The sequence below is a fragment of the Rhagoletis pomonella genome, unplaced genomic scaffold, assembly GCF_013731165.1.
Source record: "Rhagoletis pomonella isolate Grant_MI unplaced genomic scaffold, Rhpom_1.0 Rhpom_scaffold_01137, whole genome shotgun sequence".
NCBI classification, from domain to species: Eukaryota; Metazoa; Arthropoda; class Insecta; order Diptera; family Tephritidae; genus Rhagoletis; species Rhagoletis pomonella.
The window spans coordinates 1-51,095 of NW_023459691.1; the positions used below are offsets into that span (position 1 = coordinate 1).

Below are 51,095 nucleotides of genomic sequence, written 5' to 3' on the forward strand. Positions count from 1 at the left end.
CGCAGTGGTGCCAATAACTTGCAACAGATAAGTGGGCCAGCGGCCCATTCGCCGGCGACGCTTTACAATTCGCCACAGCACAGCGCTCAACACACATCCCTAGCGACGGCAACAGCTCACGGACATCATCCCCTTTCGCACAATCATCACAATCAGCAACATAGCCCAGCGGTACAGTCCGATGCTTTTAGTGTAGGCGTTGGTGGTCTTGGCGTTCTTGGCCCTAAAGGACCTTCTGCTACGTCTGGAAATACAACTGCCTCCTTGCGACAACACATGTACATGACAGCAGCCGCTGCGGCTGCTGCCGACCAGAGCATTAGCAGTTTTAGTTCAAATCCTTCAACCCCGGTAAACTCCCCACCGCCACTGACACAAAGTGGTTTATCGCAATCCCTAATTGATAAATCAGTTGTTGGTAGTTCTGGAGGTGGAACTCCATGGGGAGCCGTTTTAAATGGTGGTGGTGGTGGTGGTGTGAATTCAGTTAGTGGCGGAGGCATGGGAGTTGGTGTAGGCGGCAGCTACGCCAGTGACGTTGGTCCATCCGGTTTGCACACAATGGCCGCTGTCTTCCAAGGTGCGCGCATGGAAGAACGTCTTGATGACGCGCTTAACGTGTTACGTAATCACTGCGAGCCTGAGCTGCTGGGCGGCGTAGGCGCTGCACTTTCGGCAATGGACCACATGGATGGGCTGTCTAGTTTTGTGCCAACATCTCCGCCATCGCACATGGTCGGCGGTGTGGGCAGCACAAGTGGTGTATCAGCTCTACATTCACCACATGACGTTCTGTCAGGCGCCGGTCCGTCGGTGGATACAGTAGGCGCAGCTAGCGGTAGTGGAATGAATGCCACGCCATCAGCGGTCACACAAATAAAGATGGAACGAACATCTACGGCCACATCCAGCGGCTCTGGAACCACGACGAAGTCATCAAAGAAACGAAAAGAAGCAGCAGCCGCCGCTGCTGCCACAACCGCAATGTCTGCCGCATCGGCTAACTCTGGCGCAGGAGCTTCAACGTCGTCAATGAGTGGTGCTATGGGAGGCGTAGTTGACGGACCTGATACGAAACCAACCAGCTCAATGGAGGCTACTCAACACAACCATCCTGGGGCGTCAGGCAAAGGCTCAAAACGACCGCGTCGATATTGCTCGTCAGCAGACGACGATGACGATGTAGAGCCAGCCGTTAAGGCGATGCGAGAAAAAGAACGACGTCAAGCGAATAATGCGCGGGAACGTATACGCATACGTGACATTAACGAAGCGTTAAAAGAGCTTGGACGGATGTGTATGACACACCTGAAGTCGGATAAACCGCAAACAAAGCTGGGCATCTTAAATATGGCCGTGGAGGTGATAATGACACTGGAACAGCAGGTACGTGAGCGTAATCTAAATCCGAAAGCGGCTTGTCTGAAACGTCGTGAAGAAGAAAAAGCAGAAGATGGGCCAAAACTTGCGGCGCAGCATCATATGTTGCCACAGCCACCAGGCGGTGGTGTTTACGGCCAACCGCCATTGCCACAGGTGTCAATACCACCTGGCGCCGGTCTGCCAGTACCACCGCCACAAGGAAGTGGAGTGCAATTGCCACCACATCTACAACAGCACAATCAGCCGCAACATCCACAACAATAGCAGGCGGCAGCAGCATTAGCAGCGGCTACAGCACTCATGACTGATCCTCCCACTTCCCAACTACCACCCTTCACCACCCAGCAGCAGCAACAGCACCACCAGCAGCAACAGGAGGCCATCAATAACAGCAACACCAATACAACAAACGCCCTCGAATTGGAGCAACAATTATTGAATAACCTTTTCAGGCGAAGACATCCACCGCCACCACACCTACAACACAGCGGAAGCAACACGCATGCGCAATTGCAAATTCAGCATGCACAGCACCAGCTGTAGGTAGACAGGCAGGCGCAACACCGGCAGGCAGCAGGCAGGCAGTCGCCTTTTTGCAATTTTCCCGGTGAAGAACAATAGCGAGGGCTGGCTGGCTGTCTTTTGTTGGTAGTTGCTCGCATGAGCGGGCGCACACAAGCGCACATCCCTTACACGCGCACACGCAAACACATAGGTACGCACATGGAAGCGTCACAATTGTATATAATTGATAAATGAGTAAGAAAACTAAGTACATACATACATACATATTATGTACATATACATATGTTTGTCGTACCTTTAATTTTCACTGCGATTATTTGCGTGGCATGCACGGCAATCGCATTTTTTACCGTCTTATACATACTTATTTGTTTTTTATATTAGTGCTCATTTCGTTTATTGCTTTATGATTTATTTAACACACATACATACATATGTACAATGCTATACTGTGTTGAATTGTGTAGGTTTTATCAACAAGCTATTTTTTAACAGTTTTTATTTCATTCTCTACTTGTCGTACAACAACAAATCATGTATATACGACAGCCATATTTTTCTATACCTTTATAAATTAAGTAGCGTAAATGATAAGTAGATTTTGTATCGCTTCGTTTGTCGTTTGTTGACCGTATTTGTGCATATATTTTATCGTAAATCCCATCATTGTCATAATTTCCTTTTTTTTTTTTAATATACTTTTAGAATGTTTGTTTTAGATAATAGAAACCAATATTAGATGAGCAAAAAATTATGATGAGACAAAGTTCAATTCCCACAATCCACATCTGCCATTTTATTTTAAAAGCAGTAAAGTTATCAAGAAAACAACAAAAAAATGTTGAAAATCTAATCGCTTGGTGCATATGGTTAACGGGAGGCAATTTTTTATTTTAAAAGAAAACGTTAGTATCAGAAAAATATTTAGATTATGTCACCACCGGCAGGCAAATGCTTACAAAAATGCATTGCATTAATCTCCATTAGGATTTTATGTGAGCTAAGCATTTATATCTGGTAAGCCACTCCAGCAACATTAGCATTTGTTAGTCACCAGAACTCAAGAAGCAGCCAATGATCCAGAGTGAACTCTGCAATGTCGGTATGGTTGGCAACAGCTAACGGATATACGTTTTAAAAATTAGCAAACATGAGTCAAGTTATTAATTGTTGTTTTTGCGCTAATCATAAATAACTAACGGTTGCTCCGGCAACGTAATCTCGAACATCATTAGATCCACTGGCATTACATTTTTTTGTCGAAGTTTTTCAAAGCCTCTTGATGACGGGAGCCTATGAATTGGCAGTACTACTGCTGCATTCGGTCGACATACCGCACCCTACGATTATCTGCCGATAGAGCTGCCAGTACTGCTGATAACGAAATGACAGAAGTACCATTTTAAAGCTCAGGACACAATCACAAAAGACGCCGATCTTTCTCTAGTTTTTCGTATGTGTTATTATATACATATATATATATACGCATATTCGTTCGGCTTTTGTGAACATTAAAGACTTCTATATGAGTAGCGGAAATACGGCATAAGCAAACCCAAAGCAATGAAAAATCTGTAAGGATTCGACGAAAAAAGTGGCACCTAGCCGTAAATCTTAAACCTCAAGTGGAGTTTGTCTGTTTGTTGATGAAACCATTTGTGAAACAAATTTCTTATGAAAAGTTGGAATGTTTTAAAATTGAAGAGTTAAAAAATTTAAATTTTTTGGAACTTCTTCTTTGGTGCCAGTCGTTTCTCTTCTGTGCCAACTGACGGCAATTGGAAATGCCAAGTGAAGCCAAGTCCTTCTCCCCTTTCCCTTTCCATCGCAATAGCGGCCTCCCTCTTCCTCTGCTGCCACCAGCGGGTTCCGAGTTAAATACTTTCAGAGTTGCAGCGTCGGTGTTCATTCGAACGACAGGACCAAGCCAGCGGAGCCGCTGTATTTTAACTCGCTGCACTATGTCCATATCATTGTAAAGCCTCATACAGCTCATCGTTCTATTGTCTTTTCGGAACGAAACAAATTTAGTTATCTATATAGACATTGTGTTCATCCTTACATGCAGACGAGTGCTCAGTCTTTCATACTATAGAAATGTGACCTGCCTGTCTGCCGAGCGATAAGTTGCGTTAAAAAAAAAAAAACAATGTACTAGAACTGTTTTGTAATATAAAAAAAAAAAACGATAATAAAAAATGGCGCGAATGAAGCGAATAAGGCATGGATATGGGCTTAAATAAAAATAAAAACAAATTAAAAAACACACACACAAAATGAAGTAATACATATTTACATAGATTAATAAAACTTAATTATTAGCTGCATATACATATACATACATAGGTACATAAATGCATACATATGTTATAATTACGATAAATAAATATATATAAAATAATACATATATATAAAATGGTTTAAATTTAATGATATAGCCTATAAGCCCGCAAAACAAATGATAACAAAAAAAAAGTTGAATGTTTAACGAAAAGCGATATAAGAACTGCAAGTGTAACTAAGTATTGTATCGAAAAGAAATTGTTGAAAGTATCAAGTGCAGGATAGTAAGACTATGAAGGATTAAAAGCAAACAAAAAAAAAACTAAGAATATTTTAGCAAGCAAGGGGAGTAAAATTTGAAATGCCAAAACGTTAAGTGCTCGTCGCGGTGAAGTGTATGTAGCTACTTTGTTCATGTAACGTTGCAGTAGATCGTCACACCAGCGTTGAAAATCTGAAATACTTGCTGTGGCGTTTTTTGCGTTTGCCGATACTCGTAAAACATACTAAAAGGGTAAGGGCTCAATCAATTACATTGCATAAATATGCTTACACGATTGTGTATTTATATGTATGCAATGTTGACAGATTGTTTTTTCGAAAAACTGCAAATTTCCAAAAAACTGCAAAATTTCCAAAAAACTACCTTTTTTCAACTAAAAACTAGCTACAAAAAAGGGATTTTCGGAAAATTACAGTTTTTAACTGTGTTCTTTTTTTTTTTAAATAGAAAACGCTGCCCCTCCATCGTGCTTTTTATATTAAAAATTTACTTTCGAGAAAGAGATATTTTAATTTATTCGTTGAAGTCGGAAATTTTGAAAAAAATGTAATTTGTACTAGACGGAAATTTAAAAAAACTGTAGCCTTGTCTAAAAACCAGTATCTACAGTAAATACTGTCAATGTTGCAACACTGTATGTATGTAACACCTTCTGTTTAAATTTAAACTCACAGGACTGTTGCATACAACTATAACTTCACCGCAATGATACACTTACGCATTCCACTGAATGGCGTTTGAAAATTGTTTAATTGTATTTTTTTTAAGGCGCTTAGTGTTTGCTCAAATAAAACAAGATTTTTAACAAAAAAATGTTTTATAATGGCAAATAAAGCTAATTAAATGTGATGGTTCAAAAATTTCTCTATTGCATACCACCTTAGACACACACATGTAAGCCACAAGAAAATGCTGTAAAAAATAATTTTCGAACCTCATTCAACTGCAAAATACCTACATAAAAAAATGAAAGTTAAGATTGCAGCTCCAGTAACAAGTTGGCCAAATTTAAAAGTAAAAAAAAAACAAACAGAATTTTAAATCACAAGCAATTGTTAGCGTTCAAACTACTGGCCCTTTATGCTCATTGCCTCTCTTAATTCCGCATAAACCGCAAAAAAATAAGCTGCGCGCAACTGCAAAGCATGCAAAACGCTAGTTTATAGTTTTCTGGTAAATACAAATTATTTTTTTGTTAAATTATTATTTTTAATTCCTTTGTTAAAATTTTTAGTACGCTAATTTTATTGCCAAAATCATTATCCGTTTCTTTGTAAGCGTTTGCCCTCCTGCCTTTATGCGCCAACAGGTGCTATGCCTAGCAAGTGGTGTAGAAAACGAAACACTTATGCCAGTACATCATTCAGTTACAAAAACAAAAATAGTTAAACTCAAAATACATAAGTTTCATTAGTACTAGTTACAATCAATCGCCTTTAAGTTAATATTCTATATAAAACATAGTTAATTTTTGTTATACGTATGTATTTTGATTATGCTTTTTTATATGTATTTTTTTTTTGTATGGTACTTTCTTGTTTAAATAATGGCAAACAAATGTCATGCAAAAGTATTTACTTAATCGATTAAAATAATCTAAGTTTTATAATAAATTTAATTAGTTTCGAAACAGTTTAAAGTGTTAGTGTAGCTACATACATACATAAAAATGTAGTATTTTAAACGAGAAGTGCATCCAGCTGTTTACCTACATAATACGCATAAAGTTTGTATTTAGTATATATACATATGTAAGTATGTATGCATCTATTATAAATTTTATTTTTTATATACTACATACATTGGTGGTCACGTATAACACCGCAATTTTTTTTTTTTGATGAAGCAGGATTTTGTACATTAATATATATTTTTTTTTTAAATATAATTCACACTGGAATAAAAACTCCAAAAATGAAATTTTCAAACTATGTACAACATTTTGAAAAAATAATCAAAATGTATAATTTTTTAATAATTTTTTTTTTTTTAAAGTTGTATGTCGTATAATAATTTACAAGTTTTAAGTAGCCGTGAATTCCCGTTGATTTAAAAAATTGCGCAGTTTTTTTCCATGCTTTTTATATGAGGGAAAATGCGCAACATCGTACGAGAAAAACATTTCAAAAAACGACCATATTTTTGAGCTACTTTGAGCTGCACTCTATGATACTAAAATTAATTATGTAAAAAGTTTGAAATTTTTATGTATTTTTTTTTTTAAATTTTGGACAAAGTTTGAAACTTTGATTTACATAGGTTTTGTTATATATAGTATCAACTATATTTATAAAAAAAAAGTATTTTATATTAGTTTACAAAATTTTACCACATTAAAAAAAAAAGATAGTTATGGTAAGTTATGCGTTACCGCCAACGTACATACATACATACATACGTACGCGTTTACATGTTCATTTATATTTTCGTGGATGTGTTTTTTATTTAAGGGCCACGCGTTAATGCGATATAATAACGCAAGTGAGAGAAATTGTGAAAAAAATATGTTTATGTATAGCAAACGAAATTGGATGATGATCTAAGGAAATTCTATGTATTAATACTATTAAAATGGTAAAATATATCACATGTGTATATTATATGTACTTAATTTTTCAATGTTGTTGTTGGTTTTATTCTTTCTTCTGCTCAAGCAGTTGGTTTTCAACTGCCGAATCTTACGTATTATGCTCTTCCAATCAGCTATTCATTTAATACGCGCTTAACTCTTCACATCTTAGTGCAAGGAAACGCATTTTTTAGTGTTGTAGTAGCAGCAGTCATACTAGGCTCTCAAATCACTCGCCGGCAGCAAAGACAAAGGTACGTTGTTGGCAACATACGAGGCTATTGAACGTCCCCAGCAAGCAGTTCCAGACTGCTATCGTAGTGAGCATCCGAACAGACATTTGCTTGAGGCAGAGCCCGTCCCAGATACGCCAGAAGACGTATCGAATCCACGGCTACAATTTAGATATAACCATTGAACTCGATGATACGACAAGCCCAACAGCAGTCGACCAGCTTCAGTTGCCTCGAAAGGCCAGAGTAAATCTGGCTCAATTGAGGCTTGAACACTGCAGTCGACTGAGCTTGTATGTATCCAGACTAAACCCTGACATACCCTACAAACTTGCGGTTTGTGAAGGCTGTCCCACGACACCAACCATCTCTTCAGTTGCCGACTCAAATCCACTCAAGCTAACACCGCCCTCCGTTTGGTCCGTCACAACCGTTTTATATGTGTCACTGTTCACTCTGACCATCGCGCAGATGTGGAATCGTTACACTTCTTAAGCCAGAAAAATAGGTAAACAAAAGATAATCCTACATGCCCATATCCGTGTTATACCCAATATACCCCAACATCTTACAATAGTAGGAATAGCAGCATGGAAAGCAACACCACAGAAGTCAACTCCATCATTACACATAACTGAGGGTCTGGATCATATTCCACCTTGCGATAGGACGGTTATCGTTGCGCTTGATCTCGAAGGTACTAGATACCGTTAACCATACGACCCCTTGCCAAACCATTCTGTATTCTTCACTTTCATCCCGTACGAAACGGTAGATAACCAGATATCTGTGTGGAGGTAAATCGTTATTTGAATTCAGAAAAGACGAGACTGCTACGTTGAATTAGGGGTGCGCACTAAACCCGACGCTGTGGAAAATACGTAGAATCCATTACCCTTTAAGCCACAGATGGCGAACGCAGGAGAACCGTACAGACAAATTTGCCTTATCTCCCTCTATCTTCTCCCCAGACTGACTTAGCATCCTAAAATAGTCTGAATAGCAGCATGGATAGCAGTGCATGCCATCACTATTCAGATAAGTGAGGGTTTGGACCAACGTTGACCTTATAATAGGACGGATCAAGTAGCGGTTAACCTGTCTAGTCTCTTCAATGTCACATTTTTCACCATATGCACCAAGGAGATTAGGCTAGAACTCGACGTGTAAGTTGAGGCCCAAAAATATCTACTGCGTACCACCTCCCAAGAGCTTGAGAGCACGTTCGATAGCGGTTTGTCCTTCGCTATGGGTTACAAAAATTATCCCATTCGATACTTTTTTTTCCTTCTCAGTTGCAGTCCGCCCCTCAACACGGGAAATGACAGCTGTATGACTGGAGAGCGCACGTAGACTACACGTATGATGATGCACGATACAAAGCGGCGTTCGACAACTTAACTTAGACTCAGCTAACGCCATTTTTACATTCGACTCGATCAAAGCAGCCTAGGAATAAACGCCATTAACGCTCGAATAAAAGACGCTCTCAATCAGAAGCCCATGTGCACGTAAAATCTTCGTAGCACTCGATCTGTCGATGGCCCTCGACACCGATTTCCACGCTACACTGTACACTGATTCACCACTATATATCAAGCGCTTGATGTCAACAGGTAAATTAAGGTTACCTCCAACCCTGTTTAGCATGTACCTCTGCAATCTTCCGCTCCATCATGGCAACTGGCAAGATATCGAAGATTTGTGCAACGGTCTTTTAGTACGCGAAGTCTTCGCGGAGTCCACGGCCACCTTATTCATAACCTTGGTGAAAGACGTCAGGCTGGAGTTGGACCTAGAGACAGATGGCACAAAAATTCTGACCGTAAATCACCCACGAATACGGGTTGTAACGTTTAATAGCCTGCTCTCTTTCTAGGTTCACCCCACGACAATCAGCAGCAAACTCCGAAGCAGCAATTAGGTCCTGCTTGCCACCTACTAGATTATCGGATGATATGTAAACAACGACGACCTGTCGGTGGGCACCAGCAATACACAGTGGACCAGGCTCCAAACCGGGTAGAATACTGCCACTCGCTCCGCTACAGGTTCTCTTTTCGTTTCGGCGGAGCAACATCTACAAGATAAGACCAGAACTAACCGAAACACCTTATAAACAGCACCTAAGTAAACTGGGACACCTAGATTAGCACGCGAGAAACCCTTTGGGCAGAGGAGTCTACATGGAAGAATAGCTTACACCATAAAGCAGTCGCGTTCGCAACTAGGCTGCCCCCATTCACCTACATGTATCCCCTAAGAGAATTTGACGTCCCCGATATACCAGAGTTACACTGAGCCAACTCCGATCCAGTTGGTGTAGCAGACTCAATTCATACAGAGCAAGACTAAATGTGCACATCGAAAGCATCGGTTCGCATTCGGAAACGGATTAAACGGTATAAGTCACCTCTTTGGCACCGTAAATATTTCACACATCTCTTATCATATACTCAACCAATGAAAACTGCGCGCCGCGGAGATGACTAAACCGCTATTTAGGGTTTAGACTAGCCGAATTGGACAGGCCTTGGTAGTGCCCCCACAGCCATCAAAATCACATATCTTCCAAGAAGTTAAGACTAGGGACCGAGAACGCGCTCCGGTTTATGTTTTAGTTCTGCACGAGAACTGTAACGTAAAGAGCGTTCCCGCAAAAGAGAACAATGGGAACAAAAGCGTTCAGAGCAATATGAACGGGAACTAGAACAAAGTGTTCGGGAATGTTTCCAAAAAGGTCAAAATGCGAACAAAACTCTCGGGAACTTTCTCAAAATAGAGAAAAAACTTCTAAAAACGAAAAGAACAGACTGAGAACGAAACTTTCGGGAACGTTTCCAAAGAGAACGGAAGTATCGAAAAATTTTTCAAGGAGGATCAAATAAGAACAAAATTCTTGGGAAACGTTCTGCTAGAGAATACAAGTTTTGAGATCATAACGTTAAGAATCAGAGGGGCGGCTGCGTGTTGCGATGAAAAATCGTTTCAGTGATTTATCAGTAGGGTGACTGTCAGATAGTTCCTGAGAAATTGCTCCTTTTAAACTATTGTTCCAGTTTTTTTTCTTTGTAAGAAAGTTCCGGACATTTTTGTTGTTTTTTTGGTTCTTTTAGAAATGTTCCCGAAAATATTGTTCGCAATTTGTTCTCTTTGGGAAGGGTCCACAGAGTTTTTTCTTGTATAATTCCCGTTGAGAACTTTCTCGACAGCCTACTCACTTTCGTTTTTGTGAAAACATTCCCGAAGATTTTTTCTCATTTTGGCTTGGATTTTTAAGCGTTCTTGGGAACAAAACAACGAGAACGACCTTTGGTTTCGATCATATCTCTTGCACTCGGTACCTGGTTTAGTCTGTGTATGTGTAGGAAACAGAAGCCACTCTCAGCATGTCTTTGTAAAGTACAGATCAATTAAGCGGGAAAAAAGTTTAAAATCTCAAGCTCTCGCCTGTTAGGATTTTCTTAAATGGAAAAATAGGAATACCCGTATTTTTTGTTAAAAGGAAGAAGATATTTAGAACTGCCTCAAAGCCCATAAAGATTTCCTTGTATTTTATATGGAGAAAAATAATTCTTTTTGTTGAAATTCTTGAAATCAGTATTTTTCGATCGGAAAATTCTGTTTCTCTTTATGGATGCCCCATAACACCCAATTGTTTATTTAATCATTTTTAATATTAACTATTTTTTATAGGCCTTCTACAATTCTTAAAAAAACGCAATGAGGGGGACCAATAAAAAGTCGCTAGTATTAAAATATGGTAAAAGTTTTCTGAAGAGAAACAAGGTTTTTCGATCGAAAAGTATTAATTTTCAATTAACTCTATACCCTGTCTACGAAAAAGTGTTTCCCAATATAAAATACATCAGGGGCGGGACCAGGAATTTATTTAGGGGTTTATACTTCAGAAAATTCGCTTCAGATAATATGCTCTTTAGATACATTTATGCAAGTTTTATGTAAATAAATAAACTTTAAAGTTTCATAAATTGCACTCTATTTACATAAAATTAACAAAGACCTCAAACATTTTTAGCCGACTTCAAAAAAGGGAAAGGGTTATCAATTCGACGGAATATTTTTTTCTTTTTTATGTATGCTGCCGCATAACTGTGGACCACGTGAACCGATTTCCATAGTTCTTTTTTTATCGGAAATGTGGTACCTCTCAAGGGTCGTCCCGTAATTTGGTTTAGATCCGATCATTGGATCATGAAAAAATTAACGGTATTCCTAAATTTGTATACGAGAATTGAAGTCGGTTATGTTTTTTTGCTAAAAAATGACTTGTTTAATAAGAAGTTCTATATACACAAGATGCGCTCAATTTCAAAAGTAATAAAATTGTTAAAAAAGAGTTTTGTTCATTTCCTCGCTTCGGGTTTTTATATTGGAATTCTGACAATCGCTACGCAAAATTTTCGTCGCCAAAATTCTCTAAATGAAAAGCAATGGGCCTAAAAGTATACTGCATGGAAAATTAATAACCAGGGCCCGGATTTCTATGCATTTAAATTTTTTTTGGTAAGTCATAGGAACTTAAAGATTAGCAAATGTTGCGAATCAAGAGTTTTGTGTTAAGATGACATCGATTTGTTAGTGCATATTCTTACATATTTTGCCATAAATGCACATTTTTATAAAAACCAAAAAAAAAAATACTTTAGGTGAAATTTTTTTTATAACATTTCAAACTTTTTAATTTTTTTTTCGTTTTGGGATAACCCTACAATTATTTTTACTTAGTTTTTATTATGAAACTTTTATTAGCTGGAACAGGATAACCGATCTTCTTCAATATTGGCACCTTTTCTGCACTTTGCACTAAAAAATTTAATATAAACAAATAAAAATTCAAATTCGGGATCAACTAGCCTCTTGAAAATTTAATTAGCTTTGATTTAAAATACAAAAAAAAATATCAAATTGGTTGAGAAATGGAGGCTCCAGTGAATTATGAACATTAAATTCCATTTATTGACCACTGTGCGCTGATGGCTGGGCCTTGCAAAGGACGGATCAATGCTTCGAGAAGCAAGCAATTTTACTAAGAAAAAAAGTGGCAACAATTTTATTTTTTTTCCAATTTCAATTTTTTATTCTTTATTTTTTTTTTTGTATTTCACATGGCATGCTTTGATTTAGAAGAAAAAAATCAACAGTTTTTGACACTTTCGATATCAGAAGCAACAAAAAAATACACGCAAATGTTGTTTTTGCTCTAATGCTACTACCTGTTTGATATGCCTTGGTCACAACTAATTTTTAAGCAAAAAACAAAACCGACTTCAATTCAAAATCGGTTAACGTGGTCCGAAGTTATGCGGTAACATACATAAAATTTGTGAAGTCGGTTAAAAATTAAACTAATAGAGCACGAATTTCGATGTGAAGCAATACTCTCTGGGAAGACAATATGTACTTGCAATAATTGCACCATGGGCGGGAAGTAAATAGTAAAAATATTTTTAAGAAATTCGATGTCCGAAATATATTTATTTACCAAAAAAATCGTTAATTAAAGGCAAATATTCTGAAAAAGGATATAGATATATATGTATATACCTCTTAGTCTCTTAGAACTTGGATAATTTTTGCAAAGAATTTTTTCTTTTCTGCAAAGTCATTGGTCAAAATCTGCACTACGTCCAATAGATTATCATTGATTTCCATTTGCTTTTGTACCAGTTGTCCTATCGTTGAATCGGAACGCATTTTCGGTGTTACAGTTCCCACACCCAAACGCCTATAGGACTTTGCCCGATTTTGTTTGCGTACAATGCGCTCTAAATTGTAATGTTTCAACAACATGCACTCATCAATCTTCTGGCGATACTCTTCGTCGTTTGCCTTTTCACCTTCAATATTGTTGTATAAACGATTTAGATCGGCGCGTATGCGTTCGTTTTCGCGAGTAACCTTTACAAGTTGCTGATCGTTAATGATGCTTATCTCATTTTGTATCTTCTTCAAACGATTACGCAAATCGATGACTTTCTGCTCGGATGAAATACCAGTTTTCATGCGTTGTGCTTTCACCTCGGCCAACTTCTTTGCCGAGGCGGCAACATAGATGTGCTCACGATGTGCCACACCATGTTGCAAATCTTGTGCAAGCTTCTCTTGAGCGCGCATCAGCTGTTGAAAACGTATACGCATGCGATGTATCTCCGATTTCATATTACCGATTTCGCTGGTGAGATTCGTTTCATCCTTGCGCCAACGCAGCGTCTCCTCTATGAGCTTATATTTGGTCTCCCACGAGAGTGATTCGCGATGTTTATCCAATACCAAGTCTTTATAATGCTCGATCTCATCCTGCAGCTCATCAATTTCGGCTTCCATATTCAAAACATTCATTTCGTGGTCCTATGTAAATTAAATAGAAATTCGTTTTGTTAGAGGCTGAGAGCATTAAGAAACCTCGTTAATGGCTTACCTTTAATTTGAGTACTAGCTCCGTGTGCTCCAATTGGCATTCATTTTCCTCGGTATCATGCTGCTGGCGCGCCTTACTTATTTTTTTATTCAATATCTCCAATTTCGTTAAGAATATTTCTATGTCACGCTCCAGTTCTTTTGTAGCTTCCTCTTGCTTTTCTAGATCTACATCGATCTTCAGCGACTTTTGCTTTACAATACCGAGCTCTGCAAAGTGCCGGATATTTTCAAAATAAGTAAAAAATAGTAAGAAGCAGATAAAGGGTTGGAAGTATGTCCGCCCCTCATACAATTAAGTCCCCTAAAGCGTGAGAGTTATTACTGGTTTCGATATTCTAAAGTCAGTTCTTTGCTTAGTCAAGTTCTTTGTATACACCTTTAGGCATTTGGATAACGGAGGAGCTGTGTTTTGTGTCACTATTCGCATTAATGCCGAAAGGAATAATTTAAATACATACCTTCAGATTACTTTGAAAACTTGGCATACCACAGCAGACCTATTGGGCTTTAAAGTTAAAAATAAAATGTCCATAAAATAACAGTCCATGCTGGTAAGACCGCGTAACCAAAAGGGGAGGAGGGTTTCATGCCAATGATCTTTACTTGGAAGCAGTTATAACAAATTTTACTGTAACCGTTCAGCGAACGTTCTTATTGCTAAGGACCAACATCAAAGGGTAGGCTACGTTAGCCTACTCTGATACAGAATTGTCCATTGTGAGTGTCCTCTTCAAGCGAGTGTCAGGCGGAGACACGTACCCAAAACCGAGAGAGTAGCTAAGTACTTTCAAATCATTCTACTGAACCAATTACTATCCCTAATGAAGCCGGGGAGATCCAACAGTTCCAACTTCGCTATCTCGCTCAGACTGTTGAAGAAGTGTGAACCCAAGTGATTCAGGCGCTTCGACTTTAGACCCGGACGTCGACACAGAAGGTGGTCAATTTGACTCATCCTCATATCAGCAGCTTTTTCGGAGATTACTTGTTGGTATTCGACACTATTTAAGCATTGGTGCTATAGCATAGTGTCCTGTGATGACAAGGATAAGGACTCTTACTGCAGACCTATTGAGCTTCAGTGGGTCCCTCGCCTTTTTCCTATTAAGCCGCGGCTATAATAATCTTGTGGTCTCGCAACGTTCCTGCTTATAAAACAATATATTAGTCATACATTTTCCGTATCTGGCCATCTCAGTAGCCGACTCATTCTCTTCAATATTGCTATGTCCGGGGACCTAGCATAGAGTGACGTTGATATGGCTCAGTTACGTTAGCTTTGTGCGACCGACGATGGAATACCAGATATCACTATTTTAGATCCTACTGTATTCAGTGCTGCTTGACTATCGACAAAGATAGTGGCTCAATCTTCTGGAACCATACTACTACGTAAAAGACTAGCCGCCACTTCTATAGCGTAGATCTTTGTTTGAAAGACGCTGCTGTCACTCAGAAGATGTCAGGATCGGTTGATCTGCAGTCCTTCCTCTGGTACTGTTATTCCTGCATCCAATTCTTCTTTGGCCGGGAACCTCATAGGAACTCTAGTATTGAATTCCCAAGCAGGCGTAATGTAATCAGTGCTAGCTTCTATGTCAGCTTTAATTGCATTGAGCCGGCCCCCTTTTATTTCATTCAGTATTTCTGCATACTCGAAATTGGTTGTCTTCCATGTATTGGCCCTCACTGAGCCTGAGGGCGCATTTTGTAATGAGCGGCAAAGCGGCTCAAAATTAAAACATATGAAATACTGTTGAAGTGGCCATTCACTGAGCTGTGTTTTTGTATGGCGCCGCTCACCGCTTTGCCGCTCACCGCTTTGCCGCTCACCGCTTTGCCGCTCATTGCGTGGCCTCGACCATAGGCATGCGAGTCTTTGCAATTTTCCTATTATTTTCCTGTTATTCCCTTTTTCTAGAGCCTTCCACCATACTAAGGACCAGTGGGTTGGAAATTGGTCTGATGACTGCGGTATACATCCCATAGGCGCCGCAACAATTCCCATTGCTTTCCAAATGTCCTTTTGAACTTGTACTATGCTGCTAGGGATTTCTTAGCCCTTTCCACTAAATTTCTTTTCCTATTCAATTTGGAGTGCAGAAGTGTAGAAAATCTTATTAAACATTCAAAAACTAAATTGAGAATTTTTATTAAAGCACTTTTAGGTCGCTGTAGACTACGAAAGGTCTACTTGACTTATCGACTGTGGCATCAGAAAACGTGTTGGAGTTTCCGAAACAATCCAATCTTAAACGGACGGGACAAGCTTAGCGCCTGCAAATGGGTTAAAACTTAGTTGAGGCCTAGACAAACGTAGTTGGTGGGACGATATATTTAAGGTCACTTAGTAAGAATGAAGGAATTCCTTCATATACCACATATAAATAATATTCTGCGCGGATAATAGGAATATACATTTTCTTCTTTTGGAAGTTGCTAGGAACGTTAAAAGTCAACAGGTTTTATGCAGAGATGCTCAACAAACTATATGAATCGATTTCGTTTTGTTGATGCGCAAAAATAGCTTGTCAAAATAATTTCGTTTCGTTGCAGAGCTGAATTAACGAAACAAAACTCAATCGCTAACATCGAAACGAAATAAATCTTCAATCGTTAACAGCGAAACAAAATAAATCAACGAAAAGTTGTTGTTGTATGCCATTGCCAACTCACTATAAACACCTAGCACCATGATCTTATATGTAATACTTCCCCTATAAACATTTTGGCGAACGTTCGAAAATTACCTTCGATATCCAATATAAATATCGAACTGAGAACGAACTCATAACCAACCTTAGTTTTCCAACGTTCATAATGTATTGGAACTACATTCGAGATGTGTTCGAAAAAAATTAAAATCATAGTAACAAGAGAGGAAGTGAAATCCAGCTCATTTTTGAGTGGAAATATAATACTCTCTCTCATTAAATTTCAATTCGATAATGGGCTGGATTTCGAATTCAGAACGAAGGAAAAATTCATTGGATAACGAAGGCTCCGTTTTGCTGGAGAATGGCCTAGTTCTCGAATCGAATACTAACATATTCCACATTCATTATCGAAGGTGAGACTTGAAAAAAATGTTAGTTTTCCAATCATTTTAGAATTGTTAACCAAGACAAATGTTTATTGGGTCTATATTGGCAGTAAGCTAACTTCTCAATGTGTAAGCATTCCGAAATCAAAGCGAGACAGTCTAGTACTGTTTTTGTCAATGTATTGTGTACTTGAGTGCCGTTTTTGTATATGTGTTGTGTACATGTTTACATATTTATAAACGTATGTGTTTCTATTCTTTCGTACGTGTTTATTGATATATCTGTACTGTAGTGTTTTCGGACCGTACTAGCTCTTACTGCCAATATAGGAGTATTATATATATGACCATGATACAAAAAAGAAGGTATTTAGTTTCAATAAACAACTTTTGATGGATAATAAAATTTTTTTAAGTTTATAAGTTGTATAAGTTGTGAGTATTATCAACGGCCTTGCCACTTTGATGATATTAAAACAATAAATCGGAGTATTTTCTTTCCCATATTTATACCAATGTAATGACATTTGAAATTAAAAACCATTAATGGTAATTATCAGTGTTTGGTACTTTTTTTACTTACGTGGTTCGCTCCTTTTTTTTATTAAAAATATTTAAAATGAAAACTGTTAAAGGAGACTTCATCGTAATTGTTCTTTTCATTTTGTAATAAAAACCACGCGCGCATTATTCTGTTATTTTTTTGTTTTCTTATTTTGAAAGCAATCTTGCGATTCGAATCTAAAGGATGTTCTTCCCAAATAAATCCTTTTTATATTTCGGTTCAAATTTACTTTTAAATTTCTCATAAGATTTTGCAAAAAATTAGGCTTTGTGATTAGCGCATCATCATTAAATTTCACAAATTCTTAATTTATGCAAAATACCTGAAGTCGGCTTGAAGAGATCGCCCTCCGATAAACAACTAACAGATCCTCGTTTAAAGTACATAAACGTCTATCAACAAAATGCACAACTGCGTATGTGAGGTTACATAAATTGTTTTGTAGAGAAACACTCATATTTCAAAATGGTTCTCTTTTTTTACAAAGAAATCACATTTCAGGACGAATGGATAAGGCTTGAGCCAAAAGCTTGTGTGAGCAAATCCCATTTTTGGCAAAAAATGTCAGTCACGCGGTTTTGCAGAACGACGATACGCGGTTTGGTACTTTAAGCGACGATATGTAAGCATACACTTTCTTCATGCTTTCTGAAACCTAGTCGTCAACCCCATTTTCGAAATCATGTAGCAGGCATAATTTTCTAGTTCATCATATTCCACATCGTTGAATGTACTGATAAAATCTTCTGGTTAAAAGAAAAAAAAAATATTTCTTCTAGTGATCAGGCAGCATAAATTTGATGAAATGTCATAATTTTATTAAAAGTCAAATGGTTAACAAAAACAAGGAATGCCATTAAATGAAACTACCTTCTTTTTTGTATCATGCCTAGCACCTAAATGCATGCTACAGCTTCAGCATTAACGTTAATAAGCAAAATAGAATTATTTTGATAAATTACCTAAACGATAAAAAAGTGAATCGTTTCAACAGAAACGATTGAATTTTTTTTTTTTGGTAAACGCTGAAATTAACGTTATAATGCATCCTTGGTTTCATGTACTTTCTCAATCAACACTTCCTTACCTCTCCTCAATTATCCCCCTTATTCTAGAACCCGAATTTTCGTAATTCGTAGTTCGTAGCTCAGCTACGAAAAACGAAAAATCCACATGCTGCAACCCTTGCGGAAACATGTGCAGCATTGCCAGCTATCAGTTGTTTTTCGAAGATAGCTGAATGAAGGAAAACAAAGTGGAAAGGAATTAAAAAAACATTCATGAAGTGCTTATTTATAGTAAAATGTTTTGATTTTACATATTTCGAAGGAAACGGTGGATTCTATTGCATTTGCAATTATAGCAGCGGAGCAAGAGCGCGCTATGGGAATGATTTGACAAAGATATGCGGAGCTGTCGGGCATAGTAACCATGGACGCGTCTATGTCAGCTTCCGGTTGAATTGCTGAACCACAAGCCAGAACTACTCCTATGCCTGAAGAACTGGTTCTCAATCCAGTTAATGCAACAACAGCTTCTTCCAAGTCATTGAAAACATGCACTTTATTAGGTCCACCCCCTGTTGCAATTGCTTCTGCCTTAGGGATTATAACCTTTACTAAGTAGAATTCTCCTTTCTGTGTTGCCGGAGAAGAGGGGCTTCCGCATGTCAAAGGTATACAACACTTCTTGTGCACATCACTCTGGCTACGCCATCCACAGTATTTTTGCGCAGAACCCACGTCGAAATTTGCAAAAAAATGCATAGTGCAATCCGAATTTATTAATAAGATAGTGCTTGGAAATTTGAAACATTTGTTTTGAATAAAATTTTAATCCTTCGATTACACGTGATGTTAAAGTTTTTGGATTCGGATTATGCGTTTGGACACAACTACCGGAAAGCATTGTAAAAATAACTAAACTGGGCCCAAGTTTCTCGATAAGGGGCAACAAAGATTATTTTTCGCTCGTTTATATAAAGCAGTGGATAAAAATATACGTGTATGCGAAGGACAATTTTATCTGTTTAAATGAACACCACTAATATTTCCTGCAAACACACATTTGATTTACATCTTTTATCTCGCCTCCGACACAGAATTGTTTTCGTACAAAATTACGCAAAAAGGCTTACTCGTTCGTTTTTAGCCATGCCATTGTTACGAATTTCGAAAGTTCGAAAATACGATTCGGATTGCAGCATACTATTTCTACGATTCGTAGCAAAATCCGAATACGAAAGAGTTGCAGAATAGGGGTGTATGTTTTTGCCGTTGCAATGCGTTGACTGACTAACAGCCCTATTCGCGTGTTGTCACAGCCGTCAATTGTCACAGTTCAATTGTCATTATCGTGTCATCAACTGTAGTCACAGGTATGCACATTCAATAATGACAACCGAAAAGCTCGTTTTATTTGCCAATTGTGGCGAAAGTTTCTCTGTAGTGAAACAGCTGTTCTTTACATTTTAATTGTTCTTTTTGACCGCCACTGCAACAGACTGGATTTCTTTTAATTAAAATATACCGCAATGGATTACGAAACGCCCGAAAAGTGAGCAATTTTATAATAGGAAAATTTATTTCATTTTATTAGGAATTCGTGTATTAACAGGCGTGAAAAATATAAACGCACCACACAAGAGCAGATGCAGTTTTGTAACGACCACCCCGAACTGCAAATGGGTAAAAACTGTTGTCCCGGGGTCCCCTCAGAAGTCTTCTTCTCTGAATAATTCCTTCTTACTCCATATCAATAGACGCGCGCATAATAATTATTTCCTTCATTATTAATATTCTGCATTATTATGATAAGCAAACGCAAATGGTATCTTTTTGACACACATAACGGGTGATTTTTTTGAGGTTAGGATTTTCATGCATTAGTATTTGACAGATCACGTGGGATTTCAGACATGGTGTCAAAGAGAAAGATGCTCAGTATGCTTTGACATTTCATCATGAATAGACTTACTAACGAGCAACGCTTGCAACTCATTGAATTTTATTACCAAAATCAGTGTTCGGTTCGAAATGTGTTTCGCGCTTTAAATTTTGTTCAGCGATGAGGCTCATTTCTGGTTGAATGGCTTCGTAAATAAGCAAAATTGCCGCATTTGGAGTGAAGAGCAACCAGAAGCCGTTCAAGAACTGCCCATGCATCCCGAAAAATGCACTGTTTGGTGTGGTTTGTACGCTGGTGGAATCATTGGACCGTATTTTTTTCAAAGATGCTGTTGGACGCAACGTTACGGTGAATGGCGATCGCTATCGTTCGATGCTAACAAACTTTTTGTTGCCAAAAAATGGAAGAACTGAACTTGGTTGACATGTGGTTTCAACAAGATGGCGCTACATGCCACACAGCTCGCGATTCTATGGCCATTTTGAGGGAAAACTTCGGAGAACAATTCATCTCAAGAAATGGACCGGTAAGTTGGCCACCAAGATCATGCGATTTGACGCCTTTAGACTATTTTTTGTGGGGCTACGTCAAGTCTAAAGTCTACAGAAATAAGCCAGCAACTATTCCAGCTTTGGAAGACAACATTTCCGAAGAAATTCGGGCTATTCCGGCCGAAATGCTCGAAAAAGTTGCCCAAAATTGGACTTTCCGAATGGACCACCTAAGACGCAGCCGCGGTCAACATTTAAATGAAATTATCTTCAAAAAGTAAATGTCATGGACCAATCTAACGTTTCAAATAAAGAACCGATGAGATTTTGCAAATTTTATGCGTTTTTTTTAAAAAAAAAAGGTATCAAGCTCTTAAAAAATCACCCATTATTTAAGCAAATAAAATGGTTGCACAGTTTTTATTTAATACAACTTTGTAACTTTTTTCTGCAAAATTCGTAAAATTTAAAATAATTATTAACATATGTTTTAGCGTTGTCACGTACTCAATAGGTCATCACAAAAATAATAGCAATTGTCACCGTTAGAGCTTTCAAATTGCTCTCTGCATAACTAAACGTGACAATTGATTATAAGCATGACAATAGTTATAGCGGCAAGTTTTGTTATTGCACGCGAATAGGGCTGTAAGGGTAAAAACATAGTGGAGTGGCGAGCAAAGCGAAGAGCTAGCATCGAGCAAAGCTCCAATTACAAACGTGTATGTACGCTTTGCTCTGCACTATGCATTCTCCCATTGAAACATAAGCGTTTGAAATCGACGCTTTGTTCGATGCTCTTTGCTCGCCGCTCCACTATATTTTGACCCCCTAAACAACATTTGTGTGCGGTTTCCAGGCGAGATGGATTGCGATGGAATTGTGATTATCTGTACAATCCAAGGTTAAGAATGACTTTACCTCAGGATACTTAGAGTGAAAACTTCCATTTTTTTTTGGGGATAGCCCCGTTAAAATTTTTACTCTTCATAGAATACGCATGCTTTCGCCCCTACCTGATGTAATTGGTGCAAGCTCAAGAATTAGATATGTCGAAATCTTAAACGAAGAGCCTTGCGATTGCTTACTATAGGTTATGCAATCAGTGCATACATTTATCTGATTATCCATCGCCTATAGTCACCATGTTTTCTCTCGAGAAATTGTGCATTGTGCTAGCTCGCCAACTTCAATTGGTTGGTTCAAGTTGGCGTGAAGGCGATTATGACTCTCACTGCACAAAGCCGTTTTGTCGCCGCGAATAAAGGTCTAGACATGTGTCTCGTTTTATAGAGAATGTGCTCATATAGGAACATCATATAGCAAGGATTCGTCCACTACCCTAGATAAAGTCGCTTGCTGATTCTAGGACCGCTAAAGTTGGGGAGCATTCTAGAGCTGATTAATTTGGACGGCTTCTCTATCGCTTCGCAAGCACTTCTAATTATTTTCTGCGCAAAAGCTTTTTATTTAGGTTGAGTACGGGATATTTTAGTTTATTTATCTCTAACCGTTTTGGAGGAGTTAAAATATATTAAATTACACTAGACTTTGGTCACTGTCGCAAAGTGTGTTTTCAGATTTACCGCTCAGTCCGTGTGTTCTTGACTGTGATACCCTTTTTTAGCTAGCGATTCTATAGAAGATCGTCAACCACTAAGCTCCATAAGAAGGGTGTACACTTTGGTGGTCCCTTACGGCATACATACATATATATATTAGTACTACATGGGGTATCCTCAGCCAACCCAAATAAGCCTATAATTATAATCGGTATCCTCAGTGAGTCGCATATTACTATGAGGGCAAGCTAAGTTCCATTACTTTGTCAGGAAACCAGTTCGTGCTCATAGGCCCCTTTGGCTTGCCTGACCATTCGCTATTGGGCGTCAAATTAATAGATCTAAAATTTTTTTGTAAACTCTACTGTGTATCCCGTGGTGGCCCGAGAGAGGCTGAGGAACATATAGGTTCCGTTAGTGCTTAAATTTCCCTAGTGCTACTGTGCGCTTATAAAAATTATCAAACCTTTTTTTTTAATGTTCGGTCTAGCCTCTTCTGCGATGGCATAAACCCAGTCGAGGCCTGGTCTTTGCCTGCAGAGCAAGAACCGCTATTGGCGGGCGTCAAATTTAGTCCCTACTTATTAAACTAACGATTCGACTACGGTGCGTTTGACCTTGTCCCATCGCCTTCCGACTATCTTTCGCAGTGCTGAAAGTTCAGGTGATTACAAAGAGGTATTGGCTAACTGAGACGAGGAGATGGGGGAAATCCATTTACAAATAATAACTCTAAATGAGATGTTTACTTATAAACTGTTGGTACAGTCACACATCTTAGAGATAGATTTAAATAGATGCTCTCTTAATAGTAATAATCAGGGCTGCAACCCGGTTTTAAACCGAACCGTTTCTTGAACCTAACTGTCCCTGTTAACGGGCTTCGAACCGAACCGTTTTTATTTTGAAATGCCAAAACCGAACCGAAAATCACTCCAAAAAATGATTCGATTCGGTTTAAAATGAAAGTCCAGTAAAGCATTTTTCAAGTTTTGTGATACGCAACTTGGTCTAAAAACCCGTATAGTAAAACTGCAAACATTTTTTTTGTTTGATGGCAACTCCGTGAGTTGTAATTTCGTCCTGTAAAGAATGCTTGATACTTTTTTATATAGAAGAAAATGCTTAACGATGCCAGTTAAATATAAAATTTCTAATGGCGATTTCGTTTATACAAAAAATGTTGCCTTCTCATCGCCCCCTTCTTAGTGTTTATGCGTAGAGGACAAAGAAAAGGTTGCATTTTTCGGTACAAACGAAATGGGCATAACTCTCGGATTTTTTTAGTTTGGATTAAAAAGTTTGAATTTTTGATGCAATTTTCTGGAAATTTGTAGACTTTTTCTAATTTTCGTACAAAGTTTGAAATTTGGATTTATATGCTTGTTATTATATAACGAGCTATACTTTTATAAAAAATTAATGAACATTAAACCGAAAAAAGAAAAATAGTAAAATGCAGCACTGATATTATTTTGACCATAGGTATACATCTACATATGAAGTTAAGGCCAGTGTCAGCTCCAGTCTACCGAAAATGAGGTTTTTAACATTAAGCTAAGATTTTGAGGGTCAATTCGAAATTTTGAGTATGCTGTTTTAATATACATACTCGACTAAAGTTTAAAGTTTAAAAAGTTTATTAAAAATCTTCTAATTTCATTTTGATCGCGTTGATTTTAAATAATTTTTTTTGTTTTCTTCCATTGAAAAAAATTGTCCAACATACAGCCAGTCAATAAAGTTTAGGTACGGCGAATTTTTTACAATACGGGCAACTATGTTTTTAAATATTTAATTTTTTGCTAACTTTTTATAAAAATGTGGTTGATTGTACAACAAAAACCCAAAAAATTAGAGTTCCAAACCATATACAAAAGTAAAGAGAATTCTGCAAATTTTCATTAAAATGAATTTGGCCCTTAGATAAAAAAAAATCCTAGGAATTCTTATTAAAAAGTTTGCAATTTAGTTGAAACTATGGAAAATATTCATAATTTTTGCAGAAAGTTTGAAAATTGGTTTTATATAGTTAAAAAAAAGTAAGCAATAAATAAGGAAAAGAAAAATAGCCAATACTTGATAAAATGCCGCGTCCCTATTTTTTTCCACCACTATACATGTGGATATTTAAATTTGATTTCAATAACAAAGCCTTTAATTTTTATATTATGGATTTGTCATATTTTCGTAAAATATATAACCTTATTCATAAAAAATAAAGTAGCTTTAAAAGCTTTATAAATTGAAAAATTTTTGAAAACTTCCAATTTATAAAACTCTCTAAACCTACTTTATTTTTTTGAATAAGGCCAATATACTTTAGCATAAACAAATTGAACAACTTGAATCGAACCGAACCGCGGTTCAAGGATACTCGAGAACTAGTTCTTGTATCGGTACAAGCTTTTTCTAAGTGGTTCGAACCACTGAACCGAACCGCGCCCTGATAATAATAGATGGCGCTTACACATATGTTAGTGTTTGGCCGAGCTTCTTCTCCGATTTGTGGCGTGCGCCTTGATGTTGTCACACAAAGAAGACGGGCCCAACAGTTTTACGCCGACTCCGAACGGCGATTGTATTTTTATGAGAAGCTGTTTTTCATGGCAGAAAGAGGTTTGCCATTGCCTGCCGAGGGGCGACCGCTGTTAAGAAATTTTTTTTTTGCGATGATGCTTTGACCGGGGCTTGAACCCAGGTCCTGCGGAATAGAAGCGGGCACTGCTTACCACTACATGTTCTCTTAATAAACAAAAAAAAAACCGAATGAAATCTCTCGACACGACCGTATTTTTTATGGAAAAGAAACTTGAACGAAGACGTGGTAAGTTAAGAATGCCTTGGGGACTTTCGAGAGAACTATTTTACGTAATATCTAAGAGCCTATTTGCGTGCGCGACGGTTACCGTGTAAGATAGTATGACGCACTGTAGGTACGGACTTTATAATGACCCAGGCATAGTCAAACTCGCAAAAAATTCATCGATTGTGCTGGATTGGGCATGTGGTTGGATGTTGATGCTGTGGTGCAAGGATTATACCACTCGGCACTTTCAGTGGTCAACGAAAGCAAAGTCAATCATGGAGACAAAGGGAGGAACAAGTGCACAAAGACCTGTCTACACATGAATTGAGTAGCTGGCGCAACTTTGCAGAGGACAGATAATTGGTGAAGTTTGTTTGGTCTCGATTAAAACCAAAAAACGATTGTAGAGTTAGGTTAGAAAGAGAATATGCGTTTGTTGCGGTGACGGCGGTCACCTTTCCCCGGGAAAGGCTCTTTAAGCTTTCTATACATTTTGTATAGACGCTTGCAGAGTAAAATAATTGTGCCTATCGCTGGTTTATTGACATCATTTAGAAACAGTGCAAAATATTACAGCGTTAGGCTTATGTCGGAATCGTTTATTCTTAATTTTTTGTTTAACAGTACACATACTTACGTTTTTGGGTAACCTGCATTTCATTTAGCTGATTATTTCGCTTCTCGGACAAATTAACATAGTGATTCTGCATCATCAGCCAAAATTGTTGTAAATCACGTATTTGCTGTTCCATGGATGATATGGCTTTCTCTAGCAATTTAATCTGTAGGCAACAAATCAGTGGTCTTAAGAATATCTCTTTTTTATATGAGCTATCACAGAAATACGAATTGATTGTTCCGCATTTTTCCAACTAGCTTCTCTACATTTACCTTCTTTCGCGTTGCATTTAATCCCTCGTCTTCGCCAATACCAGACAGATAGGCAACACGACTCGACAAACGATCGACCTTCTTTAGTTTCAAATCGATTTGTGTTTCCATGTTACGCGTCTCGGCCGAAATTAGTTCCGCGTTGTGTTCAGCTATATCCAAACGCTTTTGCAGTTCTTCTTGCTCCTGATTCAAACGAATCAATATACCCCGGTAACGTTCTATATCCAGCAGTATTTCCGACAGTTGGCTTTGCACTATAGCCAAGTTTAATTCGGTGGCTCTGCGTGTTTCCTGTGCTTCGCGAAACAATTTCAAGCGATATTGACTGGCTTTATCCGTAATCAAACCTTCTTGCGCCAGCTTCAGCATATTCTCCTCCAGCTGATACTTTCTGGCATTCATTTTATCACATATCAATTGTAATCTGCGTAATTCAGTTTCTAAATTAGTGCCTTCGCGATTAGCTTCGGTTAAATCTTTCTCATTTTGCTCCAACCAAAGCGGAAGTTCTTCGAGTTTCGTTTGTAGAGCAAGAAGCGTGTCGGATTGCTTTTGACCTGCAAGTGGTAAGCAATAAAAGATTAGAGATATCTACTACGGAAGTAATAAAATAGCTCCTACTTACATTCGCGCTTAATATTACCACAATCGGCTAGAAGACGTGATTTAAAAACCTCTAATTTTTCATTTAGTTTTGTTTCCTTTGCTATTTGCTTTTTGATGGCCTCAATGCTTCTGGTGTTAAGTTTCATGGACTCTTGTTCTTTGCTGAAAGTTCAAAAACACATTTTTTGGAACACCAATGCACTCAGAGCTAAGCTTAACAGTACATCACCGCTTCGACGATTTCGTACTCACCCCATTGCTTGTTGCGCTTGATAGAGTATTTTATCGCGATGTTGTATGGCCACAATCACCTCGCTCCACGCCAGAGTCAAGCGTTTGTGCTCGGTTTGTAGCACCTCCAAGTCGGTGTTTGCATCATTAATGCTCATCTTCAGCGCATCGGTTATTTCACGCATATCTTGCACCTCACTGCGCATTATCTCGATCTGATGTTCCTTCTTCTTCACTTCCATATCCAGGTGGTAGAATAGCATGTCAGATTTTTTCTTATCCTCGCTTAGTTGCTTTTGCAGCTGGGTATCACGATCAACGATACGCTTGGCATTCTTCACTTCGTCCTCCACCTCATCGGCCCAATTGCGTATGTGTCCCTCTAAAGTGTTTAAGTTCTCCAATTCGACCATACGTTTATTATACTTCTGCTTTTGATTCTTATTCACTTGAAAACGTTCCTCGAACTCCTCTTTGAGTTTGGCAACGACACCCTCCATTTCAACACGCTTCTCCATATTTGTTTGTATCTCTTGTCCATATTCATCGAGCTGTTCGTTTTGTCGCTTAATGCCTTGCTGCAAGTCGTATAGCTTCGCTCCCTGCTCTTCGCGTGTCGCTTCTTTTAACTTGAGTTGATATTTGATTTCGGCAATCTCACTCTTCAACTGCTCCTTCGTGCGCAAAAGATACTCCTTCAAGTTTGCCTGGAACTTTGCCAAGAGCGGATGGTCCGGTGGCAAAAGCGCCAAGCGTATAGGTTTCGGCTCAGGTGGAGCTGGCGCCTCTGTCATAGCTGCAAATTCGCATTCGGAAAGCCCATCATGGCCGTGTTCTTTTACAGATTCCGACTTGGGTTCGGGAACGAAATCGTCGCCAAATGTCGGTTGCGTTTCCGGTGCGGTCTCATCGGAGGTTTGTTCGTTATTCATAGTGGCGTTGATTCAAAAAACCTCTTCAAAATAAAAATGTGAAATATACCGCTAGCTAAAACCGGTTCAGTTGGAAAGTAAAAATTGAATAATACTTTTTGGTTTTTTGATTTTCGGGGTCGACTGAAATTGAAACGTGTTGCTTTGGATATTTTGAGCTAAGTGTTATTCCCTTGTAAACATTACAGAGTGTGAAATTCTCGTTGCTATGTCAGCTATTGGATTTTTTTCTCAAACAAATTTTGAATGAGTATTATTTGTTGACATGTACATACATACAAACCATGATAAAAACATACAGATGTATGTACGCACATTAGACCGGTTCGGTTTCCATACGAAAAGTTTTTAATGGAAGCTGAAACAAATTTTTACAAGGAGCTGTGATGGTGGTGGTGTAGTTAGACGAAGGAATCATAAAAAAATGCAACATCCAACGCACTCGTTTGCAAAACGGCACAATGTAGAAATTACATGGGCGTTAGACGAAATTTTTAGAACTTGATTGAAGATGTAATAGGACTCATGCATAAAAAGTGAGTTCAAGCTCATACTAAATTTTTTTGCACTGATGGAGTGAGGTCAAGCTCATTTGTACTGAAATTCGAGTCCGAGCTTACACTCAGATGAGTGCTGGAACAATTAGTCCGGCGGCTTCATTCCAGCCGGTTTAAACGTAATCGAGACGACCTACTAATCATAATCGACGTAAAGCAAGACGAAGACAACCGATAGAGTAATAAATTTGAAATCAGAGCCGCCTATCATTCGATATATATAATAAGGCTGTTAAGCTCATTATTTTATGTATGAGGCCCAATGAAGCTTGAAAGTTTACTCTTAGAATAACAGTCCAGTATAATTAGTTAATAATTAGAAGTAGTAGTTAGTAGAAGTATGTAGTAGTTGTGTCAGCGGAAGAGGTGGTTGGCTCCTTCTCCTACTTTCCACGTAGGAACAACTGGTATGACGAAGACACCAGCAGTCGTATTATTAAATTGGCTCTCATTGACAAATATGTACATGAACGATTCCCCTATCAACAACTACACCGTATGGCAATCAACGACTTTTTTCATTTTTTAGCTCTTATGAAGTGTAGGAGTGGTTTTATTCCTCCCATAAGAGAGTTACCCAGAAAGCTCTCTGCGACAGCTACAGAAGAAGTGCTCAAATATTTCTTCTTCTTCCTTACCTGTGCAACTTCTGAAATATTCATGGGAGAATGCTCCTAGTCTCGAAGCGTGGCTACCAAATAGTTAATAATCGATTACATAAGCCATAACCATCAAAATATCCTCTCTTGAATGGCTGAGCAGTTCCTCCGTTTTTTCTTATCAATTTGTTATCAATGTTACCAATCTTACTCCTGTTTTCATGCAGTAGAAGAGGTTAGCTCATCGGCTTGGAAATTTTCATCAATATTTCTATGTCCTGCTGTCCACGTGAAGTTGACCTTGAAGACCGTGCTAATATCATTGATTTGATGGCTGTCCGAGAAGATATTAATCGTAGTCTTCGTTACGGCATGTGTATTAAGGTACACAGCCACCTGTTCTTTTGCTAGATCTGCCTGATAAACGCTGCAGCGCCCCGGGATTCGGTTGAATATTTCCAGTCCTAATTCTACAGAAAAAACTCCGTAGCCAACCCTGTTCTTTAGCTTGGATTCATCCGTGTAAAAACGTGAAACGTGTTGCTTTGGATATTTTGAGCAGAGTGTTTGTAAACATTACAGAGTGTGAAAGTTTCGTTTCCATGCCGGCTGTTGATGCACATTAGATCGGCTCGGTTTCCATACGTAAACAGTTTTTAATGGAAATTTTTGTAAAGGGCCTAAGGCTGGTATTGTCTTTTACGAAGTGAACGGTATGGCGACATTTGAGTATACTTAGGCAGTATAATGGTCTCGCGGGCGATAGATGCATTTGATAAGGAACACTTTTTTCTGGAGTTTTAACACTTAATTAATGGAAAATTCAATGCGTGTACAGAGTGCTTTAGTGAGACTTCAGATAGTCAACAAAAAGTTCTTGATTCGCAAGTTCATCTTGTGATTGGGTCTTGAGTTTGAGTCTGGGATCGATGCCGGATGAAGGAAGCATGTTGACGATAGTTTTTCTCGCGATGAAATTTATTCAATAATACAAAAAATACATATATATAAAATTACTCTGCAAAATGTGTTTGATTTTCGATGTACACAGAAACCGAAACGTGTTACTTTAGAAATACCATGTAGTGTTTTTGTATATGATATAGAGAACAAAGGTGGCATCCGCTCTCAGTGAATGTGACAGAATCGCTGTTTGTATGACGTCATACTTGTGCCACTTGTTTACGTTTTTCTTGCAAAATTTCTTCTTCTGCACCAATGCGACGTCTCAAAAATTCTCTCTGATGGGCGCAATCTTGTATTCTATCATTTTTGTTTTTTATTGTAAAAACAATACACAGTGTGCTTTTCTGGTAGATACGAGAGCTCCGCTAATAAGAACGCATCGGAATTATATAACATTCCAAACCTTGATTTGCCCTAGGGTTGCCAGGTTTTGAAACGGAGAAAGGAGTACATTTATATTTTCGATAGAAAAAAAAGCAGCACAGGACCTAAAAAAGGAGTACAATTTTTTTTTTTACTTTTTATGCAATTTATTGTTACAAATTACCATTAATTAGGTACAAATAAACAAAGATTTTTTAGAAATCTTTTTCAAAGCAACAATAAATGTTAAAAATAAATAACTAAATGAGCTGGCTTTCCAATAAGGGCGGTCGTTAAAGAGATCAAAGGGGGAGTGGGCGTGGCACACAATTGTGATATTTGGCGATTTTTCTAAGGCATCCCTAGGGACCCATAGGGGGCCTATGTGGTCGGGGGTGCCACGCCTACTCCCCCTTCGCTCACCGCCTCTTCCATGACCGCCCTTATAGGAAATTTTCCCCAACTAAATTCTACAAAAGAATTCCAAACTCTTTCTTTCTAACTTTGCTTACTAAGTAGTGTTTGCCACAATATGAATGGCAAAGTACAGGGCGTAAGATAATAACTGTCGCACAGATTTTTTGAAAAATAAAAGGGTCCTTTATAGATGTTGCGAAAAAGAGTATTTTTTTGTTAACTTTGTAAATACTTTACATTAATTTTATTAATTAGTTTTAAAATTTTAATCCTTATTTGCATTTGCCAGCTTTGGGAGATAAGTTCATGCGGCACTCACGTTTTTTATAGGTGTACTTTTTCTTAGACTTTGTATAAAAGAAAAGAGAAAAAAAGGGTTGATCGTATGAATGCCCTCCTAGTCACCGGTTCGGAGTCTTTTCGTTTGCTGAGTATGAGGCCTTATGTTGGACAAAAGACGGAGTATAAAGGACCCAAATGGGGGAAATCAGCCTATATTTACAGAAGATATGTAAAAAAGTATTTGACGAACCAATCCAAAAGTGCAAAAACGGTTCGAACCGCTGAACCGAACCGACCAAATTTTTCATCCGGTTCACGTCCCTGGCATAAACTTCAAACTGTAATTTCCTATGTACTTTGTATGTATTCCATTAGCCAGAAATTAGCAGAACTTTTAAAAACTTAGCGATCTTGTGAGTTTACATTTCGCTTCACATTTTCTTAAGTTACATTTTTATTGCACTGATACAATTAGCTGTGCGAAGCTATGCGAAATATGCATAATTAGACCTTTACTTTTCCAACGTATATTGGAAATACATCCGAGATGGCTTGGAAAAAAAGAGAGAACGTGAAATCCAGTTCATCCTCAAAGAGCATTATATGACCATCTCTCTCATTAAAATTTTAATTCGATAATGGGCTGGATTTCGAATTCACAACGAAGGGAAAATGCATTGGATACCGAAGGTTCAGTTTTGCTGGAGAATGGCCTAGCCCAGTTCTCGAATCGAATACTATCCATTTTCCCATTCGTTATCGAGGAAGACTCGAAAAAAAAAATTTGTTTTACAATTATTTTCGAAATGAAAGTTTAAGTTATTAAGGTATTGATTTGGAGTTTAAAATAATTTATTTTATTTTATTTATTTCCCCTTTTTTTCACTAAAATCTTCCAAAGTATATACATAAATGCCTTCTTTTATAAAAAACTTAAAATATTATTTTAAAACAAATTTATTAATTTACATAGTTCCTACCTACAGACGACGATTTTATGCTTTAGCACTAAGTATTTGTATATGCACAGTTATGTATGTCCAAGTGTGTTCTTTAAACATACATCCATACATATCACTCGTACATACATACATTTAGTCAGCTAAGTATTACGAACCATATAACATTAATCCTTATCATCAAAATGTTCTTTCACTGTCAAACGTTCATCCTCGAACACATAATATTTAAAATCATTATCATTTTCGGGATAGAATTCGGATGCCAGCTCTTCAATATCAGATTGACAAACAGCTTCATTGAATGCACCCAATGTCTGCAATATTCTCACCATAGTCGAACGTTTCTCGCGTACTTCCTGCCGCTCTCTTTCGTACTTATGCAGATAGGAGAGTGGCATATCCACTGCTATATGCACACTTGCGATGGCCAATGGATCTGCTGTTTGTAATTCCACATTCAAGCTGGTATGCTTTGCCAAACCCAAAATCCACGCAACCACATAGAAGCAGGCTGCGTTCGCTGGGAATGCTCTTATTATGGTCGATGTGAATCCGCGGAAAAAGAAGCGTAAACCATCCTTTTGATAATTCTTTACCGCGCAGTTCCAGGCCCCCTTATACACTGGCGCTGAATGCATTCCGTCTGCCTGCAATAAAGTTTTGATCACATCTATGGGGTAGCACACGAGCCAGGAGGCAATTCCGGCCAAGCCGCCGGCAATAAGAGCATGCGCCACGTTTGGCTTTTCTCTCAACGACATTAACCACTCATAGCTGACGAAGTATGCGGAGAAACCTGTGAAGAAATTGTGGTGAAAATGTATTTTTTTATATTTGTGAATAGAAAATTTATGTACATACCTGGTACATCCCTCAGCGCTGTCATACCCAATCCACGAAATGCTCCCTTAAACCCGTCTGTAGCTATTATATGCCTTATACATTTGAATGGACTTTGAAATTGAGGTGCTTTCGGATTCAGATGTTGAAGTTGCATACGCGTCTTAGCTAATTCCATTGGCGAACAGGCGATACTTTGTGCAAAGCCAGAGACCGCACCGGCTAGTAAATGTGAATGTAATGTATTATGCTCCGGCATTTGACGTTGTACATTGCCATAAACACCGAAGACAATGGCATTTACAACACTAATGCCCATCAGTGGGCTGGACATGCCTCGATATAAACTGCCCACACCATCGGTTCGAATTAAAGTTGATATGCAGTGGAATGTACCCCGGTATACCGGATTTTTAACATCTTGCATTTGTAAGTGAACCTTAACTGTGTCGAATGGATGACCGACTAAAACGCCTGCACATCCTAAAAAAGTTGAAAGAAGAATATTATTTATTAGAGCTTTATTGAAGATAAATAATCCGTTAATTATTAAGATACTGTCAGCTTCCCTAATAAATACGAAGAAGACCTGTGTAGATGATTGCCTAAACTTAAGAAATCAACCGTAGATGAAATGAAAGTTAAGTCATTAAGAATCGTCTAGTCCCTAGTGGAGTCCATAGCTCCAAAGTCTTTGGTTGGTCATGCCCAGGACCCAGTTATTGCTGAGAGCATCGTTTCCTTACTTTCCTCTAGCTTGCCGCTACGGCACCGGGGGTTGTACGGCCGCATGTTCGGCAATGGCCAATGCCCGTTATCAGTGTTGCCAGGTCTTCAGCATGAGAAAACGTCCCTCTTGGTCTAAAAAATCGTAATTTCCTACCCAAAAACGTCTTTTTCAAATGAATGTACAAAAAAGTGTTCTTATTTAAACTTTTATTGTGTTAATTCCTAGAGCATCTAGATACATTTCTGCATCAAAAAGAAAATTTTGAAAAAAAAAATGTCGCTTACGTTATTTTGGCGGTTAGGGCTCGATATGTACGTAAGGCATATTAAAATATCATTTCGACAGAGCACATTTAAAACTCATTGTAAACTGGTTTGAGATCGTTAATATAAAAATCATTTTATACATACACTTGTGATCAGCTGATTAAGTCATCAACATTTTGATCGATTTTGGCTGTTTCTCTTTCGTTTATTTAATGTTTATTATTTTTCCATAAAAGCCAAGGTAATTAACAAACAAAATATAAATCCGCAAAAATTGTGCAAAAATTATAAACAATCTGCAAATTTTCAGCTAGATTTTTAACTTTCTATTCGGGTTTTTTAGCCCATTAAATTTCAGGGCAACAATGTGTAAGTTTAAAGGGGCTAAATAATCGCGTTGTTTTTTACTAATTTTTTTTTCTTGTAGAAATTTGGGTAGGGGATCGGTTGTCGAAAATGCTAAATTACATTATGCTAAGAAGGAGCATAGCAATAGGTCCATTCAATATCAAAAAATTCTTACGAATTGTTACTAGTACTTGCAAGTTTTTACTGAAAATGCATTCAATTACCCAAACTATTTGCAAGAGGGAGCGAATTCGAGAGCGTAACAACCCGAGAGAGCTGCAAATTCTTGCAAGTAAAAATTTTACTAGCAGGAATTTGCAGAAGTCCAAAAGTAAGGTTACGTTTCAAACTCAAATGTAAACAAACTGTTTAAGAGGATGATTTGATGAAACATAATTAGTGAAATGAAAATATGGATAAAAAATTTAAAACTATTGTATATATTTTTACTTTTATGACTTATGAACTATTCCCAATTAAAAAGAAAATTGCGCGCCAAAACTTAACCGTCAGAAAGTGTCAAAATGGCTTAAGTTGCAAGTTTTTACTAGTTTTGCGTTCAATAACTTTTTCTGAAAATTTTCTCTTGCTCTTAATTTTACTCTCTATTTTTCTTTTACGTTCTCGCTGCAAGTACTTACTGGAAAAGTTATTGAATGGACCTAATATTTCAGTCTTTTTTGCGTTCAGTACATTTTCAATAAAGTCTTAAAGAAGTCGCCTACTTTTTTCTGACGTTTTATGCTGCACAGCTTTTTGATGCTTTTGCGAGCGTGCCTGCTGCAATAGATCGGCTCTACCTGATTTGGTTTTTATGGTGCAATTCCATCATTACAGCAAGCCTCGTAACCTCAAGTGTTTACACAACCAGCCTTTAAACAAAGGATCCTTAGTCCTCGGATCCAAAAAAAAAAACCTTTGGAGGAAGCAGCTGCAGCAAAACACAAAGATTGTAAAGATTTATTAAGAAAATAATTCAAAATCAGTTCTACTTAAAAGATTTAGTAACAAAGAAAAATTACTGAGAGGTTAAAAAACGTAATTTTTTACACAAAAAACATCCAAACGTCAACAGGGTACAAAAAACGTCCAAATGACGTTAAAAACGTCAACCTGGCAACGCTGCCCGTTATCGTGGCTGTTAACCTAACAATATCTTTCCTCGTTATTATTTTTTGTCATAATGCGGCCAAATATATTCTCCTCGATTATCCTGCCTTTAATCCAATCACGTCTAGAAATAAACTTTAGCAGAAAGTTTTTCCTGAAATCCATCTAGGTAGTATAGACATAGTCTGATTGACATTGTATTGTTTTTCTAGTGCTGGTCAACTTCCTAACGCTCCGAACAGTGGGGCAAAAAAGATTGCTGTAGACAAATGAATTTTGAGAGCACAAATATGAACCAATTTCATGTAACTTTTTTTTTTTTAAATAAGCGAAAATTAAATTTGTCGTCGATTTATCCGTGGCGATTTTTTTTAAAGCTCTATTTTTTTATTTATTTATGTTGAAAAATGAAAGAAACAAAATTTTTACGTTTGAATGCTTCCACTTTTTTGGAAAATATTTGAAATTACTTTAAAAAAAATATTCATAAATATTTTCCTATAGGATACATTTAATTACAAAACGTATTTCTTTTCAAAGCCGTTTCTTTGGTTTTTTTTTCTGTTCGTAAATCTCGAGATCAGCTCTACCGATATCTTTGAAATTTTGGACATCGACTCCGGACTGTCCAAGGATGATAATAGATGAAAAGCAATTTCGATATATCAAGGGGGCGTGGCACCTCCCATACAAACTGAAGTTGTCACACAACATATCTCTTGAAGTATTCATCGTAGAGTGCTGCAACTTAGTACAGAGATATATAATATCAACGCCAAACTCATGGGAAAAAATTGGAGTTATTGAAAAAGGGGACGTGGCTCCTCCCGTACAAACTGAATTTCTCGCATGACATACACATTCCAATGTGAGAATTTTTTTTAAATAATTGCAGGCATTTGAAATTAATTTCAAGTATTTTCCAAAAAAGTGGAAGCATTCAAACGTAAAAATTTTGTTTCTTTCATTTTTCAACATAAATAAATAAAAAATTAGACCTTTTCTAAAAAAAGCGGCACGGATAGATTGACGCGAAATTTAATTATATCTTATTAAAAAAAAAAGAAATTTGAAGTCGGTTCATATTTAAGCTCTCGAAATCCATTTGTTCACAGCAACCTTTTTTGCCCCACTGTGCACCGTAGGAATATCTTTTTGCATGTGTAAAAAGCTGTGTAGTCTATCTCGACGCTTGCCTTCCAGCTCAGTTTGGTATATAAAACGACATCTAAGTATTTCTACTCGGAGGACAATGTTAAAGTCGTTCAAGGAAGAGAAGGAAGCTTGCCGCTACATATGAGTACGCGGGCAAATAATACCGATTAGATAACCATTGAGTAACCTAACGAATAAATAATAAAAGAGCCCTGGTAATTTAAGGTCCCCAATCAACCAGTTCGGAGTTTTCGACATCTTTTTCTAATCATAAAAGCTGAAATAGCGGCAAGCCCCACTGAAAGAAATTATGTATACTCCGCTCGCTTGGTTTCTTCTCGTTCACGGGCTCTGCTGTTGGAACGTTCTAAATACTTCTCTAGCTACAACTCAGGGGTCAATCAGAGCGTAGTGAGCCTTGCATTATGGGTCTATCGTAGTCTCGTTGTGAAGTCTATCTTTTTATTTGCTTTTTCAACTCACCACCAAGACAACCCGCAACAAAATCAAAAGCCATTCTCGCTATCTGTGTTCGGTTTACAGGAACTATATGTTGTACACCCTCGGAACGAGCCTGAAAAGAAGTAAATGTTGTATAAAGGATATTTTTTTAATACTATCGGAACAAATATGTATGAATATTATGGATGAACATCAGGGCGGGTCACTTCTACCAGAAACCATTTTAAATCTTGCGGCCTCTGGTGGAAGTTTTAAGAAAAATATAAGTGCAGAAATGGACTCCCCATACTACAAAATCGAAAAAGTCACCCAAACAAACTGACTGTGTATAATACTTTACTTTTAAAATCTGCACTAGACAAACAAAGTTTTCATTGCTTTAAGCAAGTCTCATTAGAAGAGAGGATAATACCAGTATATGAACAAATACAGGTGAAGGAAGTCTATTAAGAAAACGTGATCAGTATTAACTTCCCTCACGGCGATCAGAGGACAACGATATGAACCAAAATGGGCACTCATAGGAGTTGCTGGACTCCATGGTAGATAAAAAAATAAAATTATAAATAATAAATAAATAATTTTTCACCCTATAAATCACTTGGCCCTATAATAAATGTAAAAGGATATTCAGTAGAAATTCGAGACTTAAGTCAAAAGTGGGCATTTGAATTTATACAGCCATTATGAGACCAGCGCTGGACAAGAAATACTACACCAAAAAACTAAACAGCGTTCAGCGAGCAGCTTATACAGGTGCTAAAGGAGCAATTAAGTCACGTCCTACCGATGCGCTTAATGTGAATCTGCATCAACTGCCCTTAGAATTCTGTTGGAGGTCGAGGCAGTATAGGCATAATTATATTCTTGACAATGTCTCTAAATCTTATTGAAATGCTTCATTATTAACATAAGTAGATTGGTCAACAAGTCCAAGTGAATTTAAGAGACCGACGAACCTTGACAGCAGTTAATACATATCTGAAGTAGTAGACATATCGTATCAAGATGGCATAAATTGGCTTCGGGATCATTGCCAAGTATGAGTGAGTTCTTGTACACTAATAGAGAATCGTTGGAAATTGAGGAATTAGACAATCAACAAGCCAGTAGATATGTCTTCGTATTATATTATTGCATTGACCCCTCGGAAACAAAAGTTCAACTGAAACGGATGCAGTATAAGAAGACATTTGGCCAACTTGTTACGTATTTAAAACATACGTACATACATATCGCCGTTTAAAGTACAAAACCGCGTATAAACAAAATGCAAAACCGCGTATCTGAAGTTGCATAGGGGGTTTCTTTTTTATAAAGCAATCGCATTTCTGGCTAGTATACTTCAAGACGATTGGATAAGGGTTGAGCCAGGAGCTTGTGTGAGTTTTGTACTTTAAACGACGATATACATACATATATCTACGTCGCACTATGGGACTACAGCGGCCAAAAGTAGTTAAAACGGATTAGCGAATTCTGAATAAGTAATTACGCAGATGCATAGCAAAATATCCAGCTAACTCAAACCAAAAATAATTTTTGATAAAAATTTGCAATCATGACACGAGCTTAAAGTAGTAGCAATGCGAAAAAATAAATTTGTAAGAAACAATTTTGATTTTGTCGCAAGTAATTTGAATTACTTTTTTCTACTTGTACAGATATATAAAAAAAAACCAATCTGATTAATGAGCAGTTTTTGAATATATCTGGGGTCAAACATTGCTTAACATTTTTATAAATCTTTTGAAATGTATAAAACAGTTTACCTTGAAATTCTACATAATTTTGTGAGTGTAAAATTTTTTGAGTGCTTACTTTAAAAAGGGATATTTAAAAAGGACCTAGGAAGCGAGGTAAATTATGCTTTGGATAAGTAAACATTAAATATGCGTGTCATATCTCAAATAGTTCCTTTTATAGACCCACCTCCTGTAAAATTTATTGAATTTGTATTGTAGAGCTGAAAGGAAAGACTCTGATATGTACATAAAATGAATAATATGCGATATAAAGTGGAAATGAAAGAATGACTCGCCAATCTATTAATCACAAACAACATTCAGCCCCTCTGGACGAGATCCGTTTTCGATGGCAAGAGTCCTGCTTGCCTCAGCTCAGCTTTTTTTGTATAAAATGTAGTTAAAATTGAAAGTTTCAGTGTAAATACATATCGTGCACATAATTTAGTATGCAGGTATTGTAAATGTTTTCGTTTTGTCATTTTTAAAATGAAGAAATAGGAACTCCTTTAGAAATAAAATAAATGTGCCTGTTCATTTTCTCCAAAATTCATAAAATTTAATAATTGGAGGCAAAAAGGTTGTGTAGGAGGTGGGCACCGTAATAAAAAATTCTTTATTATCTGCCAAGTTGGAAAATTTTGGCTTAGACGACCAGGGCAAACCGCATTTCATCAGAAAGATTTTTTTTTTTAATTTGCGCCTGTTTTTCTAGAATTACTGGACGATAATGTAAACCGATTTTGACGATCTTTGAGATTCAAGCTTTTCTCGTTAAAACCAGCATATGCCCTGAATTTTATCAAAATCGGATAACATTTACTATTTCCGCCCACAAGAGCTGTGGGCGTGGTAGTGCGTTGAATTTTATTATTTTCCACATTTCTTCATTCCTAAGTGCCGAACAACGCATATACGAAATTTCAGCGAATTTCTAGTACGGTTTCTACTTTCGGCGGCAGCTTATATGGGGACGTCCCACTGTGCGTCGCGGCGTACAACGGAACATGAGCGAAAAAAATTATATTTGTGATGGTTTTACAAGATTTGCAAAACATTCGTATCATTTGATGCGAATGCGAATGTGTAAAATGATGCTAATCATTCCCATAACGAATGCGAAGGTAAATATTCGCAACATCCCTGGTATGTACATATATACGTATATATAAAAAAATTAAAACAAATATGTCTGTATGCATATGTCTGTTTTTTTTTTAATATATACGGGCTATGTAAGTAGACAAATTTTTGCGTAAAATGGTCTTGCTAGGTGGCGCCAAGGTCGAGATATTTTGAAAACCCGTATTTATGGTCCGATTTTTTTCGAATTTGGCGTATGCAGTTGAAACATAATAAATCGTAAATTTCCTAAAAATTTACTCTGAATTGGCGCTGAAGTTATTCGCCCTAAAATGCATGTTTTATTTGCGTTAAAAATTCATTTAAAAGAAATATTAACAAAAATATAACGATGGAAATTTATGTCATGTGACGCCACGTCACGTAACGTTTCACACTTGGGGTTGTAAAAGCAACATGTAAACCAGTTGCATTAATTCAAAAAAAACTCTAAAAAAAACTAGAATTACTCCAAACCAGAGATAGGCACGGGCCGAATCAATATTTTACATCAAATTTTATTATTATTATTATATTTTTATAATATATTTTCTGGGAAGTAGAAAAAGTGGAAGGTATTTTATGTACAGATATGTATGTAAACAAAACTACTAAGTATCATATATTTTCTATCGGTTTCCAAATATTTCTTTTTTTGCTTTTCTCTTATCAAAAGATTTTTAAATATGTACTATTATGTTTTGTATAAAAACAAAAGCTCATCTAAATTTTTAGTATTAGCAACGGGCCTTTTCGTGCCTTTTCGTGCTTTTATGAAATTTTACTGAACGCCCAGGACCGCACGAGTTCGTGCTGACAGCAAATATTCCGGCCCGTGCCCATCTCTACTCCAAACCATATTAAAACAAGTTTTATGGAAAGCCCACAATTCACAGAGTTTTGCGATTTTGTAAGAAAAGCAAAAATCAGCTTTTTTGTCTTGTAACGACACTCTCTTTAATTGTTTATATTTAAGGACCATGCGGTTCGATTGTTTACGTTTTTCAGCTAAATATAGAGCTAATTATGCGCTATAAAAGGGTACGTAAAACGTAAAAGAAAACAAATGTGTTTCATTGTTTGTATCTCATTGAAGCGTACGACTGGCAAGTATGTGACGTATGGAAATACCCATATGTCATGTTATTTAATATGCCACTATATTAAACTCAAAAAAAGGTGTCCTCAGGGCGGGCTCCGTGAATTATGGCCGCGGGTATTAAGACCACGATCCAAAAATGAAATTAGGCCGAACGGGCATAATTCATTTTGATTAGGGAAATTACGCCGCGATGAAAAAATGAAACTAGGCCACGGGGGCATAAGCAAAAAAACCCAAAAAAAAATTTTATAAATAAACTTTTCCAAAAGAAATGCACAATTAATGCTAATGAAATTTATATTATTTAGAAAGTACAAGTTATTACCTTTAATTTGATATACATATAGAGAACACCTTTCTGCGTAGGCGGCCATCGGCCGCGCTCAGTGATTATAACCCTCACTAAGTAGAATTCTCCTTTCTGTGTTGCCGAAGAAGAACACCTTTCTTTATTTTGTGGTTTGATTTGTCGACCAAATGGAAAATAAAATTTATTTGTGATTTTATGCGGATAATTCAATTGTGCCAATGAAAAACGATCAAAAAATAAAATTAGGCCGCGCGGGCATAATTCATTTGGCAGGTGACATTAGGCCGCGATGAAAAAAAGAAATTAGGCCGCGCGGAAATAATTTATTTTGGCAAGTGAAGTTAGGCCGCAATCAAAAAATGAAAATAGGCCGCCAAACAAATAAGAAGGCGGCCTTAATTCCCGCGGTCAAAATTCCATCCCCCTTCAGGATGGTGCTATTTAGCCATTAACATGAAACTCTCGAGTATATATTTTTCCTCATTAATCATCTAATCTAAATGATAGATTTCGTTGTTACTTTGAAATATTTTTCGTTGTTGCATTGAAACCAAAAAGAACCAAAAATACTATACAGGTCTCAATTTGATATTGTTGAGGGTTAAGGGGTTTTTCAATATACTTTTTTTATTATTTATAATTACATATCGAGGGCTTATATTCAATTATACCCTCTATCTGCACTTTTCACAAAAATGAGATTCTGATATAAAAATCCACCTAAGATTTAAATGTCATCGGTGATATTAATGCTAACCTTGTATAACGCTTGACATATAAATAATTGGTGCTATATCACGACACCAAGATCGTTGACGAAAAAAAAGCCGCAGTCGAATGAATTAAATATTAAACGGTCAAAAATGTCAGTTTCTTTAAATTAAATAATTACATATGTGACCTGGTCTACGAAAAGGGAGCTTACGTGCGAAAAAAGTTGTCTGTGAAAAAGCTGTTAAAAGTGAAAATCATCTCATCTTCCATCCGAATCAACCAAAAAGTGAAAATTGATTTTTTGACACCTAAGCTCCCTTTCCGTAGACCAGGTCACATATGTAATTATTTAATTTAAAGAAACTGACATTTTTGACCGTTTAATATTTAATTCATTCGACTGCGGCTTTTTTTTCGTCAACGATCTTGGTGTCGTGATATAGCACCAATTATTTATATGCCCAGGATCTAATCCATTTGAGCTGCAATTACCTGAAAACTTCTTCTATATACTAATAAATATAAATACTAGCGTTTTTAAGGCTTTTTCGAGGTTAGGTTTGCATGGGAGCTATGCGTTAAAATCAACCGATTACGCAAATTTTTCGTATTTTTCTTGATTTATATCTAGAAAGGCTATATATGAACAACTGAAGCCGTATGCCAATTGTGCAATACCATAAACATGCGACTGCATCGTGACTGGCATTGTAAAATGTCTAGTTCACTCACACGTGTCTCTCTGCATATGTAAGCCTATAACTGTAAATAACTTAGTGCTTGATTGACATATGCAGATAATAACGATCTTTGCCCAAAGCAACCTCTGCTAGTACTATTCGGCAGACTAATTTTCTAAAATCTTGTATGTGTAGAGCTTATAGCCATTTTTATGAAAATTTCTTTTGGTAAAACAACAACAATTCATAAAGGTAGAAGTAATTTTTTGTTTGTCATCAGACTTCCTTTGGATGGGCCGCAGTAGACAATTGAAATAAGGCCCGATTAGTGGTAACATACCATAACCATAACCGTATATACATATACGTAACGTAACGTTTTACGTTTGCAAGTTTGCGACCCTCCCAATCCCTTGCCTCACGATCAAATCGTCAGATTATTGAAATCGACACTTCAGCATTTATTTAATTAACCCACCATTCCTTAGGCCCAAGTAGAGATAATTGATTAACTTCTACTATTCATTTTCAGATCATACATTTAATCTGCACTTAAATGGCCAATATTGGCAATTTAAATATGAGATATGCAACCCTGTGTTTGTACCAAACAACCAAGATTGATTGGTAGGTTGTTTAATCAATCCCACCAAAAAACAATCAGCTGTTCAGCACAAAATGTAAACAAACAAGCAAATGCAACAGCAATTTCAAGGAACATGCAGTAGTGCTGCCAATTGTTGGGCATATTTAAACAAAGTTGATCCGAAACCCAACGAAAGTAAAATGGCATTTAAACAACAATCCACAATTAAACTTAAGTGCCATTTAAATATTCATTTGAAATTGGCCCTTAATCTGACGCGCTCTAGTAAATCCGACTAAAATTTTTTTTTTGCTATTCAGAGCAGCTTTCCTATGCGCTCTACACAGATGGGCGTTTTCGAACTGGCTGCCGAGATAGGTCGATCTTCTACTCAGCCATCGATATGTAAAGTGGCGGCTGCTGTGGAGCATTTTTTCTAATAGCGGTTGCCCCTCTGTTGGTAATAGTAAACCTCCGAGTGTATTCTCTGATGGAAACAGCTTCTCATAAAAATACAATTGCCGCTCGGAGTCGGCGTAAAACTGTCCTTTGTCGTGGTTCTGCAAAACCTCGAAACTGAAATTTGTGCCAAAAAAGATATTTTGTCACCGGAAGGAAGCTTCGGGCATCAAGCCCTCAGGCAATTAAGTTTAAGAGAGAGAACCCTTTTTAATTAGGAAAAGTTTTACACTCTCCTATAAAATTTAGGCAAGCTCACTTACGAGGTTTTGCATTTTCTTGATGCGCGGTTTTGTACTTTAAACGACGATTTGTAGAAGTATTGCTTACATATTTTGGTGCCTTTTCAAGTAAAAAAAATCCATTGAGAAACGGAAGAAAAGGGCATCGCTATGATTTAAACTTATGCCAAACGTTTCGTAAACAAGCAATTCTGAACAAAAAACTGTTTTTCCAGAAAGATGTTTAAATGGAAGCATTACAAATATGGAAAAATAGCAATCCACAAGGCTTTATTGAAGTAGGTCCCTTTTAAAGCACATTTAACAAAAAAAAAAAGCTTTTAGTTTCGAAGCAAGCAAAAAATAATTCTATTTTATTTGTTTACATTCAACAAATTTTATTGAGCTTGAGACCGTTTTTTGATGAAAATTATTGTGGAAAAGCAACAATAAATTGAAAAAATGGTAGAAGTGATAGCTATTTCGGAAATCACCACATTTCCTCATCAGACTTCTTTCAGTAGGATTCGAACCGACGATCCCACTGGCTCAGCCAGTTGCCTACGCACTATGCTAAGTTCGCCTTGTTAATTCTTGTTGCTTATTTCCACTATTTCACTTGTTAAGCCAACTAAAATCAAGCGCAGCTCTTCCGCTGCAATTCACTAGATCATGTGGTTGTTGGTTTTGTTGGTTTTTGTTAATATTTCTGTTAAAATTTTCCATAAGGCCTTAAAATAACAAAAAAATTGTGGTTTACAAAAAAATACTTGCCAAATATATAAGTCAAAATTGTTAAACATATATCGCTTTCATTCATTTCTTCATAGAGTTGGTGCTTCTTTTATAGGATAATTCATACGGCTTATGAACAGATTAATACCATGTAAATGCACCATTACAATAACTTTTAAGCGAAAAATGAGAATATTATAAATTTTTTGGAAAAAGGGCGTAGCCAAGCCCACTTACATGTGTATATCTTGAGAACCGCTCCACCAATTTATATCAAACTTGGCACAGTTGGTCCTGACAAAGTATACCAAACGGCTGGAAATTTTATAAATCGGACACTAACCAAACCCACATCCCATATAACGGTAATTTATAGAAATTCGAAAGCTTCGATAAATCAGTAAATACTGAAGCTAATGTATTCAAAGTTGATGTTTGCAATAATTCTTTAGCAAAAATACGCTTATAATAAAATTTTGGAAAATGGGCGGGACCCAGCCCACTTATGACCATATATGAGTATCCGTTCGATCAATTTGTACCAAACTCGGTATGATTATTGTGCTTGCCACATAAAAGCAAAACGTTGAAAATGATTGAAATCTGAAAAAAATTAGCCCACTTTTCTATAACGGTAAATTTCAGAAATGCTTGAAACTTCGATATTTCGAAATTTAAGAACGCTAATTTTACTCAAAATTTATACTAACAACAATCCCTTGAAAAGATATATGTAGATTAAAAAGTTTAAATTTTTGGAGAAAAATGTTTGATTTTTTTAAATTTCATTTAAAGAGTTCTTTTTATAAAATAATAATAATAGATTGGCGCTTACACATTAGTGTGTGGCCGAGCTTCTCCTCCGACTTGTGGCGTGCGTCTTAATGTTGTCACACAAAGCGGAGGGATCTACAATTTTACGCCGACTCCGAACGGCCATTGTATTTTTATGAGAAGCTGTTGTTCATGGCAGAAATGCACTCGGAGGTTTGCTATTGCCTGCCGTGGGACGACCGCTGTTAAGAAAAAAACCTTTTTTCTATATTTTTTTGCGATGTTGCTTTGACCAGGACTTGGACCCAGGCGTTGCGGAGTGGAAGCGCGCACTGCTTACTACTACACCACAGCGGCCAATTTTACATACATATGACAGGCCTTGCGGCGGCGGTGTGGTCAACTTCAAAAAGAAACGCCGGCGCTACTGCCCATGAGGTAGATTCCAAAGAGCCATTAGGCTACTAATCTTATCATGTCATCTCGTCAGCGTTAGGCATTCACCATGCCAATTCAGATTATAATTCTATTTAATTTATTCATTGAACTAGTTTTAAGTTTAAATTACGATGGACGAACAGAAGAAGGTCTGAGGTATATATATACATATACACCCTGCAGGAAATGTATCTAACTATAAGCTAACTTTAAGTTGATTAGGAAGGAGCTAAAATTCACTTATTATCTGTATATTTTCTTTGACGAAAGCTAACTATATTTCCATGGCGATGGCCGCGAAATAGTCAAGGGTTTACATCTGCATTAGATGTGACTAACTTGTAACTAACTACTTTTGGACATAAAATATCAATAGGAAAAACAAAATATTTTTTTTTTATTTTATTTTATTTACTTTTTATTTTTATTTACTTTATTAAATTTCATATTTGTTTTCATATTCTGCTGTAGGTGGTCCCATATTCGAACTCCGTCAGACATAACTTCAAAATGATAATATGAAATTCCGATCTTCCTTTTACTTGTCCTCAACGCGTTTGTCAAAACGCGTTTAATGAAAACAATCTCCTTCATTACTCCTGCATTACTTGTCAACTAGTTTCAAGCTATCTTTTTGTAGTTAACTACAAGTTATATATTTTATAGAAATCCCGCAAAAAAGCTAACTACAACTGGGTTATTTTTTATTAATTGATAATTTTTTTCTGCAGGACAGATCCGTATGTACTATTTAAATTCAAAGAAATAAAAAATTTTAAAAGTTAAGTTATTGGCATAATTTATGTCGCTATCAATAAATTTTTGCAATATTCTTATCAACCGTTGTGTTAAATTACGGAGTTCTTACGATTTTTGGCGGATTACATATTGAAAAAAAGGTTGGTCTACTTTTTTCCAAAAGTTTAACCCATAAACTCGAACCATAATGGGTCTTTTTGACCCCCTGTTTAAAAAAATTGCTTATAGATGGTTAGGGTTGCCAGACGTACTGCTTTTAGGAGTAAACGTACTCCTTTTTATTGCAATGTACTCCCTTATACTCCCAAAAAAAAATATCTGGAAATGTACTCCTTTATTAGCTTTGTACTTCTTTTCTACTCCTTTTTCCAGCTATTAATATTTTATCATATACAGGGTGTAAAATAATATCGGTTGCACAGTTTTTTTTGTTGCGAAAAAGTAGTTTATTGTTATTTGTCCACAGAGTTTACTTCAATTTTATTAATTTGTTTTTAAATTTTACCCCTCATTTGGGTTTACCGGTTACTTTACTACATATCTTCTGTAACCATAGGCTAATTTCCCCCATTTGGGTCCTTTATACCCCGTCTTTTGTCCAACATAAGGCCTCATACTCAGCAATCGAAAAGGCTAGAAACTGGTGACTAGGAGGGCATTCATTCGACCAACCCTATACAGGTTTTTTTTTCTTTTTTTTATACAAAATCTAAGAAAAAATACACCTGAAAAAGAGGTTCGTGCCGCATGTACTTATCTCCCAAAGCTGGCAAATACAAATCAGGATTAAAATTTTAAAACCAATTAATAAAATTAAGGTAAAATATTTACAAAGTTAACAAAAAAAAAAAACACAAAATCTATAAAGAACTGTACTTTGCCATTCATATTGTGGCAAACACTACTTAGTAAGCAAAGTTAAGTGTGATAGTGAAAAGGTGTAAGCATAGCCTTAGGGGCAGGACGCTCGGGTATAAAAATCAGAAAAATATTAAATTAATTATAAGGCTTAAATTAAAAAAAATGGTCATACATTCAGGAAGAAGGAATTCTTTTGTAGTTTTTAGATTTTTAGTTGGGGAAACTTTCCTATAAGGGCGGTCATTGAGAACCGAATTCTACGCAAAAATACTGTGGTCGCAAGTGAAAATTGTGGCTTTTGGCAATTTTTGTAAGGGGTCCCGTAGGGGCCCTAGGTGGTCGGGAGTAACATTTTTGTCAATGGCGGTTCATGCCCTCTCCAAAAAGGTCGGAAAAGGTGCCACGTCCACTCTCCCTTCGATCACCATCTCTTTAACAATCGTCCCTATTAGAAAGCCAAACCATATAGTTGTTTATTTTTCACATATATTGTTGCTTTGAAAAAGATTTCTAAGATATCTTTGTTTGTTTGTACCTAATTAATGGTAATTTGTAACAATAAATTGCACAAAAAATTAAAAAAATTGTACTCTTTTTCTATGTCATGTACTGCTTTTTTTCTATCGAAAATATAAATGTACTCCTTTCTCCGTTTCAAAATCTGGCAACCCTATAGATGGTTAAAATGTCCACCAAAATATTAAGTGCCAAATTTTTCTAAGGAAAACCGAATGTAATGAAAAATAATACTAACTTTTACCAAAAAGGGGAACTTAAACCCTTTGTAGAAAACGTTGCGATGCGAGGGAGCAAAACCACCTTCCTGGGGTTTGACCAACATTAAGGAATGCTAACGTAATTTTCACACAGCCACCTACTACTTGTATACGTATGTGGGACCCCAGAATAAAATAACTTACGAATGTAAAAATTAGCAAAAAAAAGTGTTTGCTCTTTATTTAAAGTCTGTTTCAAATACACAAAAAAAAATACTTAGGAAAATCAACTTGTCTTTGTTTTATCTCTAATAATTGAGGAGTTAGATGGAATGAGCTAGATGAACCGAAGCTGCTTCGGTTAAAACTGCTTTATGAGATATTGGCGTTAAAGTTTTTGATGTGTTGTAACTTTATTGTTGTTGTAGTATTGGAAAGAGTTGTCTACTGCAGAAAAAATCGTTAGATTACCAGTATTCGACCCTAATTTAACTGCAATAAACGCTTTCGATCGAAAAATATGTTACTATGTTTTTTCTGAGTTACGCTCTTTGTGGCCCAAATTATGCAAAAAAAAACTCCTTTAAAAAGTAATTTTCATTTCGAAAAATTGTGTGTTTTAAACGAGTAGTATTTAGTTCCTTCAAACGATGTATTTCAATGTCATCATGATAATTTTGTACAAAATTCCTTAGGCGCCGAACGCCGCCGCCGCCACGCCGATATTTTCGTAACTCGGCGGCGGCGCGTGAGGAATGACAAAAATTGGCGGCGGCGGCGGCGGCGTGGCTCGGCGGCGTGTACCTCTAATATGTATGTATCTATATATAATTTTTTGGTAAAATTTCCTGAAGATAACTTAAAAATATTGTTTTACCTTTATATCTACACAACGATCTCAGTATTTAGTAAGCAGCTACAAGGATTTTTATATTTGTTTGTTTTTGTTTTATTTATTTGCAAAAAGAAGAAATAGATTTTTTTTTAGAAATTTAGAGCTTGTTATTATTTATTTATTTACTTTTATTTATTTATTAATATTTTTTATTTGCACAATTTCCACTTTATCACAGTAGAAGCAATCTTGACCGTTTCCATGTGCGCACAAACAATTAATTTCATAGTAGGTGAACAAAATTTAAACCTTTCTACGTAAAAGCCGGATTCTGAATAATGTTTACTGACTTTTGAAATCAATGCACAAACTACGCTGTCGAATTATCACTGGATTATATTCCGCATTAAACTGATAACACAAACTTTCTGAACGCTATTTGGTATGAAAATTGTTTTGGAGAAAACTAAGATTAGTTTAATTTTTCTTCAAGATCACAACAACAAAGAGTGAGAACGCTAAACTTTAAATGCGTTTTAAGGCTCCGAGCTCAAACAAAATATTTGCCATCTCACTATTGTGTTTTTTAAACAATTGAGTAAGAAGTAAAAATCAAAAATGTATGAGCGCTTGTTAGCAATATTCCAACCCGACTTAAAGTCACTGGCTAATCGCTAGCTCTGCAGAACCACAGACCTAATTGAAGCTGCGCACCCAATTCAATTACATAGATTCAGAAAACTTACTCTCACTTTGACGCTTAACTGATAAGCAGTGAAGAGCACAAATACTCGTGTTGTAAGCAAAAATAAAAATGATAATTAGAAATCAGAAATCACAAGAAATAATCCGCGAAAAATAGAAATTAACGTACAGTTATGATACATATTATATTATAGCAACAATCATAATTTATTTACATGTTTGGTTCGAATTTTGAGGTTATCAGTGGGTAAGAGCATCTAATACATATGTACTCGTATAATACGCCTGCGTGCGTAATCAGAAATTTCTAAAAATGTCTATCAACAATTTGGAGTTATGTGTTTTCACTTTCTGTGGTAAGGAATTGATAAGATATTATGTATGAAAAGCATACATCTGAAAGCTCTTTATTTTACTTATTTCTTAGTGCATATATCATAATTTTTATCTTTTCTTTCGCCTTTTATTTTCTATGCATTTCATGAACACCTCCGAAATGCTCCATAATTTTTTTACAGTGTATTTATTTCCTTATACATACGCACGACCTATGGATGCCGTCTCAGCTGTCAGTTAGTATCATCGATCGTTGTTTTTCCAAAAACTGATAGTGGAAAATTACAACGCATGATTGTAGGTGTCAGTGTGAAAGTAAGTGTTTGCTGGTGCGCTTCACGCGTAATTGAAAGCCGTAATGATTTAAAAGCTGGAAGGAAAAACGGTTAACTCAAACTTGCTGCCACAACGTAATGGACCTTGAACGAAAAACTTAAGAAAAAAACTTCCTCGTGCATACACTGAGGGGAAAAAATATTAAAATCAAATAGAAACATGATTGATCTTACTATAAACGTCAACGAAAGTACTGTATATTGGTAAATATTCAATTCAATTACGCGCATATTAAAATGACCGCGTTCGTACTGAAAAAGCATCCGTGAAGTGAATAATCAAGACAAAAACTAAAGAAAAAAATTAATGTGCATGTTGCCTGCAGTGGAATTCGAACCCGATCGTCTCCGGACATCAACAACTTGTGGCAAGCATCTTTGCGCACTCAGCTACACTCAGACATATAAATTTTCTTTTTAATGTTGAATATCCATCAACACCACAGCACGGCCCTGTAGGGAAACCCCGAACTGGTGAACCAAATTTGTAGTTCCGTACTAGATCTTTATCGACAAAAACGAACCGTCCGATAGTAACTAGATCGCCACCAGTTCAAAAGCAGCGATGTGTGGTACTTTTAAAAAACAATTTTAGAAATCTATATCTAAAATGACGAATTTAGAACTGGTTCAAAACTATAGAAAAAGGGATGCAGAACGAACTAGATCTCATCAGGCGCATTTTGAACTAGTTCGAAACTACTGAAAAAGGGATGCAGCGGGGGGCTTGTTTACTTTAAATAGATTTTTGCTGGGCGGGTTTTTCGTTCAAATACGTTTTCAGTCTGCACGTCGCAGATGCTTTTTCATAGTTTGGTAATACAAAACTAAAATTTGTGTTAACA

General features: G+C 36.8%; 3 protein-coding genes and 1 long non-coding RNA gene across 5 annotated transcripts; 2 read left to right on the forward strand and 2 right to left on the reverse strand.

Moving 5' to 3' along the window:
* The first annotated feature begins 17 nt into the window (after positions 1-17).
* On the forward strand, positions 18-3,100 carry LOC118751977 (protein daughterless-like). Its single transcript, XM_036486805.1, has one exon. It carries the CDS (start codon positions 277-279, stop codon positions 1,645-1,647), a length of 1,371 nt encoding a protein of 456 aa, XP_036342698.1. The 5' UTR covers positions 18-276; the 3' UTR covers positions 1,648-3,100.
* Positions 3,101-6,472: 3,372 nt separating this feature from the next.
* On the forward strand, positions 6,473-10,993 carry LOC118751978. The gene is made up of 3 exons (XR_004994618.1): positions 6,473-7,297; positions 8,572-9,101; positions 9,156-10,993. It is a non-coding gene; the product is annotated as an uncharacterized LOC118751978 (long non-coding RNA).
* A 1,853-nt stretch (positions 10,994-12,846) lies between these two features.
* On the reverse strand, positions 12,847-28,150 carry LOC118751979 (coiled-coil domain-containing protein 40-like). The gene is made up of 6 exons (XM_036486806.1): positions 26,850-28,150; positions 26,617-26,759; positions 25,989-26,548; positions 25,735-25,879; positions 13,719-13,927; positions 12,847-13,648 (listed from the first exon to the last, which is right to left on the reverse strand). The coding sequence occupies exons 1-6, from the start codon at positions 27,758-27,760 to the stop codon at positions 12,848-12,850; spliced, it is 2,769 nt and encodes a 922-aa protein (XP_036342699.1). The 5' UTR covers positions 27,761-28,150; the 3' UTR covers position 12,847.
* Positions 28,151-31,877: 3,727 nt separating this feature from the next.
* On the reverse strand, positions 31,878-49,564 carry LOC118751980 (mitochondrial basic amino acids transporter-like). 2 transcript variants are annotated; one of them, XM_036486807.1, is made up of 4 exons: positions 48,917-49,564; positions 36,839-36,929; positions 32,768-33,229; positions 31,878-32,702 (listed from the first exon to the last, which is right to left on the reverse strand). In XM_036486807.1, the coding sequence occupies exons 2-4, from the start codon at positions 36,870-36,872 to the stop codon at positions 32,071-32,073; spliced, it is 1,128 nt and encodes a 375-aa protein (XP_036342700.1). In that variant the 5' UTR covers positions 36,873-36,929; positions 48,917-49,564; the 3' UTR covers positions 31,878-32,070. The 2 variants fall into 2 exon arrangements, with proteins under 2 accessions (XP_036342700.1, XP_036342701.1); XM_036486808.1 differs by lacking the exon at positions 36,839-36,929.
* Between the last annotated feature and the right edge of the window lie 1,531 nt (positions 49,565-51,095).

Coding starts and splice junctions, on each gene's coding strand:
- LOC118751977 (XM_036486805.1), top strand. CDS start 277: ATGTACATGACAGCAGCCGCTGCGGCTGCTGCCGACCAGAGCATTAGC.
- LOC118751979 (XM_036486806.1), bottom strand. CDS start 27,760: ATGAATAACGAACAAACCTCCGATGAGACCGCACCGGAAACGCAACCG. Junction 26,549..26,616: donor TGGTAATATTAAGCGCGAAT/GTAAGTAGGAGC, acceptor TACCACTTGCAG/GTCAAAAGCAATCCGACACG. Junction 13,928..25,734: donor AATGCAGGTTACCCAAAAAC/GTAAGTATGTGT, acceptor GGCACTTTGCAG/AGCTCGGTATTGTAAAGCAA.
- LOC118751980 (XM_036486807.1), bottom strand. CDS start 36,872: ATGGCTTTTGATTTTGTTGCGGGTTGTCTTGGTG. Junction 33,230..36,838: donor TGTTGCGGGTTGTCTTGGTG/GTGAGTTGAAAA, acceptor CAACTTTTTTAG/GATGTGCAGGCGTTTTAGTC. Junction 32,703..32,767: donor AGCGCTGAGGGATGTACCAG/GTATGTACATAA, acceptor ATTTCTTCACAG/GTTTCTCCGCATACTTCGTC.